The 70,759-nt window shown below is 42.2% G+C and overlaps 2 protein-coding genes across 16 annotated transcripts in view; both read left to right on the plus strand.

Annotated features, from left to right (window-relative positions):
- Positions 1-7,853, plus strand: part of SRRM1 (serine and arginine repetitive matrix 1) — an 18,451-nt gene extending 10,598 nt beyond the window's left edge. For 9 of the 12 annotated variants that reach the window (XM_075047445.1, XM_075047446.1, XM_075047447.1 and 6 more), the window contains 10 exons: positions 54-325; positions 468-548; positions 896-982; positions 1,649-1,793; positions 2,055-2,096; positions 3,936-4,040; positions 4,370-4,831; positions 5,740-5,926; positions 6,452-6,646; positions 6,864-7,853. In XM_075047445.1, the coding sequence (XP_074903546.1) occupies positions 54-325; positions 468-548; positions 896-982; positions 1,649-1,793; positions 2,055-2,096; positions 3,936-4,040; positions 4,370-4,831; positions 5,740-5,926; positions 6,452-6,646; positions 6,864-6,968 (1,681 nt within the window). In that variant the 3' untranslated portion in view covers positions 6,969-7,853. The remainder of the gene's footprint in view (positions 1-53; positions 326-467; positions 549-895; positions 983-1,648; positions 1,794-2,054; positions 2,097-3,935; positions 4,041-4,369; positions 4,832-5,739; positions 5,927-6,451; positions 6,647-6,863) is intronic. The other 3 variants (XM_075047448.1, XM_075047449.1, XM_075047450.1) reach the window with 3 other exon arrangements.
- Positions 7,854-27,258: 19,405 nt separating this feature from the next.
- On the plus strand, positions 27,259-60,451 carry CLIC4 (chloride intracellular channel 4). 4 transcript variants are annotated; one of them, XM_075047458.1, is made up of 6 exons: positions 27,259-27,424; positions 46,557-46,666; positions 52,367-52,492; positions 53,874-53,980; positions 55,215-55,396; positions 56,212-60,451. In XM_075047458.1, the coding sequence occupies exons 1-6, from the start codon at positions 27,353-27,355 to the stop codon at positions 56,374-56,376; spliced, it is 762 nt and encodes a 253-aa protein (XP_074903559.1). In that variant the 5' UTR covers positions 27,259-27,352; the 3' UTR covers positions 56,377-60,451. The 4 variants fall into 4 exon arrangements, with proteins under 4 accessions (XP_074903559.1, XP_074903563.1, XP_074903560.1 ...); XM_075047462.1 differs by lacking the exon at positions 27,259-27,424 and adding an exon at positions 28,547-28,565; XM_075047459.1 differs by lacking the exon at positions 27,259-27,424 and adding an exon at positions 33,615-33,633.
- The last annotated feature ends 10,308 nt before the right edge of the window (positions 60,452-70,759 follow it).

The following is a 70,759-nucleotide window of genomic DNA, read 5'->3' on the forward strand; positions in this document are numbered from 1 at the left end:
CAAAAGCTTCTTAAACTGGCTAGTCAGAATCTAATGTTGTATTTGATTTACAGGAGAAGACGGTCATCAGCATCCTTATCTGGCAGTAGCTCTTCCTCCTCCTCCTCACGTTCCCGATCACCACCAAAGAAACCACCTAAAAGAACTGTATCCAGTCCTCCTCGTAAAACGCGTAGGCTCTCTCCTTCTGCGAGCCCTCCTAGGCGGAGGCACAGACCATCCCCACCAGCAAGTCCACCTCCAAAACCACGCAGGTCTCCAACACCCCAGCAGTCGAATCGTGCAAGAAAAAGCCGTGGCTCTGTTTCACCTAGCAGAACATCAGGTAATGAAATAAAAATTTGTATTCTAGCGGCTTTATCAGTTTGTGCTTTTGTTTATTCAAAGATGGTGTTTAGTTTGTATGAGCAGAAAAGTATGCAAGAATGTAATGAATTGCAACTGAGTTATTTGACTTTGTCTTTTAGCACCCAAACATAAGAGTACTGAAAAAAGAGAATCTCCTTCGCCAGCACCAAAACCAAGGAAAGCAGAACTGTCTGAATCGGGTATGACTTTCACTTTTCAACGCTGGTTTTGGGTGGGGTTTTTAATCAAAGATGCATGGCAATAAAAGGCAGTGGTGAAGTGCTGAACCCTCTTGATAGACTGGCATTGAAAGGAAGAGTTTTCAGAAGTATAAAAATGATCACTCGTACTGCCTCAAATATTTCTATCCAAGCTTTCTTGGAAAAAAGCTCAGCCAAAGTGTATTCCAGCCTCAATGTTATCTTAAGATTTGGGCGGGGGGGAAAGCATGCTTGATGATCTACTGTAATATGACTTTGCTTCTACCTGAATAAGGTGAATTTGTATCTTTGGTTTAAATATTCTGTCCATGTATGTACCTTTTCAGAGGAAGATAAAGGGGGTAAAATGGCTGCAGCAGACTCTGTTCAACAGAGGCGTCAGTACAGAAGGCAAAATCAACAGTCCTCATCTGGTATGGATGACATAGATTTCCTAAAACTGGACTGTAGTTTACTTCTGCAGGAAGTAGTTAATGTTAAGTTCAAATACTGATTAAAATTATTTGCTATGTGCACTGCAATGCTATTTTAAGCTTAATTATAGATTTACGCCTCATAATGAAGTCACTTCAGTTATTGCTCATGAAGAATAAAGTATGACTTTTAAAGGTTATGCTATGTCTCTTATTAATGGGTTCGCATCTTTAACAGTTGCACTTTTAAACTCTTACCATCACACACAAATATTGTTTGCTATAGATTACTTAATCTGTTGTCGCAGTAGGTTATTTCTTACTATTTTGGACTCTTGCATGCTTGAGATCAGTAAATTAACCTGGGCCTGGTATAGGTTTTTGTCCACTTAATGGTTCTATAAGTAACTGCAGTTCACCTTTTAAATTACCTGTCTAGTTAAATTTTATGTGGGTAGTTAGGTTGCTGCAAATATTTTTACCCAGCTCTGATGGATTTATTTATCACTTCAATTAACATTTTTAGTTGAAGTGCTTTTAAATAGAAGCTTCTTATTTTGCAGAAGAGGAGGTTGATAGTTTAAACTGCAGTATAAGCCTATCACTAACTGTGTTAACAGTATCATGAGAATCATTTTCCGGAGAGTGATTCTTCTACATTTATAGATTCTGGTTCTTCATCTTCATCTGAAGAAGAAAGACCTAAGAGATCCAACGTGAAGAATGGGGAGGTTGGTAGACGCCGACGCCATTCACATTCGCGCAGCCCATCACCGTCTCCACGAAAACGACAGAAGGAATCCTCCCCTCGGTAATTTCTTCTTAAGTTGAATGTAACTGATGTCTTTTTTCGTAACTATTTAGTTAATGTTGTTTATCTGCTATGCAACTGTCAGCAAATACATAATAGAATTAAGTCATGTCCAGTTTGCCCAATCTTGTTTCAAGATTGCATTCTTGTTATGCTCATTTGGTAATAATTACTCTGAACTTTATCTGAATATGTTAATTTTTGCCTCAAATGTATGGCAGATAGATTTGCTTTGTTTTGTTTTTCCTCCACTGCTATCAGGATGCAGATGGAAAAGAGGTGGCAATCACCAGTGATGAAAAGGTTGGTTAGAAATTAATGTGTTAAGTAGGATTTATATATAGAAAATCATTTAGACAGACTCTCATTTATTTTGTCATAGATAAGTACTTGCCATCCTTTGTCCTTTGGACTTGCATACTCAAAGTAATAAGGTGAGGGAAGTTCAGACTGATGTGTTCCTTAATGTGTTGGATCTGGGACCATTTCACTGGCAAAAACCAAAAAGCGGGGCGGAACACGTGCTCAGTCTCCTTCATTGCTCACTGCTTGTTAATTCACATAAGCTTGTAACAGCTAATAACATGTTATTAGCATCTTACTGGTGCCTGAAAACAACTGAATGCTTGTATTCTTTGGGGGTTTTCTTATTCCATATACACAGATTTGAAAGACGGGTGAGCATTACTTTGTATTCTTGCTGCCATTGACCTTCTGGCTAAAACCCTCCCATACAGTTGCAACAAGTGATCAAGAGCTTGATGTTCTGTGTCACAGATAATTGGAATTTTCGAAAGTCTCATTCTTCAATTCATTAGATATTTCAACTACTAGTAGTGGACTAGTAGTGAACACCTACTTTATTTTCTCTTTTCTTATGTGGGTGGTATTGTTAACATTTTTATTTGTGAAATTGTTTGCTCTCTGTTGATCTTAGAACATAGCAAGGTGCAGGAAGTGGGGTGCTTGATGGGTTTATTAATCTGATATAATGACCCTTGTGAGCAATCTGTAATTACAACCCAGCTAGAATGTAGTCGCAGCATACATAATGATGTATGAGATTAAGTATGACTACTTCTACAAATGTAGACCACTCTAATTATGGATCTTGTCAAACAATTCTATGTAAACCAGATTGGATTTCAAAGATCTTTATCTGTTTTGCAACAAACTAAATTCACCTACTGCCCATTGCGTAAATACATGTTTAATTAGGACAGCCATGACATTTGAAGACTGGTATTTTTTGCATCATAAAAGAACGTTGTCTTTTGGAGCAAACTCTTATCTATAAAAGGTGTAACTCGTTGCCTTGGAGAGCAGCAGCCAGTGTATTTGAAATCGAATCTCAATTTATGTAGATGAGCTTCTTTGCTTTTTAATTACTCTCATTTTTTTCCTTTATCCAGTCTCTAGGAAAGTATGTGTTTGATTAAAATATCCCCTTCCAGAAGTCTGTTGTAAACCTTGCAGAGCAGAAAATGGCTCATTTTCTGAATGATGTTAATCCAGATAGCTGCAGTTTAGCAACAACTCTGATTTTTCTCTCAAGAAATAAGTAATTTTGGATTTCAGATCTGTAGATAAAAGCTGTTTTCAAGAGTACAGTTTCACACTGTTTAATCTGATCCAACTTCAGACTGCTGCTGAATGCAGTTTTGGTCTGCCTGACACAGATGGGCATTCTCAGTTCCTCCCTTGTGTTGGATGTAGCAATCGTGTCCCTGCATGACGACAAAGAGGTGTTTTTGTTGGATTGGTCTCCTGGTAGATCAGTAAGCTGGTCTGACTCATTAGATGATCACTAGATTCAGTGCAAGGGAAATGGCAGAAATGAGCTTTCAGGAGAAGAAAATGGGAGAGAGTTGGTCTTCCTCTTCAGCTACAAGATGTGAATAGACCAGGTTAAGCAGAATGTGAAATTGTCTCAGGAATGCTGTAGTGGGCTCTGAAAATTACAGTAAAATTATGTATTGTCTCACACTCGTTAGAAAGACGAATATATCTTTTTCCATCTTCTAATAGAATTTCATTTTGAAGTGCATGAACAATATGATTTTGTATAGTAAAAGCAGAAGAACAAAAAATAATCTCGTGGCTCAATTGCAACTTTTCTGAGAAACCCCTTTATCTCTTTAGTAGGAGGAGGAGAAGTCCATCGCCCCCACCAGCCAGGCGGCGACGGTCTCCTTCACCTGCCCCTCCTCCTAGGCGGCGGCGGTCACCTTCATTACCTCGTCGAAGGTAGTGTATTGCATTTTTGTCATGAAGTGGTTGCTTTTGGTTTGTTGACTTACAACTATGACATTTAAAAAGAACTGCTGTGATACCAGTTCCTTGATTCACATGAGGGGAGTGTAATTTTGCTAGTGAGATTGAGTGGCCTTGGATATCATATGATTGCTGTATCAAATACAGAATAACACCTATTAAGCTGTTTTTCAAAATGTTTGGTATTAAATGAAGCTTTAAAGAATTTTTAGAGTTCTTTTTCCCCTCTTCGGGCGGATTGCAAGACACTTGTAACTAATTCACATGCCTATGTGGCACCTGAACATTTGTTTTCTTTGTAGGTCTCCATCACCACCCCCGCGCAGACGCTCACCTTCTCCACGGAGATACTCTCCACCGATACAGAGACGATATTCTCCTTCTCCACCACCTAAGAGAAGAACGGCTTCTCCGCCTCCCCCGCCTAAACGAAGGGCATCACCTTCTCCACAGTCGAAACGCAGAGTCTCCCATTCGCCACCGCCAAAACAAAGGAGCTCGCCAACTGCTAAAAGGCGTTCACCTTCGATATCTTCCAAGCACAGGAAGGGATCTCCTCCCAGTAGGTCCAATCGGGAAACACGTTCTCCACCACAAAACAAAAGGCATTCACCTTCGCCACGGCCTAGAGCTTCTCATACCTCTGCAAGCCCACCACCACCACGAAGGGGAGCTTCGGCTTCACCCCAGAGAAGACAGTCTCCATCTCCAAGCACTAGACCCATCAGGAGGGTATCAAGAACGCCAGAACCTAAGAAGACAAAGTAAAAAAATTTGTCTTTGTTGTTGGTGGTTTTGTGAGGGTTTTTTTGTTTGTTTTAATGCAGTGGGAATAGCTAGGGAATCGCATTAAAATGGCTCTCATATCTCTTGAGATTGCTCAAGTCTTGGCAGCTTTGTTCAGCTTCCACTGTTACAACATTGATTTTCAGAAGTTTATTGGATTGGAAGCATCTGTTAAAATAAAGTACAACACGGGGAGAAGCATTAAAGAGGCTTTATGTAGAGTTTGAGGGGGTCTTTTAATAGCACAATAAAGCACTGGGACTGAGCAGGTGAAAACAAGTTTGAGAGAAATCAAGCTTGAGAGAAATCTTGTTGCTAGCTTTGTTTAAAGAAAAATGAACTTTCTCTTACTTTAAAGCTAACTGTAGAAGGGAATCAGCACTTTTCATTAGCTCATAAATCATTTCATAAGTGGTCATCCAAGAGAAAAAAAATTTAGAATTTTAGCAGTTTTCTTTAGTTGACGCTGCTTTTGTGAGCAGATAGACAAAAGTATGGTGCTGGCTTGTTTTTTCAGAAAGAATGCAGCTGAATGTAATTTCTTGCACTTTCTTCATTGAATGATAAAATAATAGCATTGCTATCTCTTGACTTTTAATGTGGTTATAAATTAGTCATATCAGAAGAAAGGGAGCAATCATTTCTGAACAACAGTAGCAGTATTGTTTAACAAGCTATCAAGTTGCAATATCCTTTTGCATTATGGATGCACAGTGGTATTAGATTGTTTTGCCTTTTGTAACACATGCCAGCGAAGTAACTAATCATTCTTTAAGTGGCAGCTTAACTGAGTTATAAGCACATAAGTTCATTTGGCTTTTTTGTTAATTTTTACTTTCTTGTTCTGTTTCTTAAATCTCTCAATTGTGGTTCTTCTATTTTTAAGGGCTTCCACACCAAGTCCACGATCTGCGAGACGGGTGTCTTCATCACGGTCTGCATCAGGGTCACCTGAGCCAGCACCGAAAAAGCATCAAGGACCTCCATCTCCTACTCGGTCTCGTTCTCCTTCTGCAAACTGGTCACCTGCAAAAAAGGCTAAAAGCCCAACTCAGAGCCCATCACCTGCAAGGGTATTTGTTTACTAATAAAAGCAATAGTGTTTTGGGTTATATGGCAAGTTATTTTCATGAAGACTTACCTGATGAACTAAGTGAGGTGGTCTTATTTATGTTAAGTAGTCTTACGTGCAAACTCGGACTATTCCTAATAGGAAGAGAACAGATTATTAGGCATCCTTATCTGTTCTCCTGAGAGGAGTGTTTGAGGGAGTTAAGACTCCACCTGCAGTATTAACCTTTATAAAGAGGCTTGTCTGTCATTGCTATGACCAGCATATCGAGTTTGCATGGTGTTATGTTCTGTTTTAAACAGACACAGCACAGTCGTGCGTTACAATGTCTGTCTCCTAGGATTGCTTCTCTCATTTGATTGGGAATGTTGTGACTTTCCCCCAGTTCTGAAGAAGGTGTAAAGTTTACCGAGTTTCAGATGTTGCTCAGTCCATTCACATTTCCCAGAATGGTTGTGGGCTTGTTAAAACAACATTTTGAAGCCTTAGGGATGAGTTGTAATATCTATTGAATTGTTTGTTACAGAATTCAGATCAAGAAGGGGGTGGAAAGAAGAAGAAGAAAAAGAAGGATAAGAAGCATAAAAAGGATAAAAAGCACAAGAAACACAAAAAACATAAGAAGGAGAAGGCTGCGGCGGCTGCAGCAGCTGCTGCTGTGGCTGCAGCAGATACCACGTCAGTACAGGAAGACCAGGAAGCAGAGACAGAACCCAAAAAGGTAGGAATTTGGTACCTATGCTTTACTGTTTAAGAGTCCAATATAAGAAAATAGACGGAGGTGAATGTACACCCTACTCTTGGTGTTCTAAACGGCAGTCATACGTAAGACATGCAACTTAGTGTCTCATGATTTTACTTGACGATTTGCAATATTGGGAGGGCTGGAGCCTGGCTTAGTTTCAGTGTTTGAAGAAATGCTTTATCTTTGTTCTAAGGAGACAGAAAGTGAACCAGAAGACAACCTTGATGATCTAGAAAAACACCTGCGAGAGAAGGCACTGAGGTCAATGAGGAAGGCGCAAGTGTCACCACCATCCTAGGCTGAATCCTTTGATATAATGTACATTTTATTTGGTTTGTACTCAGAATTCAATTTCAAATTGCTAAATGTGTTTGAGCTTTAGAATATAACATTTGTTGTAATAATTGCTAGGTTGAGGTTCACCATGTACAAAGGGCATGGATTTACATTACAAAAGGTGTCCACAGTGTACTAGTGACATTCTTTCATTGACAGTCAACATAATTTCATTTAGAGTGAGACTTTTTTAGAAGCAGTAGGAATTTGTTTTGAAGGTTTTAAAACATGACCGTCAATTCCCTAGTTTCTTTGAAATTCAACAAAGCCTTTAGCATAATTTGTGAGGGTCTCATTTGACTTCTTTTGTATCCACTTACATTACGCTACTAACCTTTGTGGTTTGTAAGCTTGCCCAGAAGTAAAACCACTGCAGAATTACCAAGGAAGTACATATATTTTAATGCTTTCTACTGTTGCCTGTATAGTCTCCATTAAAGCGAATCAAGAATAGCAATTTAGAATGGTACATAAATGAAAGCATGTTGTTTACCAGGACACTGTGGGTTTATATTGATGTAACATGTTGATTTGGAACACTGGAATTTCATTTGTATTTTTATGTTCTTTTTTTAAAGGGCAGTTTCCATGATCAGCAGTCCCAGAAAAAATTCCTTCAGTTACATAAATTTTGTTTGTGAGATGTCGTTGCCCCATTCATAAATCTTGTCTTGTTACGGTTCTTCTGAATGGTATAAGCAACTTTCAGAGATGTGGTCTTTGAAAGTATGAGGAACCTGAACTTTGGATATTGTCATGTTTTCACTGTTTTTTGTTTTTGTTTTTTTAACTAAAGCTATATAAAGCTTGTGGATTAAACAAAAATAAATTTCTAAATTTAAACAGATGTTGGCTATTTTTATATGAACATTTACATTTGCTAATCAGCTTTCTTTTGTACAGGGTTAATGAATACACAGATATGAAAAAGTATTTGATCCAGTACGGTGGCTTCTGAAAAATTGGGGCTTTTGTTTTTAACTGTCCTGGGGTAGCAGAAATAACCCTTTGTTAATTCAGTGATGCTCCTGTTGTGTCTGGATTGGTGTTCTTGCAAAGCAAGAGTAAAACAGTCTACCTGGTCAGCACTCTGTTAGGATGGATAAGCTTAAAACAAACAAACAAAATATTTGCTGGTGAAAATTGCTTGTCATAGCAAGTAAAATGTTTCAAGGTCCTGCAAAAAATTAATGGCAGGTTTGCATTAACGTAGTTACAAGCTTTAGTCATGTAAACACTGGTTTGAATGCTCATCTAAAGAATCCTGGTGGCTCGCTGCCTTTTTCATAATCATATTTGAAACTTGCTGGATTGCTACTGTTGAATTTTTTTAAAAATTCAAGCTCTGTTTTTGAAATCAAGTCAATTCTGAAGTCTAAGGTTCCTCTGGAAGGAGGAATGGAACGTGCTTTTGAAAATTTTTGTCCTGCATCTGAAGTAGATGTGATGTGCACAATTAAGTGTAGATATTTGATTAGTCTTTTTACTTGGCATCGTGTAGGGTTTTAAAATAAAACAGGTATTATGTAGATACTGGATGGAAGGGGATATCTTTAAAGTAGCTTCCTTCTGCACTTCCTTATATGCTGAATCTTTTGTTTCTTAGCATAAGTATACATTGTATGCTAAAGTGCTTGTAAACTTAGTTCAACAACACTTGAATGTTGAGTATCATCTGTTATTAAATGTGTATAATAAATTCCAAGAACTTTCTGGACAAACACATTTTATAAAGTACATCTGAGTGAATTCGGTGCTTATGAAACTACAGAACCTAACAATGTATTGTACTAATCTCGTTGCCTCGTTCTGTTTTTTTTTTTGTTCCTGCAATGTTCCTTGGCAGCACAAGTGATTCTGAAATTCAGTCTTAGAAGACCATATGTGTGCAGTCCTCGCAAGGAGTTAATGCCTTGTTCTTTATAATAGGAATCTTACCTTCATCTGGGTTTTGTGACCTCTATGTGCCTTTTAATCTTAGGACTAATAGAAGTTCTTTAAATATATTAAATACCTGAGTCACTGACTGCTTATCTTCCCTTATACCTATTTTTCATCTCCTGCCTGCAGGACTGCACTTTGATAAAGGACTTCACTGTTGATTTGGACAAGTCATGAAGGAAGGCCAGACCTTCCCAAGGTGGTCAGGTGTTTCCCCACCCTTTTTTTCTCCTTTGGAGTTTCTGTTGTTAGGTGCTCCCTCCTCTTTTTTGTTTCTTTTTTTTTTCCTAAACATCTAGCCATAAAGAATGGTTTAATTTTAAAAAGAGCAATTAAATATGCTGGTTTAGAAGAATATAACTTCTAAATTGTGTTTAGTTTAATATTTTAGTTCCTTCTGACTTAGTCTTTCTTTCAAATAGTAGCATAGCATTTAAATACCAGTCAAGTAATAGCAAGCCTTCTCTTGTCTTCTCATGAGCTATTACACTATTCTTGCTGCTCTAAATCGTGTTGCATAGATACTTTTTAGTACAAAATCACTCTGCTGGGACGATAGCCTTTAGCATTTGTGTCTGTACTTTGAAACTCTGTCCTGGTGAACTGTTGACTTACATCATTGAATTCCTCTCCTGATCCTCTGTAATTGAGATCCCATCATCCAAACCCAAACTTGTCTGATCTGTTCACCACTCGATCTTCTAGGTTAACCGCTTATCTCTGTTTCTCAATCCTTTTATTTGTAGTCGTGCTGTTGTAGTTCAGAAAGTAACCACGTCGGATGCCTTGTGCAACACGGCAGAACCTCTGGTGCATGAATCTCGCTCGCTCTTCTTACTCTGAATCTGCTAATGCTGTACGCTTGCATGTTAATCAAGGCTACCTTCCTGAAATGACAGATACATGGATTTTGATGAGTGACTTGCTGGAATAACTATATCTTAACTGTGCAAAAAAAATTTTAATAAATTCAAGCTTAAGTGGACTGTATAATTTAGATGAAAATGAGTCCACAGGAGTGAACGTAAGGATGAAGTGAGTCACTGGCAGGTCAGTATCTGTGGTTCATAATAAAGATGTATTTGTTATGTCAACAGATGGGACAACAGCAGGTGTGTGGCAATAATTTGAAGTTTATAGAAACTCAGTGCTGGATTATTAAATTTTTCCATTTGTGTGACTTTGGAAATTTGCCTAGGGAGTTCTGTGTGGATCAGCTTCCTGAGCTTCCCCACTGCAGTTTCACGCTCTGAAACGAATTTATGAATTGCCTTAATGTTCAGGACAAAGACTGTTCTGCTGGTTTGAGAAATGTGTAGTACTCCCTGAAAGCAGATGTAATCTGAATGATAAATAACAGCACTAAGGCAGAGTTCTGTGCTCAGAGCTGTAACTGTAAAACTTTGCACATTAAAGCTCATACGTGCTCGGCTCCATGTCTGACACGGTTAATCTAAGCAGAGGCCCAGACCTGGAGGACAGGCTAGTGCAGGCTGTGATGGGAGGTGCATCAACTTGGAGGAGGAACAGCTTAAATATGTGCATTTTTGCACTCTTGACTTCATTCCTCAAACACCAAACCTACTACTACGTGTGTTTTGGTATAAAAAGTAGTGCTATTGGAAGAGTAGCTTTCAGCAGGGCATTGAACTGTATTTGGATTGAGTTTCATTTGAACTGTTGTATGTGATAACTTAAGTTTTAGCATAGGCTTATCTGCTCGCAAAACCTTGAATTTTCTGCTTAAAGTCTGTTGTTAATGTCATGTAAGTATCCAGCAAGGTGGTCACAGCACTGACAGCACTCGATTCGCTTCTCAGCCAGAGTCCAAAACTGTAGTAGAGACTTTGGCAGGCGCGGGAGAGCTGCTGCTCCTTAGTGTCACCTTCCCCCACGGCTTTCCAGCCTCCTTCACTTTGCTGAATAGTGACTTGGTTTCCCTCTGGTATGATTTTTTTTTTTTTTCTCCTCCCCTGTCATATTCACAGAACTTTCCTGTGGAGTTGTTTGTTTCTCTTGATCAGGTCTCAGTCATTGTAATAAATTACTTTGAAAGTAGTCTATCTCTTCAAGGATAATAAAAAGATTATTAAATCTGAGAACAATGGAGTAGGCAGTTGTGTATTTCCAGATTAATCAACAGTTTGACTTTTGGACTTTATTTCAACTCTTCTAGAATGAGTTCAAAGAGGTTGTAACTGCTCGAGTTCATTCAGCTATGGCATGAAGAAGATAGAGATCGTTTCCCGCCCCACTGGCTGGAGGTAGATGATGTCCTGTAACAGTGACTTATCTGAGCTCTTTCTGCCTTGGAAATCAGGTAGTCAGCTGCTTAAACTACAGCAAGAACATTGCCTTTCTTGCTGTATTACACTCTCGAATGCATAACATACATAAACTATTTATCTTGTAACCCTGTCTTTGTTTCAAGCTAGATTCTGGTTGAAAGATACTGTTCGACTTAAGTTTTCTGTTGTTCGGGTTTAGTTCTGACTTGACTCGGTAGCATTTCCTTTTAGTAAGAGTGAAGCTTAGCTATCATCCATCATGCTTAAAAATCTTATGGTCCACTTATGATAATTTGTGTTTGCTTCCTTGGTTGCCTGGAGGTAATCAGTGTGCAAATACACGGGCAAGTTCTTTATATGCCCCATTCTGTGCATGGATTAATCCTTGGGAAGATGGGTGGGAAGTGTGGGATTTAATTTAATTGATCTTAAAATAAGAGAACAACCAATACACAGCTGGGTGTGATCAGACTTTGTTCAGAGGGCTGGTCCTCAATTTATCACTGTGGATTTATTATCAACACATTTGGCTGTTTTGCAGGGTTGGGTGAAGGGAGCTAACGCGAGCGGAGAGTTCTGTAGGTAACTCGGACGCTGTGTGTGCCGTATAAATCGAGCAGCTGAAGATGCTTACGAGAAGAGGGATTCAACTTAGATCCGTGTGTTTTTTACCTTTAAAGGAAAGTATTTTCGGTTTTTTTGCCTTAAATGCAAGCTGTGGTTATTGCAGGGCTATGCCTTTTGGGATATCCTGGAAGAAGCAGAGACAGGAGCTGCTTCCCCTGGCCACGCTCTTTGCCAGGGCAGGATGCATTTGCAAGTGCCTTTCACCAGGTGGGGCTGGGAGCAGGAGGGGAGGACTGCGCAGCGGGAAAAGACCACTTCTATAATGGGATTCTGCCCTTTAAATCTAGATTTTGATTAGAATTTTTTATTAAATTAGATTTAATAAAAAATTAGATTTTGTTATTAGAATCGCTGTTTAAAATTGTATCTGTGCAAGTCTAATTTATAGTTACCTATTGAAAAGGTGTTCAGTGTAGAAACATTCAGAAAAGGACAGATGGGCACGAAGCCTTGTTGTTAAGTGCAGAATTTGAGTCTGTGACCCAAACACCCAAAGATTTGGGTGTTGTGGTGGGAGAAAAGTCTTACTAACACTGTAAAATAGTCTTTAAGGTAGGGGTTCTTCTTTACTAAGAGAAAGTTTAATTTCTTCACAATGTGAAAAAGAAATAGTGTTGGACTTGCTTGCCCTGTTCACTAAAGCATCAGCTGTTGATGATCACTAATGAAGAACAGATGCACAGCATGGCAAAGCAGTAAACATTTTCTAAAGAAAAATACATAGGAAAATATACCAAACTTTACCAAAACTGTTCTAAGCTCTGCATGTGTTGAAGGAAGAGGTGTGCTTTGTGCTGTCTTGAACTTGGAAAGAACAGCAAGAAAGTACAAAAAGCAAAATCCCTCAAACGGATTCAATTCCAGGCAGTGAAGAAGCAGCCGCACTGAGCTTGTCCACAAACCTACCAAAGTAATGTGGGAATTGTTCAGTTGCTCAGCTTTTGAAGAGGCAAATGGCTGTTAAAAATATCAGCCGTTGCAAAACAACCAAAAAAAATGTTCTTGTGTTTCTTTTGTTTTAATTGACTTTCACCTAAAGGCCATTTGGCAAAATGAGTAAAAATTGTTGGTGTAGTGAAAAAAAAAAAAAGGATGTATTTAACAAAATCTGAATGTATGTATGTCAACTATGTGTGGTAACAACTTAAAAATGTACAGGGATGGTGTATCACGTTTACAAAAAATAGCTCAAATTTAGAGTCAAGTGACTACGGAAGTGTAAATCACACCCTTAAAGGTTGTATCAATTACCCTCCTTAAGCAAAATGGAACTACAAATGCAAAAATAGTATAAAACTGATCAGTTGAAAAGATGTTTCCTGTCTGCTAATTCAAACCAGGATTAGTGATTTAAATTAATTCAAGCAGGCTAATAAGAAACATTGGTTCTACATCTCCCTTCTGGAGCAAGATAAAGCCAGGAGCCCGATGTCTCCGTGGCTGGTGCCGTAGGAAATTGGGTGCTGGCTGCTGTTGGAGGCGAGATAGCAGATGAGATGGAGACAGCCCAGTCCATTAGGGTAATTTCTACGTCTGGATTAGCAAAGCTCAACCCTGGCCTGGTGTACAGTGGGCCAGTTAATTAGATTTTTCTATCTGCGCTTCTCATCTGCCTATATTTCACCACTCTGGGGATGAACCAAAAGCCCTTGCTTAAGGGAGAAGGATCACAGCCAGTTTGTCGCGGAGCTAAAAGTACTACCAGAAAGGAGGTTTTCTGTTTTGTTTTGGTTTTTTTTTCCTAGTCTTTCATTTAAAAACGTGAGTTGCAATGTGCTTCTGATGAGGTTTGCTGGTGTCTTGTATAGCTGAGAGGGGGCTGTGCCCGAGCAGCAAACAGGTATTGCGCAGAGCCAGCCCGAGTGTCCCGGGGAGGGGAAGTGCTGTGAAAATTCTTCCTTAGCTGGGAGTGTCGTATTTTATAATGGGACGTGACCGACTCCTGGGGCGGGTGAGCCGGTGTTTGACGCCCTAATTTGGCTGGGTGAAACTGGGATTAGAGGGCACAGTGACTCACGGTGACAACAACCGCCTTGTGCCATACGTGCCTGTTTGTTCAGGAATGTTTTGCTTCTGTTTTCTGCTGAGATGGTTCTGGATAACCCCAAAAATCGGCACTGCCAGAAAGAGCGCACTGGCTCCCAAGCTGGGACCGGTGTCAGCGCTGGGAGCGCAGCTCCCCGGCAACTCGGGGAGAGGATTTGCCACGGCGGGGATGACTCTGAGCCTTTAGCGCAAGGTGTTTTAATAGCAAATTATCTCTGGAGTTCGTATTGTGGCAGATTTCCTCGGGAACGGTGTTTTTTCTCATCCGGGATCATTCCCTTGGGAGTGGCACGGTGAACGCCTGCTGCAGCCGGTGGCGCAGAACTTGACCTCCGGGCCATGAGCAAGGGGGGGGGACGACGACAGGAATAATTTTTAATTCCCACATCTGTTTCCCCAGCCAGGGCACACTGCAACGGACGATGTAACGAGTTAAACAGCAGAAGGGATGTGGGGGTCCGGCTGCGTCCTTCCTCTCACACAAAGGCAGGATGCAGTTGCCCCTCGAGCAGCGCACGGTAGGTAGCCATCGCTCCCGAAATCAATGGTGCCTTTGTGCGCCGCGTCGAGCGCGCAGCTGTGCGCGTCGCGAACGACTGTCATCGCGTGGGAGAAGGGAGATGAGACGGGAGCGAGCAGGAGCCGGCGGCGCGGCCGTGAGGGCTGCGGCACCGGCACCCAACAGCGATACGAGCGTGTGATTCAGCCTGTTTGGAGACAGATCTCGCTGTTGCGTTAAGGTATTAAATCCGGGTGTAGGAGGTGCTTGCGGAGAAATGGAGAAGAATGTTGTCAAACAGATGCTTGACTGCTCGGGTTGCTCTTTCCAGCTGCGGGAGAGGAGTGGGGCTGGTCCGTGCGTGTGAGCCATGTCTGCTAATCCCAGGCAGGGGTGGGCGATGCTCTGAATCCCCAGCCTGGGAAGCTCTGAATCCTTCTGTTTTACTTAAAAGAAAACATGGAAAATGGCTATCTTGGGAAAGCAACTGGGGGGGGGGAGGAGAATTGTTCCATTCCTCTGCAAAAGCTTTGTGTTAAATCCAGGGGCAGAGCTGCAGCTTGTGTAAATTGTTGTGGCTATGCTGAAATAAATGGAGTTTTGGCTGCTGACGTCAGCTCGGGGATGGCCCCTGGAGAAAAGTTTCGGCTTATGCAGCCAGGCTCACAAAAGCACGTGTATCACTTATCTGCTCGGCCAGATCTTCCTTTGAATTTTCTCCCCACCCTTGACCTGTGGCGATGCCGTGTCCTGCTCCGGGCCGTCCCCAGGACCACAAACCTCGGCTGCCTTCGTGGCGCCCGTGCCCTGACCCGGCACGTGCGGTGGAAGAAGTGAATGTCCCGGGTGGGACAGGCCATGCCTGGGCTCCCGGCTCTGCTTGGAAATCTCACAGAAGGGTATTTGCCTGGGGGAGGCAGTGGCTTTTTGTAATTCCTCATTCAGGTTTTAAAAATAATTGGCTACGTGCTTCAAACGAAACTGAAGCCAGCGGAGCGGTTGCAAAAAAATTTCGATCCCTTTTGTGAATAACCCCCACATGCTTCCCCTCTGCAGGAGGGGGAAGGTCCCATTAAAAATAGATAGTCTCTCTGTCAGCTGGATTTTAATTCAGCGAGTGGATCCGACTACTGATGTGAAAAAATTACCTTTGTCACTGCGATGATATTTTTTTAATGAGACAGAAATGGTTTGGCACCTTTCCAGCTAATTAAAACCTTTGCGAGTCCACATGCACTGGCACAAGGGGACAAGAAGGGAAAATTACATTAAGTGCATGATTGGCAAAACAAAATTGAGCTCACTTTTATTTATTTATTTTTAATCTATTACAAGCATGTGAATGAATCCTTCTATTATTTATGCGGGAGGATAAAGAGAGCTTCGGGAGGAGGCAGAATCTGCTTTCAGCTTCAACTCTTCTTTCCAGACGACGAAAGTGGACACCTTGCCGTTATCCAGGACAGAGATAAGTGAAGGCAGTTGTGTGAAAAGGGAGTAATTCAAGTGTTTTGTGGGGGAATAGGGCATCACCCAGGAGGAGACCATCTCCATGGGCGCAGGGTTCATGTCAGTGGTCTGTGGGTTCCCCAGGCCACCACAGGGTAAATCTCACTGCTGAAAAAAAAAAAAAGCCTTTCACCCTCCCAAGGGTGATCAGACTATTTCAGCCGGAGCATCCTATGAGCTAAGTCACCCTGGGGTTTCCTTACGTCTCCGGATCGGCTGATGGGATTGCTCCAGCCATCAGCCCGAGCTGAAAGTGTTGCTCTCCAGCTACAGGGTTTTGCTACATCACTCGCCCAAATTGCGCTGCGTGCACAGAGCACCTTGTCTTGAGGTTGGCCGCATTGCCAGGGGGGACTTGGCCCTTCTCCAGCTGCTGCTCCCTTCCTCCCTGCCCTCAGCGCAGCGTTCAGCGCCTTCCACTGCCCGCACGGCAGCGCGGAGAAACTGCAGCAAATGTTAATCTAATTTATTGCTCGCTGTCCTTTTCGGGGTGTTTTTTGCTGGGGGAGGAGGAGGGAGATGAGACTGGTGCTGAGCTGGAGATGCTGACTCACTGTGTGAAGCCAGGCAACTCATGAGATCACTCCTGCCTCAGTTTCCCCATCAGTACAGTGGGTTTAGCATGCTCTGGTGGCATAATGAAGATTCATATTGATAAAATGCTCAGTGATGCTCATACCATTAACATCATTTTCCGATGACCAGGACTCTTTTGGCAGTTAAAGAGGTGACTTTGCTGCGGTGAGGCCAAGGAGCAGTACCCGTGAGTACCGTGGCAGGAATACCCCAGGGCTTCGGGATGCATTTACTCATGTAACGCTTTTCCTAAAGCCCACCAAGGTGCCTAGTGCTGGGGTCCCCCGTGGGCAGATCCCAAACCTGGATAAAGTTCAGACGGGGGGGGGGGGCAGGGGAACAGAGGAGAGGAATGAAGCTTTACAGCTGAAGGGATAAGAGCAAGCGGCAAAAGAAATATACTCCTGGCTATGCCACTCGCCCCAAGAAAAAGCATGCGGCATGGCCAGGCACGACAGGCTTGGGCTGGCTGGAGTCGCTGCAGCTCCCGGCCATCGCCGCGGTCCTTTGCAGCTCCCTTTGCCCAGCTTGGCCTTGCTTTGGCACCGGTGCTGTGCTGGCTCCGTCAGGACCTTCCCCGCGCCGCTGTGGCAGGACCGTGGCTCTGAATGCCGCTATTGTGAGCCCTGCGGTCGCCTGGCTCTGCCAGAGAAGGGGCCCTGGCTCCCCAGCTTTTTCAGTAAGCTGTAACGATGCTGTAGGTCAAAAGGCTGCGGTGGGAGATTCCTGGGAGAAGCCAACGATGCCGAGTCCTGTATCCTCCGAGTCCCGGTGCTCCTGCCGTGTGCCCTGCCGTGCTATCCTGCCCCGAAGGTAAACGTCTGCTCTCCAGGTTATAAAAGGTCCAGGTTCCCCCTGTTCCTTCCCGCACCCACTGCAATCCCCACGGCTCTGTTTTGCCGTGGGTGTGTTACACCCACCTGCTATCAACCACAAACCTTTTGATTTTTGTAAAAAAAAAAATTAGCATCTATTACTGGAAGCGAGGCCCCCAAAGGAAGAAAAAAATGCTCTGAAGTCCTTGTCCACGTTAACCCCATTTGTCTGCAGTAATTTTTCCCCTGTGCTTTGCCATCACGGCTGAAAGATTTTTCCAGTGACGCAGCTGGTACAGTGGGAGTGCTGGGGGGGGTCTCTGAGCTCTGGGACCCCACTTCTGCCTGTGCTGGACACCAGTTTTCCAGCTAGGTGAGCAGGCGGCTGGATCCTGGCACGGTGCCGCATGGGTCTCCTCGATACCAGGGAGGAACCGAGGCGGTGTTTGGATGTGCAACCAGCAGCGCCGGTTTATCTTGGCCGATTGCAGGCAGAGATTTGCCTGTGGAGCAGAGGTGGCACCAGCCCTCTCTCCAGCTCCTCCTGCAGTGGCCTCTGGGCTGTGTGTTGCCACCACGGCCCGTCAATGTCCCCGTGGTGGCCGTCCTCGGCTCCCTGCCCGAGCATTCCCTGGAGATGGAGACGTCGAGGATGCAAAAATCAAGAGGCCGAGTTCCCCAGCACCAGCCGTGGTGGCCCCTGCGGTGACGTGCCATGCGTTGGACCTTGGGTGCTGGGACCGAGGACGGGTGAGCTGCCGCTGCCCTGCCTTGGGGTGGGCTTGCTGCTCCAGCTTTCCGAGGCATGTAGGAGCTGAGATGGAGCTGCACTAACAGCTGGCAAGGAAATAACCCCGTGGAGCCTTGTCCTTGGTGGGATGGGACCTCTTTGGAAGTGCCAAGAGTGGGGGGTTAGGTGGAAATCAGTGGGTCTGGATGGAACCAAACCTCGCATAGGTTTGCTGTACTAGAAGTAGGGACTTGCCCTGCTGGGCTGAAGCCCGAGCAGTTGTGCACGTTGAATTTTCCCCCAGATTGTGCCCATCGATGCAAAAGAAAGGCATCTTCCGACGTGACGAGTAGATTAGCAGCATAATGCCAAGCAGATGGTGTGGCACAGGGCGGATGCAGCGGGGACCTTCCTGCACAAAAGCAGGAGGGGTTGCCAAGATGTTCAGGGAGCCCTAAATCTGTCTGCCCCTGGGGTCGGTCCCCTGAAACCGGTCTGGTGTGGCTGGACACATCGTCCCATTCTCCTGGGACAAGGGGTGTGCGAAGAGTGGGATTTCTGCCTGCTGCCAACAGAGGATTTGGGTTTATTGTCTTGAACTGCACATCCCTGCTATTAATGAGCAGCCAGGGTGTCATTTGAATTTAAATGACATCACAGATGCAGCCCTGCTAATTGCTCATTTGCTTACCCGGAGTAAGTGTTAAAGCAGTAAAAGAAACCTGAATCATAGAACCCTCTTGTGCATCTAATTAGGACGGCTGTAGAAAAGCAGCCCGTGTTTTAACCACCTTGTCCGCTGCTGTGCACGGCTCGGTTTCAGTCCCGTTTCTCACCTCACTGTGGTGAACAACTGGGCAAGTGATGCAGATCGCCTAGAAATACTGCGATTCATGGCCGGGACAGATGCAAAGGATTTGAAAGGGGGAAAACCTTGGCAGCGCTGGTGCTCAGAGAGATGCCATGCGGAGCCTGGGTGGGCTCGGGCAGCCCTTGTGCTGGGCTGTGAGGGAGAGGGATGGCTCCAGCCCTCAAATATCTGCTCCAGCTTTGTGCCTAAACTTTTGGCTCTAAATGGTTCTTATCATAACTTAGTAGGAGCCTGAAGAGTGTCTTATAGCGATTGTTACACAGAAAAACCACTGGGCTAAAGAGGTGATTATTAAAATTGCAAAATCAAATACCCGGTGCTCAGAAATACCAGAATTTCAGCCTGAGCAGGTAGAGTGTGTGCTGCAGATAACCTGCTCTTGTAATGGGAAGATTTGGGAAATCTTTGCTCTGGTTCTGCCCCGCAGGATTGTTGTTCTCCCTGTCTGCAGGGCAAAAGTGGCTTCCATGAGGACCATAGCTGCTTCTGCGAGTTTTTAGGCTGTGACTCGGGAGGTTTATGTTCAGGTCTCCATCCTGCTGTGGGCATATCTGGGCTTTGGGACGTCATTCCCTTGGCACCACTGTGCTGCCTCAGGCTGCAAGGTTTAAAGAAGGTGGAGGAGTTTCTGTCACTGCGTTTAGGGAGCTGCCAGCACTATACATGCTGCCGCAATATAAATAATTTTATCAAAAAGATTATTTCTGAGTCCTGGTAAGAACTGTGAGATCTTGGCTTCTTGTCCTGATCATGTTTCCTTTTCTTTCTCAAGTCCTTTGAAAAAAAATCTGGCTCCTTCCACTGTGACTCAGATAGGAGGAAATAAAATCCACATTCATCATGTCACTGCTTGAGTCAGATCGGCATTTACGCCATTAGTCCGGAGCAGGTTGGCTCCGTGATGGGTGTTTGCTTTGTTCCCTATGATGAATGTAATTAATCTTAGATGTGGACTTTGCCCAAAGAACCACCTGGAAAGCTCGAGGGAATTCGGATGCCTTCCTTCGTGGTGCACAGCTTCACCCCATCGACAGGAGCTCCCTCCGTGGAGGAGCGGGGCTAAGCTGGGAGAGCAGCAACCTGCAAGGGACTCACGTTTCTGCACGTGTAATGTCACGTAAACGCTCAGCGACCACGTCTGGTTCTCCCTGCGCATTCTCATCCCATGCCCTGTCACCTCAGGCTTTGGCTGTGATGTATAGCCCTGAAGCAGCCCTTTGCAGGGCTCCAGTAATCCCGCTGTCCCTACGTGATAAAAAGACAATTAAATAGTCACGTCGGTATCTTGCCGCCTGCCAGGTCTTGAGGGGCAAACGCACCCAGGGAGACAATTTGGGTCCCTCACTGCTTCTGATGGCTGCCTTATCTGCTGAGGGATTTAGAAGGCGCTTGTCTGATGTTCAAGGCTTAGCTCTGCGGGAACAGCCAGAGGCTGCTCCCTGGGGAAAAGATGGGGAGAGGCGGCTGCCAAAATGGCATTGCACGATAAAGGGTTTTTGTGCCTCCGGCGTGGAGGGTGTTTACCCGGGTGCCACGTTCATTTTTGAGGCTTATAGCAGGGCGAAGAGGAAAGCACTGATGTTTTCCTTACCTGGAGCAGGACACGAGTGATGGGGACACATCTCCACCCTGGCTGGAGCAGGGACCTGCCTCCTTCTTGCACATGATGGCACTGGGAACAGGTAAGTGCTCAGGGCAGCGAGGGGGAGGTGGAGAATCCTCCCTCCTGCACAAGGGTCTGGCACTGACCGTATCTCCCATGCCATGTCCGGGGCTACACCAAGCCCAGCACCGACCCCTTGGCGTAGCCCATTTTGGGCTGTCTTAGACTCCAGATGAGCAAATGAACTGCTGAGGTCGGCAGGGTTGTGCTGAGGATGGGCTTGGGTTGGTGTTTAGGGGGAACAAAACGGGGCTGGACATTGGCACCTGGAAAGCAAAGAGAGACCGATCCTGGAGGGACGATGCTCCTCATCATGGCTAGAAGTGGAAACGGCCCTGGGAGCTAGCAGAGATGTAAAACTTCAGATGCTGACTAGTTTATACCTGCACTGCTGAATGAGCTGCTGCTCTGCGGGCAGTCCTGGGGCAAATCACTTAACCTCATCCAGCTGTTCCCCTAGGAGAAGGAATTAATTGAATTATTTTGTCTTGATGGGCCCTCTGAAGCAAGCTGACTGTGATCACTGCTGACACACCAGCAACTGCCAGGTCAGTAGAAGACCCTGCCAGGTTGGGGCAGGGGCCCGTTTCATTCCAAGTGTGCAGATACAGAAATAAAGATATTTCAGACCCTGGGTGCAAGCTGAGTCTTAGCATATATTGCAGTGAAATGAGCTGGGGCCTTGAAGGAGCTGTTTGCTTTGTCCTCTCCCTCCCCTTGCTGGCTCCAAGCACCGGTCTGGGTCAGCACCACACACCTTCATCAGCTGCGCATTTCTGGCAGCTGCTCAGGAGCGGAAAGTAGTTCCCTTCTCTCCTTCAAGGGTTTCTCCCATGCTCGAAGCTTTGCTGCGGAGCAAAGAACATCAGCAGTATCTTTACTGTGAGAAGAAAACACATAGAGTGGTTTGTATTTTAAAGGTGACAGTCTTGCAATAAATTGGGATGGATTATCAGGCGTCTACAGTGATAACGTGGTTTTGGATCAAGCAAGCCTGGGGATAAAGAGGTTTCAGTGCGGGGTTTGGGGTTTGTTTTGCTCTGATGTTAGCCTGCACCCCAGAGAGAAAATATACTGGCTCGGTGTAATTACTTTAATTGGACAGATCTTCTGCAGATGCCATTTGCAGGCTGATGAAAGATGGGGACGGAGCTGGTGCTTCCACTCTCTGCTCACACACAATGGAGCACGCAGGACACGAGAGGCTGCCGGTGCTGCGCGCTGGCTTTCAACACCACAGCTTTCCCCGGGGTCTTTTACAGAACTTGCAGACCATTAAAAAGCCACATCAAACGGTATTTCTTCCATTTAAGCTTCATGACAGAAGCCAGTCCAGGGTGTTGAAACCCAGCTGGGAGCTGCTGGGATATAATGGAAAGAGTTCATTAGGGGAGACCCCAGCTACCGGCAACTTTCAGGCTTTTCAGATGATAGAAATGCAAGGGGAAACCTAGGTGGTGGCAGTTGATTGCTGTGCTTCAGGGTAATGTGGCTGATTTAACCACTTAATCAGCTGAAGCCGGGCAAACTTGGTATTTTTATTTTGAGAGAAGGAGGTTGCATACTGTTTTTTTTCTTTAACCAAGTCATGTTATCAGTCCAGCTCTTTGAAACACCCAGAGACTAACCTTAAAAGAAAACAGCCTATGACCTTAATTTATTTACTTTCAGGCAACTTCTATACACAAGGGCGGGGAAATACAGATTTTACTTAAACAGGCACAGGAAACAGTGTGTTTTCCTTCTTTCTTTCTTTCTTTTTTTTTCCCCCCAGATAACTTTTAAAACCAGAACTGCAGTAGATTGGGGTTTTTTCCTGAAGGAATTCCAGGTGCCTGGTGTGTGTGCGTCTTTGCAGTGCTGCTGTAGGGATGTGTCCTGGGAGGTTTTCCAGCACCCAGACTCAACTTCCAGCTCCCTTCACGCTTAGCTGAGGCTCGAACTCTGCCTCTTGGTCCTTTCCAGGTCCCTTTCTACAAAAGGGTGAAGCTGAAATCTTTGTTTCCTGATGCTCACAGTAGAGAAAAGACCAATATCTGAATTTTGAAAGTAGGGCAGTGAGAAATACACGGCGAGGCGACAAGAGGCATGGCAACAGCCTCCTGCTGAAAGAGGAGAGTCAGGCATTCAATTACTCCTGTTGTATGTGTGGTCCTGAGAGCCAACTTTCCTTTTCCCCTCCTTGGATATCACCTCCAAACGCGGGGAGATGCCAAGCAGTTTAACTTTGCCAGTGTTTCAGTGACACTAAAGGGAGCGAGGTGAAAACTCTGCCTGTGTCAGCGTTCCTGTAAACCTGCCCCCACCATGCCTCAGTGTAGGGGACGTAAGGCAGCCCAGGGAAACCTGCAGACAATGCCTGCTTTGTCTACCTCCCTTCTCCTCGGGCGCCGTGAGATGCTGAGTCCAAACATTTAACCACAAAATGCATTAATTACCGTCCAGCTCCCTGGGGTAAGGACCATATGCCAGTAACCAGAAAAAAAAGCATGCTATTGCATGGAAAGTACATCGATTGTTAAATGACTCCAAGCTGCAATAACTGCCACTAAAGGTTCTTGATTAACATTTCCTAGAAACATTTAGTGCTCCAACCTCTGTGCTTGGAGCAGTGTTAATTTGGACCGTGCAAAAGAGGAGCGACCCAGAAATTGTGGGGTGAAGTCAATTTCCCACATAATGATATGGGATGCGTCCTCTGCTCCTGTAATTCTGCCTCAACCCACAGCAGAGAGCTGTTTTCCACTGTATTTTTCACCACTGTCAGATGTTAACTCTGGGTCCGGTTCCACGCAGCGCTGTGTGTCCTCAGCTGCTCACTTCAGCGCCTTGTGGGACCAGCTCCGTGAGCCTGCAGTTAATGCTAAAATTTGGCATCCGCCCCGGATGAAAATGAGCTATCTAGGGACAGCTGGCTGGGAGTTACAGCAAACTGCAAACAGTCTGACACAAGCAGAAGTTTGATTTCCCCCGCACTCCCTGTAAATCTGGCGGGCTAACACCCTCCGATCCTCTTCAAAAACAAACACTGCTCAACACAGGGGTAATAAAACACGAATGAGCGATATCAGCAGAACAAAACAGTCCATCCTAGGTGGCAGGGGATGGATGGAGCCCAAAATCTCGCTTGGTGTCTGGATGGGAGGCTAAAGGAAATTGGAGCTTATGGGGTTACTTTGCGAAAGGGGCACCATCACAGCAGAGCATCTGGGACACGTGGTCTCTGGGCCTGCGGTCACTGCTCTTCCTCTTCAAGTCTCCAGGGAAAGATTTTGCAGCGTCCAGGCCTGCAGACAAGTCCAGGAACCCGAATTAGCATTGCAATGAGAATGCTGGTATTTTTAAACCAGGGCGTGTCATTTCTGCCTTTCTTTTAATAGGTGTCCGTGGGCAGGTTCTTCTCATAGCTTCATCCACCATTGCTTTAAAGAGCTATAATGAACCCGACTGTCAGCCCAGGCTCTCGTTTCCAGCCGTGGCCGGCACTGGATGGTCTAGCGAGCAGCCGTGCTGCATTCTGCCTTCCAAACCTTCCTCAGCACCCTTTCTTCTCGAAGCAGTTTCATTATGTTTAAAAGCCGGGATGTTCGTACGTCATGCGGTCCCGCTGTGCTGCAACATGACCTGCATGCTGAGCTCCTCCAGTGCCTGAAAAACTCCCCTCAGAAATAAAAAGCCATTTTTGAACCCCAGGGTCAATGCGGCAGTGAATTCCACCGGCTGAATGTGCGCAGCGAGGGCCGGGGCAGGAGAACGCTTGCTTTGATATCTTTAACATCTGATGCCTCCCGTTTCAAAAGCACTTGGAAAGTTTGAGATGGAAAATTGCTGCATAAAGGCCAAAAGTGCTAGAGAAGTGAAACAATAATATGCTGTTTTGCTGCTCTGCCAAATGGAAAAAAGCCTTCTCAATACAGCATAAAATAATATAGAGGGAGTGACCTATTGGTCTAGGCATAGGTGGGGGGGCCAGAATTGCTTTGTTCTGACTCCCTGACTTGGTCCAAATTTAGCTTTGAATAAGTCACTTAACTTCTCTGACTCATTCCTCACAGCTGTAGAAGGTGGGTAATACTCATTTTCCTACGGATTGTTAGGAGGATTGGTTATTTATTTTGTAAAGCTTGGACAAATTAATTCCGAGTATTATCGAAGAAAATCTTCCAGTATAACATAAGTAGCGATTACAGAACTAGGAAAGAATCAAGAGCTTTCAACTTTCAAAACCGTTCTGAGCGTTGTTACGGAAAGAGGTTTCATTTGAATGGGGAAGATGAGGGGTTTGGTAGGTGGCAGCTGGAAACCAGGAAAATATCATCTAAAAGTAAAATAGCTGAAAAGATATTAAGCAACAGACAAAGCTGGTGCAGCTGGATATAAATGAAATAAGGTAGCTATTAGCTGCTCTGCAAGATAACAGCATGTAAACTCTTTTGTTAGAGAGAAATTCAGTGGCAGCGAGGAAAAAAACAGCCTTGGCAGCTCCTTTGTATGGCTGGTAAAACATAAAAAAGCAGAGTGCCTCACAGACCTCAAATTTGTTGCTCTACACCTTCCTTTAGCAGCGCCGTGGGAGAGCTATTTCTTTGTACTAAAAACACTGCCTTTTCAAAAGTAGGTGGTTCTTTGCTTTGGGGAGGCTTATAAAGTATTTCAAGTTTTACAACCCCCTGTGATCTCGAAACTTTTGGCAGAGGAGGATGGTGAAGCACGGAGAGGAAGGCTTGGTCCTTGGCTGAGCGAGGGGGGTATCTCCTTCCGTGCTCCTTAACCTGGCGCTGCTCAGCCCCGTTCAGAGGACTCGGCTCTTGCCTGTCCCAGCAGACCCCAAACAAGCAGCAGAGGACAACAGCTTTCCCCTGCCAGCGTGCTGCTGCAATGGCCTTGCAATAAAAGCCCCTTGTCACCAGTTCCTGAACCAAGTGGGGACATTTGGCCCAACTGGTGCAAATTTCTTACTCTGCCGTGTGGAAAAAGTGAACGTAAAGCCCCAAAACTGGTGCTCATGGAAGGTCTCTGTGACAATCCCATTTAAGGGAAATGTTTTTCCCTCTTCTCTATCCCACCCACGTTCCAACGACAGTGTCCTTTGTGGTACAGGCTGCAATTAATTTAAGGGCAATTATTCAGGGAGGTTCCTGGATGGGCCTGGACTGCACAGTCCTGCCTTGCTCCCAGATCGGTTTGGTTACAGTGACACACCAATCCCAATTTAGACTGTCCCACCCCATGAATCAGCGAGGTTCCTTAGAATTTCTGTCAAACAAATAGAAATGAATCTTCCACTGACTCCCAGGGAGTCTGCTGAGCTGAGGAGGGCTGTACAGAAGCTGTAGGAATGGGAATGAAAAGGACTTTGTCACATCGGTTGCCCAGCCCTGTCAGCACCGGGATAGGGTCTGACAGCAGTTTTTCCTGCTCTAGATGAACGATTCAAGGACATTCAAAGATGAAATTTGCTTAAAGACATCCGGTTATGCAGAACTGAGGGTAGTAAAATGCCTGGAGAGATATGAGGTTTTGTTATTACCAGTGAATACTCCGTTGGTAACCATTTCATCCAGACCCATTTCTGGCTGCACGGATGCATTTGGGTACAAATTACAGGGAGGTTCGCTCCAGCGCCGGGTCACAGACAGCATTAAAGCAGTAGAGGTGGAGAGCTGCGTCTACAAGTCATTCAGTGTCACCTCAGGGTATCCCACAGCCCCAGCGCATCCTACCCTGGGAACGGCTCTGCCGAGACATCCAGGTGCAGCTGAACTCAGACTATGAAAAACAGAGTCTGAGCTCCTGAAAAAAGGAAGGACTGGGAGCGAGGGCGGGTGCTGCCGAGGCATAAAAGCCGCTCTGTTCACAACGGCTTGGACTCCGCAGGCATGAAGTCGCATGGGGAAAATGTGATCGCAGGCTGCGTGCTGCCTTGTGCTATTTTGGTGAAAAGACTGGAAAAAGGGTAAACTGTTTAATTTCATTCCGATGTTTCGCCTAATTCTCCTGCGCATTTTTCTGTCCAGCTCCTCAGTCCCTGACCTTAATAGCGAGGGAGAAACTGGGCTGGAAACACTCCTCCCTGCTTCTCAAAATAGATTTTTTTTTTCCCCCAGCCAGGAAAGAAGCTATTTCTGCTGCTCTGGCGCAGACGCCCGCCCTGTGGCGGGTCCCGTACCCCGGTGGGGCTTTGAGGGGGAAGTTTCTAGTTTTGAAGCTTTTTCCCCCGCAGGCGAGGCAGGCTGCAGACACACACGATATACACACACACACGATATACTACACACACACACGACCCCCTCCCTGGGCCTGGCAGCGCCCACAGGCCTGCGGCCTCCGCCAAGGCCGGGCCCAAGCAGGCCGCTCCCAGACGTTAGGTCATCGGGCACCGCACCAGCAACGGGGAGCGCCCGCCACCGGCCTCACCCCGGGGTGGGGGGCTCCCCCAACAGCCCCGGGGGTGTCCCCCGGCCCTGCCAGCCGGGAGTCCCCCCCCCATCCCGCCTTTTCCCTCAGGCGGCACCGCGCCCTGCGGCCCGCCATGGAAACCGTTGCCCACCCCCCCCCCTCCTCAGCTCAGCCCCGGCTCCGCCCCTTTTGACGCTGGCCCCGCCCTTTTCGACGCTGGCCCCGCCCCTCCCGCCTCGCTCCGGCCCCGGGCGGGCGGCTGGGGCCGCTGGGGCGGGGCCGGCGGCAGTCGCGCGCAGGGCGGGTGAGGCGAGCGGTGTGGCGTCGCCGTCCCGGGCTGGCAGCGGCGGGTGAGGGCGAGAGGCGGGCGGAGGTTTGAAGCATGGCGTTGTCCGTGCCGGTCAACGGGTTGAAGGAGGGGGATAAAGAACCCGTCATCGAGCTCTTCGTCAAGGTAATAGGCGGAGGGGTGGTGGCCCGGCTCGGCGCCGAGCGCGCCGCTCCCCGACCGTTGGTCGCCCCCTCCCCCAACCGCCGTTTTCCCGCCTTGAGGCGGGGGGGGGGGGGGGCTCCAAGTTTCCCTCAGCGACTCGCTCGGGGCCGCTTCTCCACGGCGGACCGGGTCAGGGGGGGACCGGGCACCCCCTTCCCCACCTACTGCTCGGGGCTCCCCTCCTTTTTTCTCCCCCACCCACCCTCCAAACTCCCGGGGGCGAGGCGGGACGGCGGGTCTCTCCTCACGGCGGCTCCGGGCTCGGCTGTAGGCGACGCCTCGTCGTTCGGCTCGGTGCGGGGCGGCTGGGTACAAAAGGGCCCTTCGGTTGGGGAGGGTTTGAGGGGGGGGGTGCGTGTGTGTGTGTCCCCGGAGCGGGGAGGGAGTGCGGGGAATCGGGGCTGAGTCGGTGTGTATAGATGGAGGGTGTGACGCTGCGAACCGCAAGTAAGTCACTTTTGAAAAGTGTGCCCGCGTGCGTTTGCTGGAAAATTCTTTTCCCGAGAGCAAATGGTGCAGCTGGTGCATAGCAGGACTGTGGGCATCGGTAGCAGAGAGGAGTAACTTGCTCTGTGCACCACAACGCGTTGCCCTCGCGATTCGGCGCCCTGCATTGTGCGCCCAAGTGTGCGCATGAAGGTAGTAAAAATACGAGTTACTCTGCACTCAGTCCCCCACCTACCAAGTGTGCTTTTGTGTCAGAAAGCAAACATGTAAATGCATCACCAGTTTTTCTTCCGAACTAGAAGAATGAGCATGTGTTGTACTGGCCTTATCTGGCAGAGATAACATATGGTATCTCCACATGTTTTGCGTTCATATATTGCAGTATGATGCAATATTTTGCATCCTCTGGGGCTCTAGTGATGCAGCATCTTAGTTTTACTTCATATCAAAAATGCAGAGAGTAAATGGTGTTAATTTTTTCTTACTGTGCTTAAACTTACTTTGAAGAAAGCTTCTGTAGAGAAGTATTTTAATTCTTCAGATGAAGTTTCTTTCTCTTGCAGTGAGAAAATAATGGAAAACCTTCATCTGAGATCTTGGGAATTGCTTAGTATAAAAGCCACGATGACAGACATGAAAATTTCCAGCAGACTAGGTAGAGCTTTGAAAATAAGTTGTTAAAGATAGATTTTATTTCTTAAATGATACTCTAAAAATGTTGAATTTTTCCTGTTTCAGACTTTTTAGTAGTATCAAGAGGCAGTAGTGGGACCCGGGGAAAGCATTGGAGTGGAGGATTCCAGATTTGATTTTAGTCAGAATATTTGGGCTCTTAGTATAGAGGTTAGAACTTACTAGCACAGCAATTAAGTTACAGATTACTTTGAATTATTTATAGCAGTACTACTTTAATATAACATGCCAATTTATCTTCATCTGACCTAAAGTTTGTTGGCTGATTTTCCTTATTTTTAAACAAATTCGAGCAAGTGGTTGATGGCAGAAGGATTTGAGGGTAGGGGGAATAAGCTTTGTGGGTCTGTTTAAAAAGGATATTTTATGCACAAGGAGTAGCATGGAAGAGGGTGTAAAAACAGTTGTGAAAAGCATGTACTGATTGTGATTAAATTGGTATTGGACCACTAAAGTTGTGAGACTATGTGAAAGGGGAAAAGCAGGGAATTTTTCTGTCCCCCTCAGCTGAAACTTCTTTATTGGCATGGATTTAAGGTTATATTCGGGATTATCAGTGAGTGGTATCTCCCTCAAGGAAGCCTTTTCCCTGTGTTATGAATAACTGCTGCAAGCTGTATACTGTCTGCCTTTAGGATAGAGTTCAGGTTAAAAAAGAAGTTATTGTCTGCCTTCATGATCTTCAGGTAAAGGTTATTACCCTGTAAAATTCAGCAGAGGAAGAACACCCCCCCACCGCAGCAGAGAGACCAAAATAGTTGTTTCATCTGGGTGTTGCTGCCTGTCCTACACTTTATTGAAGCTGTTAAGTATTATTGGAAGAGTGTTTTTGTAAAGCTAATAAAACTCTTGTTTGTTACCTGTATCATTAAAATGGTCACTTCATAAAATGCGAGCAGAATATTTATGGTTATTCAAGAAAACTAATAGTGTCTGTCTAGAAGAGCACTAGATTTTGATTTAGTCTCCCCCCCCCCCCCCCCCCCCCCGCAAATGGGAAGGAAGCTCTGTGTCTGCTTTAGTCTCTTGCATAGTTTTCACCTGGTTATGGGTGCAATCTAGAAAAAGTCTGAAGTTACTGAGTGAATGTTAGAGTATTTTGCAATGTAGCTAATCACTTTTCAAATGGTATATGGGGTCTTGGTTCTACCTGTGCACTGTTAGTCAGCGAAGCTCTTAAGGTAGAGGTAGTGGAGAGACTTCTTGACCAAAAAAGAAATCTCTGCCAAATGCCTGCGGCTGAAGGGCGGTAACTGTATGACCTGTGTACAAAGGATTGTAGCAGCCAGACTAAGATGAAACAAAGGTATGGATTAAAGCTTGAGAAACAAACCTGTGAAGCAGGAGAAACAGTTTGGCTTCATGCCCAAAATGTTGGGTTTGAATCTTATTAAATTGTGATCAGTAACAAAATAGGATGGGCACAGCATGGGGAAGAGTGCACACATGGTTAGGTTTCAGTTATGAATAACTATATAGGGCTGTTTGTCACCAGCAAATTGCTTTGGTTTATTCAAGACCTGTAACTTGTATTTTCGTAGTCTGCGATAAAAGTATGTGCAGAATTAGGATACTTGGGTAAGAAAATGTGTTACAGTGCTGAAACTGAGGTGAATAATCTGTTTCTTGGTCTCAGATAATGAGTAGCTTCAGCAGCTTTTTTGTTACAGTGCTGGTGGGCTGCCTGGGGTCTCTTTTAAACTAAGTGTAAATATTTTTCAAGTCTTTCCTCTGAGAGCTGATTAGGAGAATCGAGTGATATATCTGATTTCATTTAGTTTTCTCATGTGTTCTTCACATGCTTTATTAATGAGGGAGGCCCACTTCCATTGTCCAACAGAATATTTTTATATGCCCTTGTGGCATTTTAGAGTAGTGAAGACTTGTAATGAATGTGCACACAGAAACTCGAGTGTTGTGATCTGAATACAACTCCTATAACCCACTTGTAATAGCTGCAATTTAGTTGATAGTGTGTGGATTTTTATTGTAAATAAAAAACATGGTGGACTGACTTGGTCAAATAGAACCACTCATCTGTGGAAACCACAGGACAGAGCTTACAAAACTACTTGTGCAGTTTCTTTAAGACAGTGTACAAAGGAGATGGAGCTGCTCAAAGCTCAGCCCTTGAAGTTCTAGAGGGCAGTCGGTGATTGCATTCTTCTTGTAATAGCAAGGTGAAGACACAGATGATCAACAAGTTTGGTGTTAAAGGAAAAAAACAACAAACTCAACAAACAAGAAATTCATAGTCGTATATCTGCTGGCATGAGACGGGTTATAGTAGATGTAGGTAACCATTGAGGAAGGTGCTCTCTTCTTCAACTGTGTAACATGTGTATACTTGCAGATTAATTAGACCTTGGATTTCTGGCAGCTTTCAAATAAGATGTCATTGCGAAATTTGGCACCTGTTTTGAAAATCAGATAGTGTCTACTATCTGTTTACCTGTGAATTGTACTGTCAGTAGGAAGAAAGCTGTGATTTCACATTTAATAAATACCCTGCTCTAAAACGCCCCCAATGATTGTAACAGAAGCTTGTCTACATTTTTGTATATCTGAATTAAACAGAAATTTGGCAGGTGAACTGTTTGTCTTCCGGGATCTAGGTCCGTTTTGTTCAGTTAAATGTTGGAGCCAGTGGCAGGAAAGGGATGAGTGCATCTGCGTCTCTAGCAGCAGACTTGACATTAGCTCGGGGCTGGGTGAGAGGAGTGTGATTTGTCTGAATTGCATGCATTCAGGTCTGCCTTTGTTTTACAGTTGCTCATTGCCTGTGCGCATCCTTACGTAAGCTCTGATGTGTCATTCCGGAGTAGTATAGCTGCTCTATATTGGTTTATAACAAACCGTCCCATGATCATCTTTGTCATCATTTGGGGAGAGGGGGGGTGGTTGGTTTTTTTTTTTGTTTTGGCAACTGCAATATAGCTGTAAAATTAAAAGGAACATTGAAACAAGGAAATAACAATGCAACATTGCTTCTCAGAGATATTCTTGTCAGGGGTAGGCTTGTCATTTGATAATCTTAGTAGATAAGTCTCCTCCTTAGGTACCAGATTATCCTTTGGAGGTTTTGATGTAATAACCTCAGCACCTGAGAACTTTCTCAGTCCACCTTTGATATGCATTTGGTATAGGTAGCAAAATTTCATGGGTGTCTTATTTCTTGTGAGCAAATACTGGAGTATTGCAAGGGATCCTTTTATAAACTGAGATGTAACCATCTTGGTTTATCCAGTGCTTAGTTGTTACAAATCAGGCCTTTTCCTTCTCTAGCCACCAACCTATATTCCTTTAAATTCTGCTTGGGAAATTCATAGCCTGAAACCTCCTTGTCTTTTTGATTTGAATCTGATTGCTAATACAGAAACGGGTGTGCTTGGTACAATGTTTAAAAATACAGAGATGGTCTCAAGTGTAAATATTAATTTTTTTGCAAAACATTGGAAAGTAAGCTTAAAGACTCCTAGCAATCATTTTCAAAGGGATGATACAGATGAGTTAGCTTTTCTTCAGTCAGAAATTGCTTCTCAGTAGACACTTAATGAATAATGGTTTTATTTACTGGCATCTATCCTCCCCTTTCCAATGATTAACACCTAGACAGCTCAGTTAGATTGTCAAGAGAACTTGTGTTTTACTTTGCAGTTGAAAGACGGCTGACACTTGTGCACTTTTCCTCCTTGCCCCACAAAGTGGTCTGAGAACTGGCTGAGTTCCTGAATTTCAACTCATTGCCCTTTACAGCCTGCTAATCTGCCAGCTGGGATTGTACGGTCATCTGCAGTGGTGCTTCTGAGTCATTTGCTCCATGGTGCATACAAGTGCTGTATGCCATAGATGCATTCTTTGAGCATAGATAACTGCTATAAAAGACAAATCTGTCTTGAGTTTTCTCAGATAGGCAGTATCTCAGGCTGTGCATTGAAGGCTTGAAGGGGAAAGAGGAGCCTGTGCATCAGAGCACGTATTGTGGGACAAACTTTAGGGCCTGGCACCTATCAGAAGTCATGGGTAAATGCACCTCAAGGATCTGAGCAGTCCGAGTCTCGTTCCTGATGCTTTTGTATGTCAGTCTGTGATTGTGTGTATGCGCAGTAAGGAATCCACAGAAGCAGGGAAGAGCATACCTAACACAACACCAAAGTTCTCGTGAAAATATTTGAAGAGAATTCTCTTAAGAGATGTCTTGTCTGTGTGTGAAGGTAGTTGATTATTGAGAAATAACATGTAGGTACGAGGAATATTTATGTAAACTCAGTTTCAGTGTTAGGAGTGGGTGGGAGGGTCTGATAGTCTTTCAGTGGGCATCACTGTGACAGTATTGGCATCTTAAGAAGTTAGTAATCATTACCCTCACAGCCTGAAGTGACTCAATGTCACTGTCTAGTCTTTCACTGGTTATCCTGACCTAATCTTGTGGAAGGAAACAGTGAGGAAAGAGAGTTCTTTATTTGAAGATTATTATTGTCTGTCTTTTAATGTGAATAGGGTAAGCAGAGAAGTAGGTGGTTCTGTAGCTGAACTTGTGGATTTTTGAAGGCTGTGTTGTCTCTTACAAAAATCTGTGTTTGGAAAAATCTAGTTAGGGAATTCATTGAACTTGTAGCTAAATAGTAATTTATGTACTTTGACAAATGACTTTTGTACTCTGAGGTTGCAAATTTGATTTTTAAAGGTGCACATTAGTTAAAAGGGACAAAAAGAGCCCTGGGCTGCTGTTGTTTTCTCACCAGTGTAAGCATGTTCAGATTGTCTTTTAAACGAGACATTCATTGTGATATGACTAACACAAGGCCTATACACTTTTATAACAGTGTCTACCTACATCAATTCCAAGTTCTGGTTGGGCTGGACAGGAATCCGTAAGAACTACTTTTAAGACTGGATAACTGTACTTGGCAGTAATTGGATTTGTTGTCTTTTTTTTTTTTTTGGTAGGTGTTCTCTTTTGCCCTGCAACTGATAATCAACTGAGCAGTGCAATTCTATAAAACCTTAACTGGACAGCATGGGAGAAAGTAAGGTGTTTTTGTCTGCCAGTGTAGATGTTTAGTTTGTCTAAGACCACAAACTTTAATTAAGACGGTTGTTGGTTTTGAGTTGACTGTCCATGGAAAAATAATTTACAACTGTACTTGTTATCCATCTAATTTGATTTTTATCTTCAAAGTTCTTTGTAAATCATCCATAACAAACAACTTATTGTCCTAATCAAGTTTTTTTTTTCTTGCATATTCTTTACTTCAGAATGGTAGAGTTTCACTCTTAAAATAGATGCTAGGTACTCACTCTGTGCTCATTTGTTGTATTAAGAGCTTGTGAACATTTTAACAGTTAAAACACCCAAACCCCAAGTTGTCATGTTGCCTTGATATGAGTTTAAATAGAGCTTTGACTTCAGGAGCTTTAAATCCTTTATTTAGAATATTTTTTTCCTAAAAAAGATAATAGTTAATTTTTTTAAAACTTGTTTTGAGTTATTTGGGTTTTTTTTAATTCAGGTGAAACAGGCATTTGTGGCACAATCTGATTTTTAGGGCTCTGAATGCTGTGTTTGTTTATGCTGAAGTGAAAAACATAAGCTAAACTGCTATTAATTACAAATGTCTTTGTGTGTGAGTTCTCTGAGAGTTCAAACTTATTCCTTGTATTGTTGGCTAGACAAAGGGCAAGGAACTTTACACGAGGAAAGGAAATGACTTAGTTCTGTACACTGAATATCCATATTAGGTATAAACTAAACATAGGAGTGTAATCCAGGAGTGAAGTCATATCTGTATATTTTCATGAGAAGAGCTAATGAGATCAGTCAGTGCTACTGGATCAGCTTCAGAGTTTTTTGGCTCTGTTAAAGCATTACTATTTTGGCTAGAGTTTGATGGTCTGTACTTTGGAGAGCTGCTTTTCTTAAATAAAGGAAATAGTTTTTTTATGTGGTGGTGTCTGAAAATAAAATCAAAGCAAGCATATTTCTGTAGTCTTTCAAAGTGATGTATTAGTTGCCCTAGTGAGACATGTTGTACTGGAGCTTAATGAGATAAAGCAGAGTGTCCCAAAGGAGGAAGTTCTACGCTGCAGCTGAAGAACTTGGATACCATCTCCCAAGGGATGTAGAATACAGTCAGAGGTGCCTTTAGTAACTAAGTTGCACATTGCTTGCCTTGGAGCCAGAAGCAACAGAGAACAAGCCTTCCTTGAAACCTTTGTGCTCTAGCTGCTCTAAAATAAAAATTCCAACACCAGTTTCAGTCTAAGATAATGCTTTTCCTTGCTAGAGCTTTTGAATATGCTGTTAGAAGGGGGTACAGGTTCAAAACTGTAGCTCTCTTTCAGCGAGTTTTGAGAATTTGAGCAATTTCTTTGTTCATTGCCACATTCTTCTGTGGACATTGCTGTTTACATTTTGATTTGGAGGCAGTGGCGGTTTTAGCTGTATTCCTTATTTTATCAGGATTTTGAAGCTCTTACATGATTGCTTTTGGGCTAGCATTTTGGCATGAAACTCGTTTGGGCATGTGACATCAGCTCTCCTGCTCGACTTCAGTCTAAGTCAGCCTGGTGACTTGAATGACCTGGCTGTTGGTGGAGAAGGAGCAGTGCACAGGGTGAAGTTGGGGAGGCTCTTCACCATTCCTCTCTGCTGGTCTCTCCAACTCATTGCTCATCTTAGCTCTGTGAATTAGGTTATAAAATACCGTAAACAGAGTTTTTGTTTTTCTGTCCTGTAGAAGTGATGCATGTTCAGAGGTTTATTTGAAGAACTCTTAAATGCCAAAGATAAAAATTTTAGTTGGTCTTCTGATCCCCAGTGTCAAGGTTTGCAGTTCTTTCCTATAATTTTTATAGATGCTTCATTATTTGCGGGGGCGGGGGTTTGGAAATAGGTCTCTTGGGCTGTAGCCAAAGCACACACTATACTTTGTTAACAAATTTAGTAAGTGTGTGGGGGGAGAATCATTGTCATATGCAATGCCTATTCCAAATTTACATGCTAGGTACCCAAAGGCAAGTTTCAAGTACTATAAAAGAAACCCTTAGTACTGTAGAGTTAATTGCCTGCTTACAGTTTCCTACTAGAATATTGCAAGAACATGTCAAGCTGTTACACAGCAAATTTTAGTCAGTTTAGCCCTGTTTATCTTATTGAGGTTTGTTACAACTGGATCACTGTGTTAAAGGTATTGCCACTGGAGTAAGAGGGACAGAAGAGAAGAGATGCCAGGCTTCTGCTGTTAATGAATAATTAAGTTTTCCTGTGTCAGGCTAGGAGGTGGTCATGTGTGTGGCTGTCCACAATAATCCCAAGTTTTTGTATTTGTATCATTAAGCTAATTTCACTGAAGAAAATGGTGGTTAGTATTTAATGCAGGTTTTGATTCTGACTCTTCATCTGATTCTCCCAAAGGATGAACATGGGATAATTTATTTTCTCCAAAGAACTAGAAGTGGTAATTAATTTGTACTGAACTGTGAAGTTACTTTAATACATCATGAAGATCCCATAGCTTTTTCCAAAAGCTTTACAGTGAGAATTGGGTAGCGATGAACAAGAGTTGCAGGGAAGTGTACAAGACAAGTCTGCTAATTATTTTGTTAGGAATAGCATCACAGGGCTAAAAATAGCATCATCCCAAAATGGTCACTTGCTGTTACAGTCAAATGTCTGACACAGTGGTGGCTTATCAGAAAGGTAATGACTTAAGAGGCTACTTGAATGGGCTGATAAACATTCCTTTCCCTGGTTTAATAGCCAGATCTCAATGCAGGGAGTTCAGTTCATTTTTTTTAAGCTTTTTGAGTTTACAGGAATTTCAGATGATGTGGAAGTTGGATTGATTACAAATTGTGCAAAGGTGATATAGCTTGCCAAGAGGCAGTGGTAGCTAAGGTTGCTTTTTCCCTGGATGGGGTTGATGTCAATCAGCATATAGAAAATATAGACTGATCATCTTGGGCTCTTTGTACTTGCAGTGAATTCCAGGTATGACCTCTGGCCTTAGGCTTTTTGTTTTCTATTTTTCCTATGATTTTCTTAAAGGACTAGCTATTTAAGGTAGCAGTGATTACCTAAATTGTTCTATAGAACTAAAATTGGGGGCTGTGTGGTGGTTGTGATTTGAGAGTTTAATTTGATATAGTGTTACCAAAGTTTTTAAAGTTTTCTTATAAAGGTCAAATTAAAGGGGTTACACTGATCAGTGTAGTTCATATGAAGATAAGACAGTGATAGAGATGCTGTGAGCTTAATTTGGAGCTTTCTGAGGTCAGCTGTCTTCAGTTTGGAAATGAATGTATACTCTTTTCCTGAAAGATATTTTCTTATTTTTAGGTGGCACACAATGAGGTATTTGCTTATCTTGTCACTTCCTTCATGAAAAAAGTTACTTTCTGAGTTCAGAAGCATTTGAAAGGTATTGGGGAAACTTATGGTGGAGGTTAGTTAATAATGACATTAGAGAACAAGATTACATAGAAAAGGCATGATGCAGTGGTAGTGCCCTTTTTGCGCTGCCTGTCATGCTGTAGGCTCATCTACTGACAACACAACATGAGGAACAAAGGTGAATTTGAAATAATAGCTACATAAGGTGCCAAACTGCTGACCTTTGAGGTGATGAGAATGATGTTGGATGTTTTATTTAGAATCTTCTTAACATTGTGAAAGAATTGCAGGAGTTAGCTTGCTTGTCAGAGACATTTAATAGTGTGAATAAATCTTCTTAATGGTTGCTACAAGGTTATTTTGTTCTTAGACTGAATCTTTAGTGACTTTTAAACTTATGTTAACTTAAGTTAGCAGTAAATGAGTAGGATAGGTTTCAAAATACGTTAGACAGCTTTGTTAAAAAGCTGTGCTATGGTATCAGCTGGAATACACAGGACCTGTGCCCTGACACTTAGGATACCAGCAGCCTGAAGCTGTCTTGAGACTTGCCTTTGCTCCTGTCTCTTTTTAAGAGGTTGACATGGATCTTTAAACATGTAAGTTTTCTTATCTATTAAGAAAAACATTTAAAGGAGAGAGAGTTGGTTCATAAACATGACAAAAGTCAGCTGTAATGAGCACTCAGAACTGAAGTGAGGGAACTTAAACAGTATGTTAGATATTGAACAACTGTGCCAAATTTGGATTCTAACATAAAGATGAGGTCAAGACAAATGTAATCTCTGAGCCTAGCAGTACTAGCATGGGGAAATACTTAAAATCTTCTTTATTCTATCTTCTTCATGTGTGGATTTTTTTTCCCTTTATGAGGTCGTCCAGACTCTTCAGATGGGATCCATATCACAATTCTTGGACACCTCTGCCTGTGTGGCTGTGGGCTAGTAATGTCCTGTTAGGCAAGGTGTGTGTAGCAAGTGGTTTCCAGGCCTTTCTCATTCATCTTTCACGTGGATGTGGTGATAGCAGCTCTCTGACTGGCTAATTATTAAAGCAAGCAGATGATTTTGCAATGTTTATGAAGCATTTATTGCTTGAACGCTCTCATTGGTAAGTCTGGTGGGAGAAGGGAACAAACATGCTGGATGGAGTTGTCCAAGGTTGCCGTTGAGTTTGTGCTGGCATAGCTGTTTTTGAGTGTTTGAATAATGAAGAGCCTGAGATTTTGTTTACTTCCATTAGTTTGCCTATCCTTATAATAGTGTTCTTGAAATTTTCTATTTTAACTTTTTTTTTCAGCATTCCTTGTTTTATACTTACCAGGATAGCTGAATATGAAAGAAAAGTATTTCATAGCAGCGTGTGTCAAATATCTGTAGACAATCTCTCAATATTAAGGTTAGACTAAGACTTACTTTCTCTCTTTCAGCACTATTAAGACAATGAAAATGAGTGTTTTACATTCTTGAATGTCACAAGCAGTACCTGCTGCTGCAACTAGCTATAGGTTTCCAGTAACAGTAATAAAATGTTTGATCTGTATTGAAACATGGCATGAAGGTCCTTCTAGTATTCTGAATCTTTTGCAGGATGCAATTGTCTTTCTAGCTGTGGGTTGTTGGGGGTTTTGTTTGTTTTTTTTTCCTATTTCTGACCTTCCCTGTCTTCTGCTTATTGTGGCAGGGAACTTCTTTAGGCTGTCAGCGATATCAGCCTTATTTATTATAATGTGCCACTCTTGCCTGCTTAAATGTCCTGTTAAGTTTTGGTCTGCCTAGTGGCATAAGGACACCACACAGAAACAAAAGCTCTGATGTGTAATTTGGGGTACTAGTTATCCACTGTCCTAGAGAGGTGAGTTAAAAGGTGAACTGACAAAACGGAAGCGTCCCATTTGTCTTGTCATCCCTTGGATTAAATCTGGTTGAACCAGATTTAGTTAGCATCAGAGTTCAGGGCTTGACTCTAGCTTGCTCTCTGACCTGTTCCTCCCATAAAACCACAAAACAACTCCCTTCTCAAACAAATCTGAAAGGGTGAGAATGAATTGAACACTGTGTATTGCAGACAACACTTTTTCAGTCCTGATCTCTGCAACTTGCTACCTTGTCACCTGTTTTCTTCTTTTGAATGATGCTTCATTAATATTTGAGACATTGGGACCCTTTAAGATATATTTTGGCTTGCAGAGTGAATGCTTACATATAACAGAAGCTCATCCATCTACTGCCTGAACGGAAACACAAAACAATCGGTATAGTGGCGCCATACAGAGGAGGCATTTGATTGGTGTTACATCAAATACTGTTGTAGTCCTTTCATGGACATAATTCTTTACATCTTATCTGAAAACACTGCTCAATAAACAGCATGGAATTCTGTTTATTCAGCTTGGCAAGATAAAGGTCCAAGCAGATGCTGCAAGGATTTAGACTGATATTACCAGACCATTTTCAGTATTCATGTGTGGAACGTTAAACCACTCTTTCCTGTATTCTTTCATCTCAGGAGTTTTGAATTGCTGTATGTTTTTCACTTTAATCACTTTGTTAGTTTACCTTAAACCATTTCCTCTCAAAACAATAATCCAGATAGGGTTGTTATTAATTTACTCATTTTTTTGAATGAGCTTACATGAAACATGTAAGAGTGATTGCTGTCTGCTGTTTTAAGGTAATGAGTATGCATCATGCTGTTGTTCTCATGTAGTTTTTCCAGTGGATTTTTTTTCTTAGAACTGAGATATGTTTCAAGATTGATGTGTTCAAAATTTGAACATACACTCTGTTTTGTTTTTTTTTTTTTCCCCCCAATGTGTTTATTTGTTGGAACATTAATCTTCTAGACTTTGCAGATTGCAGATTTCTGATTCAGGGGAGTGAGGACTTCCTTGGTAGTATAATCAAATAGCTCCAGTGGCTGTCTTTGGGAAAGGGTATTCTGTGAGATATGTCTAAAATGCATTTTTCCCTCTTCATACAAACTTTTTATTTTCTGCTTCTGGTATGTCAAATCTGGGAGAGATTCCCTTGATAGTTTTGGGTAAATTAGGAAATGGTCTTCTAGTGTTCTGCCCTTTCTTTTGTTTTATTTACGTAGGCAGAGACTGAACTGTATTACATTTCTCATCAGATGCACTTTGACTTTACTATTATTTCCCCAGTCATTTGATTCAGTTTGGGAAACTTCTAGTGTGCTCCTTTTAACTGGTTGCTGTTTGAAACAATTTTGCAGGGCTTTAGGACCAAAGATTTCTAGAATTCTGTTTTACTCTTGAGTCTTTCAGAACTATACTATATAAGGCCTTTGTGTCCTTTTAAGTGTTTCTTTGCTTGTTTATTTTTCTTGTTAGTCTTCCAGTAAACTTCAGCACTACCTTGGTAAAGTAAATACATGCAGGTTCTTGTATTAGGATTCAAGTTAATTTTTATGCAGCTGTAAAGACAAACATTTCACAATTAAAATGGATTTTTTTTCTTAGCTTGTTTAGCTGCTTAAGGAGTTGTATGTTTACTTATACTCTTTGGGTTTTTTTGGGAAAAACAGTCTCATTTGAATGAAATCACTGCTTCAGGGAAAGAGAGCGGGAGGAGGTGGCTTCCGCATTGGCTGGATCAGCTAAGCTCAGTCTTCCAGACAGTGGGATAAGTAGATTTTTTTTTTCCCCCCAAGTAGCTGGCGCACTTGCATGAGCTGAGCTACTTGGCATTGGGAGTTGCCAGTAGTTTTACTGTGGCTGTGATAAACCAGGTTGACTTTTCAGTGAGCATACTGATTTGTTTTACTGCCTTTGTAACTCTTTCATTCTTATTTGAACTTACTTTCTTATTTAGGTTTCTTTAAAAAGTAGCTCTGTTTGTTTTTCATATAATACTGTAGAGTGAGCGCTATGATGTATGTGTGCCCAGCTCTTCCTCCATGTCACATCTTACAATTAATGAGGTCTCTTTTGCCACCTTTTCAGATGTGTTTTAATTACAGTTTGTGGAGGGTAACATGACTTTGTTCAAGACAACTGGATATCTTTAGTTTTTTCTTACTGCGATAAATCCTCTATGGCAGCTGTTAGCTTTGCAGACTAGCATCTCTAGCATGGCAGGAGCTGGCCATGGGTCATGGTCAAGTTAAACACTGTGTTTGGCAGGGTACTTTCCCTGGTGATAAATTAAAGCCAGGCTCTTCAGAGCTAGTTCTCAATCAGTATAATCCTTAAGCAAAATACTCACAAGTGAAAAATACATGTTTCCTTGCTGTGTGTGGTGGTGCACTTTTTTTGGTCTGGTCCTAATCCATATGAGTGAAAACCTGGCATTCAGTGAAACATAGATGTCTGATGATGTTCTCGAGTACAGTGTCCTTCAGTGGATAATGGTAGCTTGATTTGGTAGTGATAACTGAAAATTAGCCCTAATTGTAGGAAGGCTGGCATTATTTAGTAATAAAGATTTTTAGACTGGTTTTAGAAAGAATTTGAAATAAAAACTCAAAGCTTCTTGGTATAGAATGAGTATAATCTTGTTGAATTAACAAATAGTCTAGGCTTATGTTAGTACAGAGAAGTCAATATTTTAGTATTTTCTTTACTCTGATGGTGATGAGGATTAGACACTGAAGCTATCCTGGAACGTTATGGCCTGAATTCAAGTCAAGGAAATTACAGGTTTCTGGCTTGTAATAGTGGACTTAAGCAACAATTGTTATATGATTAACCCCCTGTGTGACTAGTCATGTAGAATTTCAGAATATTGTTGCAATATTTAAAGGGTTATAGTTTATTGCCAGCACAACTCTATTCCAATGGAGTATATCAGAATCAGAACTGACTCTCGCAGAAACATCTACCAAACTTGTCTCCCTCTGAAAAAAATCCTTATGTACTTGAAGGAGACTAATGTGTTGCATCGCCAGCATGGTGTTGCTCTTGATGATTGGTTGTAACAGAACTGTGCTGTAGCTCTCAGTGCATCAAATACAAGAAGGTAGAAAACGGGCCTCTCGGGCAAACAGTTACATAGCAGAATTCCTTGGCTGAAGAGCACTGAAGCCAAAAGTTTCTTGGCATTCTGACTGCATTCCTTTTCCAGTATGTGCTCAGAATAACTTGGGACTTTTTGGAGTATAAGTGGGACAAATGTTTGAATGTAGACATAAAAGTCTCTGCTCAGTTTAGCTGGTCAGCTGCAGCTTTGAAAATGCATTAGGTTTTGTTAAAAGCACTCTATGTTAGTGGGCTATAATCCTTTTTTCCGATTCAAATAATCCAAAAAGCCTGTCTTGCTTAAACAAAAGCAGATGCTAGTCATTTGTTCATTTTGAATATTATGCTTGTTTTGGAAGGGAAGAAAAGTTTCGGTACGAGTTGGCATTACAGTGCAAATGCATTTGACCTTTTTTGGTCCGTTTTGGTTGCTTTGGTTTTGGTATTGGTTTTGGCTTAGGAAAATGGACCTTAATGAAAGCCACAGTTCAGTGGTATACCTTAAATTTTAAAGAATTTTTTGTTCAGTTCTATGATTTAAAAGTAGCTTTGCTTCTGGTTCCAGATGGGCTAACTTTTTTTTTTTGTAGTACAGTAAACAAAACTGCGTTCTGACTTTGGTTTATTTCAGTTGCAATTTTTAAATCTTCCCCTAGAAAGAATAAAGCTCCATGGTGGAATTATATCATATGAAAGAAGGCATGGGGTTTAATCCAATACTCTTTCTTTCAAACTGTATTGTTGTTGCAGCTGATAAATTCCAAAGTCTGTCTGATATAAAAATGTTTAGCATCTCTTGGTCATTAACATTACCTGTGCCTTTGGAACTTTGTTTTGCTGATGGAGGGTTACTGCTTTTTCCCTATCACAATGACAGGTAGCAAAACCTGGTCAGCCAAAGACTTGGTTGGTATTATAACTAACTCCTGAGTTCAGGAAAAGCCCTGAAGTTTTGTAATTAACAAATCTTCATATTTGGGTCTGTCTGCAAAAACAGTTTATTTCGTGCATAGGGGAACCATTTTGCTTTTTCATCTGATGCTGTCAGCAAAAGCACTTTAGTTTTCGGTTTCTGAGTAACTTCTTACTTTCTACATCTGGTGATGGATCATAAATCTCTAAAGCTCTTAATCAGCCCTCTGCAATGAGTTTTTTAAAGTCATGTTTTGCAACTCAACAATTAACAAAGTGGCTTGTAAAAATTAGTTGTCTTCTAAGTGCTTGCCTGTTGTCCACTAGGACACTATTCCTGCATTTTCAAATACTGGTTTGAAATTAGAGGAGCTGACTAGTACTTATTTAACTTAACGTTCTCCTCAGCAAATGCCTCAATTACATTTGTTGATGTTGTGGTACTGAAGCTAAGTCTCTGGACTTCGTTTGGTGCTGAGGATCATCTGTACATTGATAGCAGGCAGTTGCATAACAATGATTCTTCCTTTGGTTACATGCCTTTATTTTTTCTGTTCAAAGGTTTCCTTAGTCCATATCAGATGAGATCTCTGGCAATGTATATCATATTGCACTAGCTCTGGTCTCTGGTTTTGAGGTCAGAAGTGCTAAATAAAAGACGAACAGTGAGGAGAACGAGAGCTAATCCTGACTAGGTCATGTACTGGTTCCTTAAGTGTGTGAGCAAAACAGGCTGAAGACGTGCTGAATGTGGCAGCCAGTGGCAGATCCAGAGAATCGCTTGAGAACAGCAGTGTAAACAGTTCCTGTGAGGTGCCTCAAGGTATGGCTTTATGCTGTTACGGTGTTGCACTTTGGTAAATGCCCACATTCCTCCTTTTACTTTACAGTAAATGTGTGGTAGCTTTTCCGTCAGAGGAGGTGAGGTAAAGCTTAATTGGATGGGGGCATGCACGCCTGTGCTGTTACTGCAGCATAACTCAGGTGCTTTGGTTTAAGTAGCATTGTTGAAGTTGCCATAAAACTTAAAGACTGAGATCAGTTCTGAATCAAAGATTTGTTTCTGCTTCAAAGTGTGAATTAGCCTGGGCAGTACAAAACACACATTTTCTTTAGATGCGATGAAGTATTGTCTTTTTCAGTATTGTTTTTCAAAAGTAGATGAGATCTTGCATGTGGAATAAAAAAAAGGTAGATGAGTATAAATCTACATTGGTGTAATTTACCTGCAGGAAATGTCTGTTCTAGTGTAAACACAGTAATGTAACAATAGTGGAAAATTCTGAAATAATGCATTGCTGTCTGGAGGGATGGCATTGTGCTTAAATACTAACATCCATAAAAGCATACAGCTATTGGAAATAGGCTGCGGAGTGAAGTCTTTCTTCATGTAAGCATCTTGTGAGGTAGGAACACATTAATCCATATAGTAGGTGGAATCCTTACAGCAGTTACATGCACTATAGAAGACTGTGGATTGAGCTAGTATAAAGCAGAATGTCCAGAGTAACCAAAATGACTCTGTTTTATCCTTTTTGTAGATGCTTTTAGAATTTAGTCTCCTGAACGCTTGAGAAGTCAACATGCCAGCTTTTAAGATAATAATCTAGTATCATTAATCTGCTGCAAGTTTTACTTTACTTTCCAAAGATAAAGGAGGCAATTTGTCTTTCTGCCATAAATTACAACTTCTGTCTTTCATATCTTCATTAATGACACTAATAAAGGTTTGAAGAAAAATGGCTCTATATATTCTCCACAACAAAGTATTCAGAAGGATAGTCTGACAGAAGGGGTACTTGTAGAAATTAGACCATAAGCCTGAGGCAACGTAAATCAGTTTATGAATGCTCATGTCATTTATCGACAACTATTAAAGGAGTCTCAGCCTTATCTTCAAGGTACCATGAGTTTTAAAAAAATAAAATAGCTTTCTGAATTTAAGACAGTTTCACTGAAAAACTTTACATTTTCCTGATCTTTGAAAATCCTGCTGTTAGAAAATCCTACTGTTACTCTTCTTAACTTGAAAAGACTTTTCATTCTCCCCACTGTCTCCCCCACTCAGTGCATGGCTGGGAACTGGCAGAGAATTGAAGAAAAACCAGTTCCTTTGCCTGAGTGTCTGAACTTTTCTCTAGTTAGTTCTGGTCCTAGAGCTTAGTTCTCTTGTGATGATACTTTTTGTTGGCTTCTCTTCTTTTCCCTCTTTCCCAGCCCCTCTCACCCCCTCTTTTTTAAAATGCTGGATGTCCACCAGTCAATGCTCAGGCTTGTGTTCAACCCTTCCACTTGTGTAGCTCTGCCTCTAAATACCCTGCGCTTATGACACAATGACAGAACATAATTGTTTTCTGTCATTTCTCTGAGGGGTATAGGCAGCGTATCCTACAACATGTTTTAAAATGGCTTGGGGAAAGGTAAGAGTAATGATGAAAGAATTAGCCAGGTTTTGAGAATTGTGCTGATTAAAATTATTCTTGGAAGTACTCTAATAACAATAATAATAGGCAAAATCCTTTGAAACTTGTCTAATGTAAAGTACATGTCAAGATAAGCTGACATATATGGCTGTTTTAACTACTAAACCAGTTTTCAGAGGGTTGAATTTTATAACAAGATTCAAGGTTTCACGTGTCTAATTCTAGCCCACTAAAACCTAAAATTTTCCAACTCAGCAATGCATACTTCATTGTCAGAGCAATCATGAGATGCGTGCCATCACTGGGTGTCCTGGAGTGGCTTACTGTTGCTATGTAATGGACCTTTGTTGTGGTAGGACAAAGACTTATTGATAAATTGCCTATAAAAAATGGCTTTGGAATATTACTTTATTGTCAGTGAAGTCTCTATGTACTTAGAGTTATGTCTCCTTACAACACCTGCAATACAATAAAGATTTATAGTTCCTGGTTGCAGTTGGCTCTCTGTAGCACTACAGAGTGAGAGATAGAAGCAATGAACTGGAAGATGATTACAATTAATTATCTATGCCGTGTAGAAGAAGAAAAAAAGAATAATATAGAACAAAGAACTATATTGACATTGGAAAACTGCCATCAAAAGGTGTGGCTGCTCAGACGAATATGACTAGCTGCCTTTTCTTGACTGTTAAAAGCAGTTGGATCATCTTCAGTGTGAAAGATAACTTATTTTGTTTGAAATCTTGTTTTGGTACATTTTGTGAGCAGCTGTTAGAGGACGTGACAAGTAAATAGGTTAGTTGACTTCATAAATGTCCAAATTTCACTGTAATAAAATCCTTGTTGTGTCTGCAGCAAAATAATCATTGGGAGGTACAAGTATTTAAAAAAAAATAAAAATAAACAGTGATGCAGAAGTCCATGCATACCTGCCCAGTATGTGAAGTGTATTTAAATGTTTTGAGGATGCTCATCTTTGTGCATTATATGGAGATACCTTCAGGATATCTGGTCCAGGTGCATCAGCTGGACTTTTGAGAGTAAAGGAGTGTTTCTGCAAGATGATACTAGGTTTGACTGTAAGCTTGTTAGGTCTTTGGAAGAGTTAGTAATGTGAAGACTGTATAGGCAGTAAATCCCATGATTTGTTACTGAGTGTGTCTATTTAAAGATCTTTCAGTAATTGTGAGCATGTGTAGATGGCACAGTCCTACCTTCTAATTAATGATCTGTTCTCTTCTGCAGGCTGGCAGTGATGGTGAAAGCATAGGAAACTGTCCTTTTTCTCAGAGGCTGTTCATGATTCTTTGGCTAAAGGGAGTGGTGTTTAGCGTCACAACAGTTGACCTGAAGAGGTAAGAAATGGTTTATCTGACAAGCAAGAGTACAGTACACTTGGTGTAACAATGTTTGTCTGGGGCTTCTAAATCTTGCATGGCTTATTTTCTGAAATTAAAAGGACAATCTGTCCTCATAAATATGAAGAAGCAACCTTGATGTAAATGGTGCATTCATTGATGGTTATTTATAAGTATCTGTAACCAAAAGGAATGGGTCTGATAAATTCTCTTGAATTTGTTAAATTATGCTCTTCTGTAAAACTAATAGCTGACATGAAGTCGCTTATAACTGAATACTGAACTTACTAACTTCATATTGAGATCGCACAAATGAAGACTGCTGGATGGGTATTTTAGATCAACCAATCTTTGATCAAATCTCCAATGATTATTGGATAGCTGTCACACATAATGTGTGGCCTACTCCTCTTTTTAAAGATTTCAAGATAATATTGCTTATTATCCAGTAAGAATAAAACCAATGTGAAAATATTTGTCCATGAGGTAAATACAAGTGAAACAGAAGTGAAATGGGTAGCAATAAAATGTAAAATGTTGTACTTTTGTGTAGCATTACCCAGATACATCATGGTGCTGTATGTCACCTAACGGCAACTTTTCCATCTATGAAATGAATACCTTAGTGACTAAGAAGGGTGAGATGTGAACCCAGGAGTCTTAATTTCCTAAGGTTGGGTGTACTTTTATTAGAAGTGGTAATGCTAAATTCAGCAGAGGCCTTGTATTTGTTTTTGGTGTGAAGTAATGTTTTCACAGCACTAATGTAATGTAATGTTAGTCACTGAACTCTCTGGAGAGAGGAGACTGCCAGTGCTTACAAACTGTATTTTCAGAAATAAAGCCAGTAGAAATATACAGTGTTCTCCAACGAATAAAGTGTAAAATGTGTAAGAAAGAAGTCACTCTGCTAGACTTAACTTCTTCTTGTAATCTTTTTGAAGGAGGTCACATGTTTTGATTTTTAAAAATCACTGAAGTTGCTGCTTTGGTGCTGGCAACTGGTGTTAAATATTCCCATGTGTAGTAAGGCTGAGGCAGACCCCTCCAACAGAGGGGGAGGAGGCAGCTTTTGTCAACTGTGTGCATTTGTAGCAGCTCAGAGATCTTTTCTGGCCAATGTGGGATTTTACTGCAAATATAATTGTTGCTGCCAGCACACATAAACCAAATATATTGTATCTTCCATTAGGCACTGTGTGTGGTTTGTGGGAACCTTAGGAGTAGAACTTGTGCTTGCGTTCTATTTGTAGTTTTGGACTTCCTTTACTTTTAATGGTGGCGTTATTTAACCTATTGCAGTTATGGGGGAGGGAATGAAAAGAAGGTTGAAAGAGATTTTTATACTTGGAAACATTTTTACTGCTGAACCAGTCTGAGAGATATCATTAAAATGCCAAAGATGCCTGATGAATTGGCTTTATTTGTGTCCCTTTGGCAACTCTGAGTTAATTGGATGGGGGACTGGGATGTAAGACTAACTTTTTAGAATATAAATTGGTTGCAGGTGTTTAAAATTGTCCTTTCTTAGACAAGGAAAGCTTTCTTTCCTTTTTTTTTTTGTATTGGGGAGAACACATAAGAAGTGCAAAATTAAAAAACTGTACAGAAATAGGTCAAATGAACTTTACTTTTTCGTTATACACTGAATGTTATTTTCTGGTAAAGGAGAAGGACCACTGAAGCTAATTCAGATTTGAATAGATGTTGATACAAACTTAATTCCTTTTAGACTTTATTTAAAGCTTCATAAATACAAATTTAACATTCTGGATTGTCTAATACCTTGTTGTAGAGTAGTGTAGCTTGCAGAATGTCAAATTCAGGTAGCTGCTCAAGTGGAAATGTTATATACCAGGTGGTGTTTTTTTCCCTGTTAGCATTACCAGAATGATAATAGGTGCTAGATGTTGCCTGCCTTAGTGCTTCTAATACTGTCACAAGAAGCTGCTTTTACAAGTACATTATTCAAACCAATTGCCCTCTCTTCTTTTTGTAGCTGTTAAAGACACAAACTTGTTAAGGAGCTGGGTAGTAATTGTTTTAAGCATCTGAATTTATTTTGCTAGCCAAAAAAAGAAAAAGGGTTTACTTGCAAACCATGCTTCTGCCTCACAGAGTAATTTCTGCACAACAGTAAGGCAAGCTCTGTCTGTTTGTGAGTTTTAAAAGGTCATGGTTGGGTACAAAAGTTCACAAGTAAGTAACTTGGGACACAGGAAAAACTGAGTCTGATTTGACTGACTCTGTGACATTTATTTTTCCCTTCCATAATTGCATTGGACATCATACTGTGCTAACAAAAGAACATTTTGCAGTTCTCAGTTCTACTCTTAAGACACAAAAATATGCATATAGGCAAACGAAGTGGGACGTACCGCCCTTTCAAAGAAATAATGCATTTCTTGCTTCTGTTTAGTCAGACAGAGGCTTTATTCTTTCCCTTTTCAGAAGCAGCATTTCCAGTGCTCAGAGATTTGACTTGTTTTCGTGGCTAGAGCAGAGTTGCAGCACACAAATCATTTGTTGGGCTTGTAAAAACATTCAAGGCCAGCTTGCATTCAGTTAAGTTTTGAAATCCTATTTTAAACATCTTGATTGTGTGGTTTTACAGTTATGTTGACAGACAAAGATTAAATAAAGAGGTTAGTAAATATTAAAGACTGCCCAGAGGTGAATGCAACTTCAGCAGTGTAAAATACTGCTTAGGAACTGGAGATAGGGTCTTTTTATTGCTGGCATTTTTTTTTTATGCTACTCTTCAGACACTCATTGCAGTACTTGTATAGTTTATAAATCACCGTAGAGCATATTACATTTGGAGGCAGGCTTTTGTCTGATCTTCAAGAACTTATTTGAATGCTAATTGCTATTCTGGTTTGTGGCAAAGCCGTGAAAGGTTTATACCTTAACTCTGGTGTTGAAGAGCCTGCCCACTTAATTAGCTAGTGATAGCCACTTAAATAAGTATGTGGCCCTACGTCCAAATACCCTGGTAAACTTCGGAGCAGGGTACTAGCTATCATGGAATTGTTTTGAGTGGTTATAGAGGTGTGTTTTGTGGTGGTTTGGGTTTTTTTTAAAGCTGTCCAGTTTTATCTCTGAAGTAAACTTCACTATAATATTATTAATTGCCTTCTTATTTGACTATTAAGGGAAGTTGTATTCTTAGCCTTTTAAGGATATTCCTGTGTACTTGTGGTGCTCTAAAGGCTGTGGCTTCTATGTGGTAAACCAGGGTTTGTTTACAATCTACTGGCAAGAGTAGCAAACTGGAAGTCAAACCCTGTATTATGTTTGGGCTTTGGCTGTGGGATGTTAATCTCTGCTTTCTTTCTCTTGAAAGATAGAGGGTTATATGTGGTTTGACTGGAGTGGCAAGAGGGGTTAATAAAATGCTCTGGGATCCTTGAGATACACTGTAATTCTTTGGAAAACTTTTTTGATTAGTTCATTAGACTAGTCTGTTTCTGAAATAAAATCTTTCTTTTGATAGTATTACTGCAAATCCGGTGGTCTTGTGTGTGTTTGTCTTTAAAATAATGTTCCTTTTGAGGAATTTTATCTAGCCAACATGCAGAATTGGAAGTGAGCCACAATGACTTCCTGTAATTGTTGTGGGTTACAAAGCTGTATTTAAATGAAGTGTTAAGCTACTTAAAGCATTAACCGATGACAGACTCTAAATCCTAAAAGTAAGAGGGTGATGGCAACTATTAGTAAGAAGTAACTTCTTGGAAGCTTAAAAATTGAAAACGGTTAAATTCTTTTAATGAGACTTCTGTCACCTGGTTAAAAGCAGGGTGCTTAATGTTCTCAAGTATGAAAATCAGTTTTCTCATTCAGTTTTACATATACTGCCAAGTGCTCATATCTGTCCTAAGTGCACTTTGGCACTACATACTGTTGGTGTTTGCCCTGCTTAAAAGGTTCAGCAGTGGGCAGGACATGAAATTCTGGCAGGGATTCTTAATTTTGTAAGAAATTGAAAGCAACATTTTTACAGGATAAACTTGTAAACTGTGCTTGGTTTACAGAGTCTGAGTGTTATCCCTGAAAACGCTGCTTTCTCATGCTACCCTGAATGACCATGTTTGGGTGTATTACTAATCTAGTTTCCTTGTCCAGTACAGTCAGGAGGCTTTCTTGAACTGTAGTTCCAGTATCCAGTAAATCCAGTTCCTGGATGCCTGGTGCTGGCTCAGAAATGTGGCCACTTTGTACAAAGCACAAACCCAGTTCAAGGGTTATGGTTCAGTTTGGATTTGCTCAAACAGTAACAAAGGGGCAGCTTTATCTTGGCAAACTTTCTGCTGGATCAGGTATCTTTTGTTGTTCCTCATCCAGCATAATGCTAGCAAAAGGTGCTGGTCATCTTGCAGCATGTGCTCTGGTCAACTTGACAGAAATGTAATTGTATGCTCGTGCCTCATCTGGATCATGTATACTGTCAGATGTTAGTACACAGGGATGGTCTGAGGAACTAGGAATTTCAGTGTCCTCTAAAATGTGGAGAGGTTCTCAGAGAAGAAGTTAGACTGTGTCCTTCCGAGCAGTCATCCTGGACTGTAGTCAATAGTTTCATGAGAGGGAAGTTTTAAGTGGTGCTGCTGAAGAAGTGCCAAGCAGTACTGTAATTTTATTTCTGCTTGCACTGAGACAGTTGCACTAGCATGGGACTAATACCATGATGATTTACTAGGGAAAAATTGGCTGCAGCTTTTTAGATGATGCTTTGGATTTTATAGCTTGTAATGAATCCAGATCTCTGTTGACTTCAGCTTTGCATCTGAATCTGCTGACAAGGCAGATGTGTACATTAAAGAGTAAGCTAGGCATTTTGTGCTGAATTAGTAGGTAGGTGTATATGTGCAGCTGATGTATGGGCTTCTAAATAAATGCCTCCAGTGTTGTTCCTTGTCACTGCAGTATTACGGCACAACTAGAGGAGAGAGAAGCCAGTTGCTTATAAAATAGACTGGCTTAGCTTGATAAGGATTAGTGTGAAAGGAGCTGGAGTGAGCAGCAAGAGGTATCACCAGAACTGACTTAAGATTTAGAAATGTCTGGGTATTTTAGCTTGATGCTGTTTCTCTTGTGTCTAGTCATACTATGTCAGGGATTCTTCTCCTTTTGCCCAAGTGTGCTGCTTTTATTTGTGAAGTTTTTTCACTGGAGGAAGCTTTAAGCATCATTTTTAAACATGGTATTTAAGCATCTGTCAGCTTGTCTAGAACCAGATTCTGTGTGCACATAATAAATGGTTTATACATACTGCTCTGTATCAGACTAGCTTATTTCCAGAGAAGCTCTGTGTAAAGGGGGAGGATTATCACTGACTGAGGATTATGCTATATATAAACTCTGTACTGCAGATCTTGGGAAAGAGAGTGTTTGTGGGGTGTGTGTGTATATATATCCCCCCTGCTAGTCAACATTATATTAACTTGAGAGAAAACATAGCCAGAGGTAGGAGGAAGCAGTTGGTTTTAAGTATTTGAAATTAATTGTTATCAAGTATATATTCAAAATGCTAATCAAACTGTAAACTCACTTTTTAAAAAGAAAACTGGTGATATCTTTTTGAAACTGGAAGGATGTGAAAACCTCAGGCAGTGCTTTTGTGACTGTAGCAATGAAAGCTAGGGTCATGGATGTCCCACGTTTACTTTTGTATTGGTTTGTATTTCACCCTAGAAAACCAGCAGACCTTCAAAATTTGGCTCCAGGCACTCATCCGCCCTTCATAACTTACAATGGTGAAGTGAAAACAGATGTGAATAAAATTGAAGAGTTCCTGGAAGATGTTTTGGCTCCACCCAAGTAAGTGTTAAAATGATAATTTGTCACCTTAGATTAGATGGAGTGTTCTCAGAGGGGTTTTCTGCACTAATTAAGATGTTCTTCAGCATCAGTAAACTGAAGACAAGACACTGAAAACAGCTTGTGGAGTTCTTGCATGTCATACCTTTCCTCCCTCCAGTTCCCTCACCTTCATATTAAAAACTGTTTTCTTTTAAAGATTATTTTAAAATTATCCTTTGTAAAGTCCTGTCATCCTTCCTGCAGTTCTCAGACTAAATGACTTTTCTTGTTGATGACTGGGGCAGGCTATTCTGATAATGTGTCCAAATAATGTAAATGAAGATGAGCCTACTATACAAAACTTAGTCCTGACTCCATAATAAACTATTATGGGAATCTGTTTTAAGGAGATGTGTGGTGTCCTTTTGGAGACTTGTATTTGCAGTCATTCTTTTAGAAGTAAGGTGTTATTTAATTCTTTAAGAATTTGTTGTCATATTCTTGTTCTTACCAGGAGTATCAGTGAGCTATGTATTTAATGTTAATTACTTTTTTATTCCTTCCAGCTTTCTGTGAACAGAGGGACAGTTGATAATTGTACAGAATCAGTAATTACTAAATGCAAATTGAAAATAATTTTAAAAAAATTAATTCCTTCATACTAGGCATAATGATGAGTCCTGGAGATTGATTATTTAGTGTTTGGAAATTATGGTGGAAAATACTGAACACTTTTAAAAATAATTAGATTACACAGTACAAGCTTGAGAAATGTCTTCAAGCTTTCTCTAAACTGCTGGCTTGCTTCTCCCTCAGCTGGCAGGCAATGGCAAAATGCAGACTCTGCCTTTAGCAGACTGAACTGTTTTGTCTTTTTAGTGTGGCAAGACTTTACTTTTTGTTAAAAGATTTTGAGTCCATGATATTCTGGGACAGCTGATACTAATTTAAAAGAAAAAAAAGATCTCCAGTGAACAGAGAATGATGAGAGTATTTAATTTGTTACCTGTTTGATCCCTAGCTATATTCTTGTTTACAGAACTGTGATCTGCCCCCTTGGCAGCACTGCTGTGCTAGAGTAAGGGAGCTTGCTCTTGTGACCCTGGGCTGTTTCACACACTCTGTGCTTGAAACAAATGCCTGATTCAGAAAGCAGAAATGTGCTTTGGTTTTCCTCTGAAAAAAAGTGATTTAAAAGTATTGGGGTTTAAAAATCTTAACTTAAATGGAAGTGTGTGATATTACACTTAAGAATCAAGTCCTCTGGATAAATTGGTAAATGTACATGATGTAGAATCTTTTTTGAATTTTTTTAGAAAGGGCTGTTTTGTGCTAGTTAATATATGGTAAGCATCATTCTGCTAAATGTGCTGTAGATCTACTCCTTTCTACTTTTTAGGTACCTAAAACTTTCACCAAAGCATCCAGAATCAAACACGGCTGGAATGGATATATTTGCCAAATTTTCTGCATTTATCAAGAATTCTAGACCAGAAGCTAATGAAGGTAAGTTACTTGGGGGCTGATGGCTGTGCACATGTTGTTTCATAGCAGCTTCACTGTGAAGTGTCTCACTGAGAAATTTTGCTGCATGTTGATGGACACTTGAGGGAGTCCCATGCATTAAACCTGTGGTTTAAAGTTCATGGTCACAGACAAAGATTTCAACACTTCCAAAGAGAACTTCAGTTAGTGTTCAATCAGAATTTTAGTAGGGTATGCATGGTTTGTAAGAATCCCTGGCATTGAAACTTCTCTACGCAACAACTACTCTAAACTCTTGAACTAAGTAGAAATGATGTTAACGTCCAGAACCAAATTCCTATGCAGAGTTTGTGTTGTGCCCTGGTGGTTGAGTTTCCATGCATTTGTTGCGAGGCCTTTCTGCACACTTGATTGTTTGACCTTGCTAGGATTGAGGGCTCCTATTCAGAGTTCTGAGTTAAGCTTAGTTCATGTCACTTTCTGTAAAGGATTAAGACCTTTCTGTGTGGAGAGAACATAGTAGATGGAAGGTAAGAGATTAATAAGAGAGAAAGAATGCACAATTAGACCTTTAAATAGTTTAGTACAAATCTTTTGTCCTCGATGTACTTGGAAGGAAAACTTAAGTCAGGGTATCAGAATGCCTTTCTGCTGCATTTCAAATGGAGAGATGCAAAATATTTGTAAACAGCCAAGAAATACTTTTAGATTTTGTGGGGTGTGCTGCCCTCTGCTGTATTCCATAAACCTCCTCTGTAGTCTGTGTGTTTAGTCGTGGCTGTTAGCTGAGCATGTGACATTAAACAGATTATGTTTAAATGAATATAAACCCTAGCATAGCTCAGTTCTAATTAGTTTAAGCCAGTTAGGAATAGTCTTAAGAAACTTGACATAAGCCACTTCTTAAACCAAAAATAAACACTTGTGGGCAATCTTAGAGTATTTTAAATTAGTGCAAACTCATGCATAAACCAGCTTTTAAATGACCTGCATCTGTGTGATACTTAAAGGGATTCTAGTTCAGTTTCAGTGGTACTAGCGACCACGAAGGCAGCTCCAGCAGTAGTGTTGCCACAAAAATTGTACAAGGGTTAAAAATCTTTCAGTGTATGGTCTGCTCTGGGTAGTACAGTGATGTGGATTTTGGTTTTCAGATCTGCCACTAATACCAATATTCTAAATTATAATTTGCTTTGAAATTTGTGTGCTGTGGTTTGGCTTTCTTTTTTGTTCTTAAAACTTGTTTCCTTTGTAGCCTTAGAACGTGGCCTCTTGAAAACCCTCCAGAAGCTGGACGAGTATCTGAACTCTCCTCTTCCTGATGAGATAGATGAAAATAGCATGGAGGATATTACAATTTCTACCCGCAAGTTTTTGGATGGCAATGAGATGACACTAGCAGACTGCAACCTGCTACCCAAACTACACATTGTCAAGGTAAATGCCTTGTATGTTGTTATGTGATAACGAAGGACAAGATGCTTATGGTTTATGACATTCTGGAGTCCAACTAATTTCAACTGTTTGTAAGCTCCCATGTAAGTTTAACTACAGTATTAACAGTACATGAAATTGCGTACGGTTTGGGTAATTCACAAGGGCTTTAGGAATAGAGCAGTTGAATTCAGTGAAGGTGTGAACCAGTAGACAAGTTGGGCGGCAGATGATAGAATGGCACAAGCCAAAACCCGTTTTACGGTACTGACCAATGTGGTCACAGGAAGTTGCAACACTTAAAAGAATGAGGTAGAAGGAGGAAGGTGAACATCATGGGACCAGTTAATGTTTGAAGTGGATGTCTTCTCACGTCTGTGGAGAATATGGCTTGCTCTGTTAGCAAGAAAGTAAATGACTCAATGTAAAATAACAGGGATGTATTAAAAAAAAAAAAGTCTGAAGTTTAGAAAGAGGTAGCCTAGGATAACTACAGGAAGGAAGATGTGCCTGTGTAATTGTGGTTTGATTTCTTTTCACTGTCTCCGATGATATTTGTCAGTTTTGTACTGCAGATGGAGCCACAGATTAAGTTTCTGCCTGGGTGCAGAAGTATTTACTTTGAGGACAGCAATACAAACTAAGTGAGGCAGTATGCTGCCAGGTCCAGGCATATCCCAGAGGGGCAGGTTCTGCTGACTTTAGAAGTGACTTTGAGTGTATGTGGTGGAAGAATAGCTTAACGAGAGTGTGACAAGGCATGGAAAAGTGGTTTAAGTTGAAGGATGTAAATTCATAATGTAATTCTTTTGTTCTAGGTGGTGGCCAAAAAATACCGCAACTTTGAGATTCCCAAGGAAATGACAGGGATTTGGAGATACCTGACGAATGCTTATAGCAGGGATGAATTCACCAATACCTGTCCTGGAGACAAAGAAATTGAAATAGCTTACAGTGATGTAGCCAAGAGACTCACTAAGTAAACAGCACTTGCAAAAGAGATGACTTCTCGCATATTCCATAACAATGCTTCTAACAGACTGCTCTTTTCATATAAGATAGCAATTTTTTTTGCATGAACTTGCAGTTATTCAAAGTTATGGTGGATAGACCAGGTACAGTAATTACCTAAGGTTTGCAGACTTAATTATAGGCTTGTTTTTCCTTACCTCTTTTCACAGCAAGTTTGAATATCATTAATGCAGTTATGTTAATATTGCACTGGGGTAACTCTAGATTCTTCACTATGAAGGGTTATCTTGCCCCTACTAGCTTTCTTTGCAAACATTTGGTCCCTGTCTACAAATTGGTTTAGGATACTGTCTTGCTACAAGGTACAAGGAATATTTATGTATTTTGGAATTTATTGCTTTTCCAGAAGATCTATACACAATTGTCATATCTGTGACACATTGAACTGTACCTGCTTGTCTATCCTATTTACATACGGAAGGGAACTTATTATCCAAAAGAGCCATTTGCAGAATATTTGGCAATGTTTTTTAAAAAAATTTCTCTTGGATTTGAAATCATAGTAATGGTTGAGAATGGACTCAAATGTGAAACTTGGATTTGAATGACCCCAGATATCAAGGAAGTTTGAATCTAGGCTTGAGTGCTATAGCAGGAAGCTCACAGTTCAGAGTTAGTATTTAGTTGTGTCTTCAAGAGCTCGATGAGATTTAAAAAAACCAAATTTTTTTTAAATTGGCAACCTATGTTTGTCCTGAATTCTGATTTGCAGCAAACGAATAATTGTCAGGATGCCCTTTACCGTCATGAAACCAGAAGAATTGGATGCTTGCCATCTGTTCACCTTAAAAATTGCAAGTGGCTTTCTTTTTGGTAGTTAAGAGCCTTTATTTTGTATAGGTCTTTCTGGTGATATTTCCTTACAAAAATCTGTGCTGTCATAAACAAAGTACATGTAAACATTAGTGTCCTAGTTGATAAATAGCTACTGTATATGGTGAATAGCAGTGCAATGATTAGTGATGCAAGACTGAACACTGATAGCCATTAAAGTGGGAGTCTTTCTGGGAACTTTTTTAAGCTATTTCTTTCCTGAAGAAAGCTAAAGTGACCTTTAAAGAAAACATTTGCCTTACATTATAGTATGCATTTTTTCCTGAAAGGAAATTTATTAATTACTCTTGTAAAGAAATGGTGTGTGAAATCCAGTCCTTTACATTGAATTTATCCTAATTGTTTATCTGTGCACCTGGACTGCAATTTTGCATAATCATAATCATTGCACTACTATACATAATCTTTTTACAGCAACACTGAGGAATAGCACTACAATTTTTTTAAAAGCAATTTTCAAATATTTCTAAACCAGGGAATGGTTTTCTTGTTTAAAATTACTGATTTTGATGCATGAAATAAACTGCTAGGTTATTTTTAAAAGACCATCATAAACAACTCCAAAGAATGCTAGACTTATATGCCTATTTTTTTGTAAAGATACTTTTATATTTAACTGATTTTAGAAGCTGGAAAGTGCTATTCCTGGTAGGTTGTTCTTGGAATATTTAACATTCTGCAATAACATGGAAATGCTCGCATAAACACTTTTATACACTAGTTTTTTTGGTAAGCACTGGCTTTGTGAAAACCAGCCTGACTTTTCTAAGCATCCTGCTTTTGCTACTTTATATACCCATGAAGTTAGTTTGACATAGAAGAGGTAGAGTACAGGATCCATATTTGTATAGTATACGTGGCTTGTGGTGCCTTGTCTTGCCTGCCTAGAGCTAGAATTCCAATATAAAGGCAGTTAGCAAGCCTGTTACATGTTTTTCAAAGACAACCATAGATACACTTAGACCCTATTATGATTTATTACGGGGGTATTTAGGCACAGAAAGAAAACTCTGCAGAATGAGTGACCTGGTTAGGAAAAACTTACTGTAGCCTTTTAATAATTACTGTATTCTAATGTCACGTTCTCATCCTGAATAAAGTTTCTCAGCCATAATAATCCTCTGTAGGGGTTCAGTCTTTGCTACAACGTGACCTCTAGAAAAAGGAATGACTTTTTTTTTAGATAACATTTTTAATGACACATAGGGTAGAAGAAGACCCCAACCCTCATTGGTTCGGTGCTCTTTTCCATCATATAATTAACCTTGAAAAACAAAAATGTAGGAAGCAATGTGATTGTGGGCAGATCTTTAAGTTTTTAACTCTACTTTAAAACCTAGATCAGGATGGCCCTTGGAAGTTGTCTGACGTTGTAGTAATCGGGCCTCCCTCCTTTTAAAAGCAAATTAGCCATTTTGTGCACACTTTAGTACACCAGGCAGTTATGTGCATATGAGCATGAAAACAATTTCATGCAGTTTTCTAGTGTGTGCACGGCCTGCATATCAATGCATACAAATATTTAACTTGTTAAAATACCAGGCTTCTTGTCTTTTATAGATAATATATTCTCTCTACTTTTTAGGCAATCTTCAGACAATTGTAATTCATTATATTCGGCATTAAGTATTTTAATGATTGTGTCTGAAAGCTTGTAAACAAAGTTAAAGCTCTTGCTGTAACTAATGTATTTCTTATCTCAGTACAATGGAGTATTGAGCGTCGGAGCCTTTCCCTTATAGGTGTAATTCAAATGAGGACCAGGTTAGCAGTTTCTAAGGTGGTTACCGTATGATAGCTGTTAACTGTCCTGTGTGAAAGGAGTTGGTATCTTTCAGGCTTCCTATTGCACAGTTTTGTTGTGTTGTGGCAGAAGCTGGCCAGCCTCTCACTGGCTTCAGCAGAGGCCAGGAATCTAATGGAGAATGAGCAGCTCTCACCTCTGTAGGTGATCCCTTCAGAACAGCAGAATATAGCTAGGGTGGTGTGTAAAAGGCTTAGCGTCTGGTGTGGGTAGAGCACTTTCATCTGGCCCCAATCACCAGTGCTACATTAATTAAAAAAGCCCTTTCATAACTATGTAAATTCTTGACTTCTGTCAACTTGTTTACAATCTGATCTTTAAATGCATTTTTAATTTCATCAAACAGCAATTAATCTACCCCCTGTTTAAATTTAAAATGATGCTTCTAGCCCCTTCTACAATTTAAAAACAGCAGTTACCCTTTCAAGTAGGCATTCCAGTTTGCAAGTTGGTTGCATGTATTAGCATGCTGAATAACTTACTTTATTCTCAAGCTGAAATATGCTTAAATTCCCATTAAAACAGGTGACTTGTGTATTTCCTGAACATAAAGGGAAAATCCATCATCTTCACCCTGTTTTTGTGTGGGAGAACAGATTACAGTGTATGCATGATTTTTTTTTAACAAGCTTTCCTTCTTGAAGAGATTCCGTATGTGTAAGAGCTGCCTGTTGAACAAGAGGCATGTGAACTTCTGAAACAATTTCATGCATTCCAAAGCTTTCCTGTCCATCTACTGTTCACTGCTGGTGTATGTAAATGTCCCACACGGACAGTCACAGCCATGTAGCTTGTATGTTTGCATTTTCCCATAAAATTGGTGGTTTTTCCGCAATGGGCATGTCTAAACTGATTGAGAGTTGCATGCAGTTCCATGATAAGAAGAGAGATGTAATCAAGTTTTTATGCTAAAGTAGCAAATTAGCATTTCGTATCAAAGGAACACAGACATGAATAAATTGAAGATGCTTGAGCCAAACCCACTGATGCCTATCTCAATGTAGAACAAAAAGTGGCTAAGTACAGTCAACTTTTTTTTACTCTTTGCCACTCAGACTACTATCTGAACACATCCAATTAATATTTTCAGAAGAAGGCTTCATCCCAAGTGAAAAATATTTAATCTGCCTCAGAACCTGTGCCACCAATATTACATTTTGTTTCTGGAGGGGGTGGGACGGATGGGACAATAGTGGAGCAGAATAGGATTTTGAGACTCCCAAGACAGGACATCAAGAATTGGAGCATTGTTTGCAGAAATACTTGAAGAGTTGATACAATTTATTGTAGTTTGCTTATGTCTTTCACTCTCTGGAACATCTTTTACAGATATACCAGTATACTGCTGGCAGCTATTGTTAAAAATAAAATTATATTTTCACTACCAAGCAGATCTTTCTCTTATTTCTGAAGACTACAGTTCTCACGTGTAAGCTTTGACTTGAATGTGGTGTGCTAAACTACAGAACAAAACTTTGTAGTAATTAATTTCTCAATTTTTGGCCTTCTGTCTTTTTCCAGTGGTAGTGTGATTTAAGGCAGAATACATGTTGTTTCTAACGTTATAACTAGCTGTTGTGCCCCTTAACAAAGTTAAGAACTTTCTTAAAATTAAGAATGAGTTGAGAAATAATGATTTCCCCTACAGAAATGATGAAAAGTGGTGGGTTTGGTTTTTTTTTCCCCAGATTTTAAGTGGAAACATAAACCCATAAATTTTGGTAGCATGTTTTTCTGTGGAATATTAAGTTTTCAGAGTTAAACTGAAAATTTATTAAAAAGACATAAAAAAATTCTCAAGTTTGGTTCAGCTTGTTTCCACTCAGATAATCCACTAAACAGCCATTTCAAAAATTGAGACTGAATTGATCCCATCTGTGGAATTCATGGATTTCAGACTCAGTGCTCTGATTCTGAGTTTCAGCTGTGTTTCCTCACTGTCTTTTGCTTTCAAATATGTCTCACCTAGCCATGGTAAACACCATACACCCTTGCTTTTAATATGAATATGTTAACTAGGTACTAGGTCTTCAGAGCAAAGACCACCAGCTGCTAGTGGAAGTTTTCTTCAAAACTTCCTAAGCATTATCATGTCAATCTCTTGTCTGTCTTATGAGTGTTTGAGGTGTCTCTGGGGTCTGATTTTTGTTTTTGAAAGGAAATTTGTGGAATCCAGAAGACATTCGTGGAGCCTGTAATCTGGAATGCCATCATCTGAGTTTGAGCATGTGCAGGAAAGTAACAGACGTGCTTGTAATAGTAGCAAATCCAGCAATTAAACCCTTGGTAGGTTTACATACCTGTATCACTGTATTATTTTACTGACTGCAAGGTTTGTGATCGGCGGTGGGTTTTGCAGTAAGATTTGTGATCACCTTGTTTGAGTTTGGTCACATGCTTCCATGAAATGCAACAGGGTGGACCAGAAGGAAATGTAATACTCTTTTCATGTGAAGAGCACACTGAAAGGGAATAGTGTTGAGCTGTGAAGATGACGCTCGTCCGGCATGGCAAAGGCAATAGTCTTAGGATATGTGATAAACATTTTGTATAATTATGATTTGCTGCAAGAGCTGCTTTTGACTAGCTAATAACTTTTATGTTTTTTGCTAGATGTTGTTTTTAACACACCTCAGGTGACTGCCCTGTCTGATGTGAAATGTTCCTCCTGGATGTCCTAGCAAGAAACAGCTGGATTTTGGCTTCAGTGAAAGCTGTGGAGCCCACTCCCAAACAGTTCTGTGTAGCTGCTGACTGGGAGCAATGGAAAGAATTTAAGAACTTGAGGGGAGCTAGGTGAGGCTGAATGTTTCATACTTGTTTCTGACCACTGTGTTCTCCCTGTTCTCAGGGACAATTCTGATGCAAATAATTTTGGACTTGGCTTGAATCCAGGTTTCATAGCTCTGGCTTACGTCTCCAGAAATGGTGCCATGTTCCCAAGGAAAACTGGTCTAGAGATTCGTAATGAACTCCAGTGGTTTAGAATCTGGACCGCCTAAACTGTGATAAGTAGTAATTGTGAAAGCAGTTGATATCTGTTCACCTCAGTTGTAAGGCCTGAGAGCAGTGCAGTCTGAGAATTGCAGTGACTATAGTTGTCAGCCTTCTCCTGTGTCCTGTCCGCCCCTGCAACATCAACATGCTTTAGCTAGAGCCCAGTTATATTGAAGTGATCATTTTCTTTCTCTTTGTACTCTCCCCTATTCTAAGTGAGCCTAACAATGTACTGGAAGTTGCTGTCGTTCTCTGGTACCAAGCCAGGGGGAGATCTGGTGATCTTGGGGACTGTTTTGCCTTGAGATGTGTTGTTAATGGCACTAGCTTTGAAATATTGGCAGCTTGTTTGGAAATACTATTTTAGATACTCATCAACTTATTTTTGTGATGTTTCACTGAGAAGTTCCTAGAAATAAACTAGCATTTTGTTAGCATAGTATCATATTTTACATAGGGTATTGCACACATTTCAGAAGATTGATCCGATTTGTCTTGGTTCGTTCCTTTAGCAATTAGCATGCTTTATCAGAGCTCCAGTTTTCTTATTGCAAAGAGGCTAAAACATACTATTTGCCAAAAGTATTAATTGTGCTGTGGAAATTCCAGAAACAATTTTCTAATTACTTCCTCAACTCGGTTTTCTTATAAACAGCAGCAAAATACAGTAGCTAAAAGGCTGAGGAGACCTGCAAGTATCTCTGAGTTCTTGCTGGTGTAGGAATAAACCAATTTGTCAGAGAGTAGTCAAGATTTTTATGGAAGGAAAAAGAAACCTGGACAAACCTTTATATTCAGTGGGATGGAAAAGGAACTCATTTGACGTGGTTGCCTGAGGGCTTTTGCACACTCATTACAGTGAAAGCTAAGTATGAGCTGAATGTCTAAACATTTTTGCTGTCTCTGAAAGTCTCCAGGAGAAAGAGTGGATGTAGTGACTCATTAATCAAGAATGTGTGTAACTGTAGTGGTTCCCAAACTGTTCTCAGTGGATCACAGGTGGTCCAGGAGGCCAAGGAGAGCCTTTGATGGGCTTACATGAAGCAGGCGGTAGTGTTAACAGGATGAATGTGAATGGTCATGAGAAGTTGACTGACCTTTTAATCACAAACTTTTAGGAACTGCTGCTTGAGGGCTTTACTTTCTTCATTGAATTCATTCTGCAAAAGCAAGATTCACCTTGAACTGGTGAATAGTTCACACCCAAATGCTTGGTTTTGTGGTGGTCTCCTGAAGTCAGTAGGCATAGTGGTGAGACTTAAAGCAGTTTAATCTCTCATGAAAAAAATGCAGCAACACTGGCAATAACAAAGCTCTTTAGTCTGGGTTAGTACTTTTCCAAGACTGCCAAAAGTGTGTGGTGGCTGGGGAGCTTTGGGTCGTGATCGCAGTGTTCAAAAGTAACCAGAGACTGGGGGAGGTAAATTAGTCGAGTGTCATGAGATAGTTTCTGAAAAGTATTAACTTAGGGCAAAGTACAGAGCCTAGCTTTTAACTGTGTGCGAGAAATGAAAAGTCCGGAAATAAGCAACCCTTCTCCCTGCAGATCCTACTGCACTTGGTCTTGCTAAATTTCTGATGAGCTCTCAAAGCTGATGCTGGATGGTTTCCAGAGCTGGAAAAAGAGAACTCATGATTCTTTGACTCAAGAGAAGAACTGCTGTGTTCTTACCACTGGACAGAGAGATGAAAACGGTTGCTAAACAAAGATCAAACATGTGAACTTTATAAATAAACAAACAAAATTGATGCTAAGGGACGTCTCAACTCCTTTGCCTACGGCAAAGGGCTTGGCAGGACCTAGGAGAATGACTTTGTCAGTTTGCACATGGAATTCTTATTGTAAAGAGTCTGATTGAAGTGATACTGCTCCTCTTAATGAGTTTGAAGGTTATGCTGGTTAAAATGGCCTTCTGGGTCCATGCATTGGTTGAATGCAGTGTAGAGGAGAAAGCATTTACGGTGCTGAGCTCTGGATGTAGAACATGGCAAAAATTTAAACAATGTGAGATTTAAAAAGCTGATTGTGAGAAGCTAGTGTTAATGGTAAAATACTTAAAGGTAGCAGGTTTGATAGTGTGCCGATGAGGGAGCTTAGTCAACTGTGAGAGGTGCCTGCAATGCAGAGCTTGGCAGTGGAGGGGCTTCTCTGGTCTGATGTGCGTTTCAAGCCTCCAGTTCAAGTCCTTCCTGTCGGGAAGATGGGACTGTGGTTTGCAGAAACGGGTTTGCTTGGTATCTTATATGAAGTTGGTGGTTGGAGTGGGAGCAGAACCCAGGAGCAGATAGCTGTTATTTTACCTTTTTTCCTTCTTCTATCAAGTCTGATGAGTGACACGAACTGGGAACAGCAAACTTGTTGGTCAGACTCTTGCCCAACATACAGACCTAGTGGTCCTGACTCCCCCTTCCTGTTCCCAGCATTAAGTAACTTCCATCCTTGACAGCTTCTGCTCCTGTTTCTCCTTTGGTTCAGTACCTCTGCTGCAGCCATTGCTGTGTATGATGCTTTAGTCTGGATGTGGAGCACAGCTGTAGCTGGCTCCTGTTTTTAATACAGAGCAGCCCACTCCAGCCTCCTGGCGAGGCAGCCAGCTGCAGTCAGCCCAGTGCCCGGTAGCTGCAAACACAGCCTTCTCCCAGAGGCCCAGCTGCTCTGTACATGTCATGCTGTGTGCGCACAGCTTTCCGAGGAGAACTTAAGCTTCTGGATACTCCTGCAGTTGTTGTGGGATGCCAGGCAAAAGACGAAGACCCTGGTCGTCTTCCTGAATAATTTACTGCCTGAGGCTTGATTTTCATTAGAGACTTACTGCCTTTAAGCATAAAGCAGTAGCCGACAAGTCGAGCTATTTGTAGCTGCACAATTGTTGGAGGTTATTTCTGGGGTGAAGTTCTTGTTGGGAAGAGTCTTAACAAGGAAGAAGGGTGGTCTAGACAATAGTTCCCTGGACTTGACTCTAGGGGCTGTGAGTTCATTTCTTGTCTGTATTGGGCAAGCTGTTTCCATTTGTAGTGTCTCAGTTTTGCTTTCTTAAAAGGGGAATAATTGCCTTTAAAAGATTTTGGTAGTGTTTCCCATCCGTAGCTACCAACAAGGAAACTTAAAGAAGAAAGTATCATGGACAATGATCTCCCTTTGAGATCTAAATGAAGACCATTCAGAGAGCAGAGCTCAGCTGATGTACTTGCTGTCTGGCAGCAGAGCTGGCCTAAGCACACGCATAGCTCCAAATAAGTCACGGCACCTCACCTTGTGTCAGGAGGCTCACGGGGTGAAGAGGGGAGCTGAGGTTGCTGCAGTAGAGGGGGGTGCTTGAGGACAAGGGCATGTGCCCTAAGGAAATTGGCTTTTATTAACTCTGCTGGTCACCATGACTTCTGCTTATCTGCTTTGCTGGCTCACTGGGAGTGAAGTTACATCAGTGTAACAAAGCTGCGTTAGCATTCGTACTGATTCTGTGGCTTGTAGCTGAATTTTTTTATTTGATCTGGATGGGTTGATCTGTATCCCTGGGCTCCTACTGTGGATATGTTTGAAACAGAACTGAATGATGAAGCTTGTGCTTTTCTTCTTGTCATTCAGGGCACTTGGACAACGTAAACTGCTGTTTGTGTGCTGGGTGGCATTATCTGTGACAAACGAGCATGCGAAGCCAGGATGCACCGTCCAAGGACATAGGGTAGGAAAATGCTGAGAGTTTTTACAGCTCCTGCTTGTGTATGTGGGTTTAAGGTGTAGGCAGGCATATGCTGCTTCAGCTACTTCTTAGTTTTAATTTCCTCAGGCAATATTTCTTATAGGGACTGGGAGTTCCTGTAGTTTGCGGGGGTTTTTTTGTTTTTTTGTGTTTTTTTTTGTTTTTTTGTGTTTTTTTTTTTTGTTTTTTTTTTTTTTTTTTTTAAAGGTAGTGGTTGGCTCTTCGTCTTGCTGCACCCACTCAGCTAAGAATCAGATATACAACAGCACATGCGCATTTACTGCAGGCGTCATGCAAGGGGTTGCCGGATTTGAAGTGTTTAGTGTGAGCTCTCTTCAAAGGAGTAACTAATTTCAGAGCGTTTTGCGGACTTTGAGCCAGAACCAGCTACACAGTAAAACCTGCCATGGGAAGGAGTGTGAAATAACGCTGCTTTGACCATTGGGTGAATTCTTTTCTGCTAGATGCCTTGAGGAGAGAAATCTGGCACACTTGCAGCCAACAGGATGGAGATTGTCCCTGGGTCCCAGCTACCTGCCCTCCAGGCATAGTGTGTGACAGACCAGTTCAGTTAGTCTAAGATCCTTTTATACTAGTGGGCAGTGAAAGATGCACATGAGCAAACTTTCTCACAGTGTGACTAGCCCACAGGGCAATGGAATCTGTAGATACTAGTGTGCAAAATCCCTTCTCAGGCTCGCTCTGTCCTTCCCCTCCAGACGAGACTTTCCTTATGGCTAGTTACTCATTACAGCAGAACTTGCTCAGCTTTCCCGTGAAACTTCCTGCTGCAAACTGGATTTTGCAGTGGCTACTGCATTGGTCTGAGCCAGCTGGCATTTCGTAGCGTCTCTGGGAGTGAAGGATTTGGGGAAGACTGGGGTAAGGGGGAAGGTACTGCTCTGTAATGTGCTGTAGGCAATGAGAAACTTGCTGGGAGCACCTGAACAGGGGCTCCTCAGGGCAGAATCCTGCCTGTGAGCCTCGAGACCTGAGACGCAGGTGCTTGACTGTGGGTCCAAATGGTTAAGCCTGTGCTTAAGGAGGGAGAGGCTCCTGAAAGTGTTGGATGGTTGTAAGAGAAGGATCCCAAGTATCATAACGCGACTCAATGTATTGGAAGTCTTTGAAGTCTTCTCCTGACATCCATCCCGTACCAGCATCTTTCATCCTTCGCCAGCGCTTCCCCAGCTGAAGCTATTAAAGGGAAACTACAGAAGCCATAAATCCTGGCTGTTAACATCTCCAGTGGTAAGATTTCACAATGAGCCCAAGTTGCTGCAAAAGATAAGAGAAGGCCTTGAAACCAAGGCAAGTTGTGACTGGTTCTCAAGAATAGCTGAGCTTCACAGCTTCGTTGGGGGTCCCTCCAGGTTACTCGCTTTTGGGCACAGTAGCTGGCTCTGCTGCTGACTCTCTGGGTGCCCTTGTGTGAGTCACCCAGTGCATGTCTACATCATGCAGTGCAGCCTGGAGGAGAGATCCCCAGCTCTGACCTGACCCAAAGGGATAAAGCTCTATCTGGGGTGCTGTATATAGGTTAAACAATCCAGCTGCGGTGCTCTCCTGCTGTGGTTACACTGCTTCCAAGGATTGATCTTATCTCATCCGCGGGGAGCTGAGCTTATAAATGCACCCGTTTCAGTGGAGCGCGGGCACATGTAAGGGCCCCCCCTTTGCATGCAGAGGGTGGAGTGCCTCTCCTGGAGTTTGCAGAAGGGCCAGGAAGAAATCTGGGAGTCCTGATTCCCCAGGATCCCTGCTTTGGCCGCACCATCTGGTTGGAACAGGCAATGAAAGGCGAGGTCTCCTTGTACCTCTACATTGAGATAGTAGCCGGAAGGCTCCCTGCTTTATCAGGAGTGTTGGTTCAACAGAGGAGAAAAAAAGCAGCCTGAATTGCCAGACAGCAAATAGGAGCGATTCCTGGGAATGTTTCCTTGAGTGAATGGGAACGTTGTTAGTGGGCGAACTGGAATCAATGTTACACTCATAATTTTATTTACACCCTTGCTGTGATCCTGATCTCTGCCCAGCCTAGAGTGCGTATCTGTACAGAGTTCACTTCAGTATAAACACTTGGCTCTGCAGAATGTGTCAGTACATCAAATTGTCTGCCAGGCGCCTTCCTGAATGATTCTTTTCATGGGAGACTTTTTTTCTCATGTCTTCTTCACAGCACTAGTCTAGCAAGTCTCCTCTTTCTAGCAGCAGGCCAGGAAGAAGCGATGGGTCTGCAGGGCAAAAAGTCCAGTTACCCACATGAGAGGGCTGGTGGCATTGTGGCTGAATGATCAGAAGGTCTTTGCCCTCTCCATGTCAGAGGCTCTCTTTTGCTGTCGGCATTGCTTATTCCCACAGTTCCCACCTGTAGTGGGAGCGGGAGAGAGAAAACCTGCCTCTTGGTGTGCTGCATATTGTGCTGTGGATGCAGCTGCTCCTAAGCCCTCCGAAGGAAAGTTGTTACCGTCTCGATGAAACAAACTTTGGGTAGTTGTGAGGGAACCTGTCACAGCATCAGTGTTGGAACACAGGGCCCAGCAAGACCCCAAGGGCTTGGTCAGGGCATGGGCTGGGCTCGGAGGGAAAGCAGTGGTGTGGGGTGGAGGTACACAGAGTAGCTCATGTCACATCTGACCAACGTCCTCATATAAACGTCTCAGCCCTGCAAACCACTCGCTCAGTCCTGCCAGTTTTGTTGGCTTTGCTCTGCTCCCTCTCCTCCTCCAGGCATTTAAAATGAGTCTCTGAATAAGTCTCCTTTTGATTTTCTTGCTCTGAAGTCCTCCCCAGCATCACCGACTTAAAACTGCCCTTCTGTGGGGAAATTGCCCACTGCTCCGGCCACGCACCGCTCCTTGGGGCCACGCTTTTCTGTTCCTGTCACATGCTGTGCCATGGGGAAGCTGGTGGCTGCTGGTGTGTGCGGAGGGCAAAGCAGATCCGCTTGGATGCTGGAGACCTCTTGGATTTGGCGCTAACACCCAGACAAACCCAAGGCTTTGAGGAGGCAAATGCTGCGTCTAGGAATTCAGATCAGCAGCTGTTGGTGAAAACCTCAATAAGGCGAGAGGCTTCAGAGCTGCTGTTGCCCTCCAGGGATAACTTCGCTTTTTGTCAGGGCGTACGCACTGCTCGCTCAGACCTTCTTGGAAAGGGAAGCCTCGATATTGGCTACACCGATGAGATCTTCTTTTCTTTTTGAGCTAAAAACGAAATCCTCAGTGTTTGCTGCCCTACTGATTAACTGGGGATAGGATAAGCTCTTCTGGGGCACTGTGTTAGTGCAAAGGTGCAAACGGTCCTTGTCTATCATCGTCTGTTCTGAGCAGATGATGTGGATCTTGGGGAATCAGGGCTCCTGGGTCTGCTCGTGGCCCTGAAGTACTGCTTTATCTTCTGCGCGCAAAAGGGGTCCTCAGGGCCCTGGAAAGCCCTGTTAGACTAACAGCTTAATGAATTGCTGTGAACCTTCTATTTCTGTAGCAAGCATATCTCTTATAACCTCTTAATTTCTGGAAGAAGGGGAGGCAGCGGTAGGGGAGATGCACAGGAAGAAGCCCTGGATGTATCGGGAAGATGGGAGAGGAAAAACAAGCCCAGGAGCTCCCGTGTCCTGAGCTGGCAGCTCCCTTACGGAGCCATCCTTGCTGGGACATGAGGCAGGCGGTCCCAGATCCCATAGGTGCCTGCTGCTTTGGTAACACCACGTTGGTTTTGGTGGGGAAAGGGCCCTATTTCTCTTTGCACCGTTTGGCCATAGTTTCCCCGTATTCCTGGTTCCCAGGAGGAGCGCGGGGCTGTTATGATCCAGCTGGCCTGTGGAGGTCAGCCTCGGCTCAGGGAATCTCCCGGGGAGCAGCAGGGTGGCCCAGCTCCTGTTCCTCTGCACCTTCCCCAAATCGGGGGCCATCACTGAGCCTACATCTTTCCCCCCCACCAGGGTTTGGTGGCTTTTGCCGCCCTCCTGTAACATCCCGCTGCTTTTCCTTAGTGGTCCAGAGGGGAGAATACAGAGACACCGGGGAATGTTTCACTTCTGGAAAGGTAGAGAACAAAGGAAAAGGAACTGCCGTAATGCTCTGTTCTGACCCCGTTTTAACAGCGTGAGTGCATTTGGGCTTGACTTAGAGAACCGTTTGTCCCCATATTCTAGGATCTCTGCCTCATCTCCGGTGTGCTGACCTACGTCTCGCACTTCTGAGGATGCAGGTCAGAAACGACCGCAGGTGGACATCAGGACTCTTCTTGGTGTGTTTTCTGTGCTTTGGTGTTTTTCAGATCCCTTCTCACCCAACAAGTGAAGAACACTGGAAACAGATGAGTGTTTGTTTGCTGTTGTAGGAGTCCCCATTTTCAAAATGCCACAAACCACTAAGCCAGCTCCGTAGCCTGGACGAAACACAGCTCTAGGTGCAGGACAGTTTTTGAAGGACCCTGAGGAGCTGAAGGCTGTGTGATGCCTTTCTCCAAAGCCTACCAAGCAGGCCAGTGGGACAAGCACCTCTTATTATGGTATTTTAAGACCATCTCTTTCCCACAAGGCATTTCCTTGGCCCATCCCTAATGGATCCCTACTGAGGATCCTGAAGCACGGTTGGATACTTGGGTGGTTCCTCTTGCTGTGCGCTGTCTGTGCAGTGCCCAGTGCTAATTAGCAGAGCTGAGTTTAGGCTCCTGAAATGACCTCTGCTGCTGGGCTCCTGTCCTGCCCAGGGGATGTGGCTTTTATGCCATTTTAGTCACTAATGACAATGATTGTGGTTGTTATGGGAAATTGGGTTGCTGGAGCTCTGAAGCAAAGAAGGTCCCTGTTGCAGGTGTGCAGTGTGGCTTTAGGGTCAATGGAGAAGAAAAGTACCTCCCAGTCCTTGATGTCTCCCATAGAACTTGTCAACCCCTTCCAGGAAGACTGTAACAGTGAAATCTGAAGGTTTCATGTCCCTGCTTTCCTGGCAATAGATGGGACAGGTATTAAATCCACCTTGCTTGGGTTGG

Source organism: Buteo buteo, chromosome 16, assembly GCF_964188355.1.
Source record: "Buteo buteo chromosome 16, bButBut1.hap1.1, whole genome shotgun sequence".
NCBI classification, from domain to species: domain Eukaryota; kingdom Metazoa; phylum Chordata; class Aves; order Accipitriformes; family Accipitridae; genus Buteo; species Buteo buteo.

What these genes read in the sequence shown, in the direction of transcription:
- CLIC4 (XM_075047458.1), top strand. Translation starts at nt 27,353, where the DNA reads ATGGCGTTGTCCGTGCCGGTCAACGGGTTGAAGGAGGGGGATAAAGAA. An exon ending in GATGTTTTGGCTCCACCCAA is followed by an intron (nt 52,493 to 53,873) that starts GTAAGTGTTAAA and finishes TCTACTTTTTAG; the next exon opens with GTACCTAAAACTTTCACCAA. An exon ending in CCAAACTACACATTGTCAAG is followed by an intron (nt 55,397 to 56,211) that starts GTAAATGCCTTG and finishes CTTTTGTTCTAG; the next exon opens with GTGGTGGCCAAAAAATACCG.